We start from the raw sequence: 72,089 nt of genomic DNA, 5'->3' as shown, positions 1-72,089 counted from the left end.
TGAAAATGAGGATCTCACAATTTACTAAGAAAAACGCCTCAGCACAAAAAAGTATGTGGAAAAATGAAATTGTCAACAACACACATAAAAAGGCATCAAAATGACAGCACTAAAAACTTATTTATAATTACGCTGAATGTAAATGGACTAAATGCACCAATAAAGAGACAGAGAGTCACAGACCGGATAAAGAAACACGATCCATCTATATGCTGCCTACAAGAGACAAACCTTAGACTTAGAGACACAAACAAACTAAAACTCAAAGGATGGAAAAAAATATATCAAGCAAACAATAAGCAAAAAAGAGCAGGAGTAGCAATATTAATTTCTGACAAAACAGACTTTAGACTTAAATCCACCACAAAGGATAAAGAAGGACACTATATAATGATAAAAGGGACAATTGATCAGGAAGACATAACCATATTAAATATTTATGCACCCAATGACAGGGCTGCAAGATACATAAATCAAATTTTAACAGAATTGAAAAGTGAGATAGACACCTCCACAATTATAGTAGGAGACTTCAACACACCACTTTCAGAGAAGGACAGGACATCCAGTAAGAAGCTCAATAGAGACACGGAAGATCTAATTAAAACAATCAACCAACTTGACCTCATTGACTTATACAGAACTCTCCGCCCAACTGCTGCAAAATATACTTTTTTTCTAGCGCACATGGAACATTCTCTAGAATAGACCACATACTAGGTCATAAAACAAACCTTTGCAGAGTCCAAAACATCGAAATATGACAAAGCATCTTCTCAGACCACAAGGCAATAAAACTAGAGATCAATAACAGAAAAACTAGGGAAAAGAAATAAAATACTTGGAAAATGAACAATACCCTCCTGAAAAAAGACAGGGTTATAGAAGACATCAAGGAGGGAATAAGGAAATTCATAGAAAGCAACGAGAATGAAAATACTTCCTATCAAAACCTAGGGGACACAGCAAAAGCAGTGCTCAGAGGCCAATTTATATCAATAAATGCACACATACAAAAAGAACAAAGAGCCAAAATCAGAGAACTGTCCCTACAACTTGAACAAATAGAAACTGAGCAACAGAAGAATCCATCAGGCACCCGAAGAAAACAAATAATAAAAATTAGAGCTGAACTAAATGAATTAGAGAACAGAAAAACAATTGAAAGAACTAACAAAGCCAAAAGCTGGTTCTTTGAAAAAATTAACAAAATTGATAAACCATTGGCTAGACTGACTAAAGAAATACAGGAAAGGAAACAAATAACCCGAATAACAAACGAGAAGTACCACATCACAACAGAACCAAATGAAATTAAAAGAATCATTTCAGATTATTATGAAAAATTGTACTCTAACAAATTTGAAAACCTAGAAGAAATGGATGAATTCCTGGAAAAACACTACCTACTTAAACTAACACATTCAGAAGTAGAACAACTAAATAGACCCATAACAAAAAAAGAGATTGAAACGGTAATCAAAAAACTCCCCCCAAAAAAAGTCCTGGCCCGGACGGCTTCACTGCAGAGTTCTACCAAACTTTCAGAGAAGAGTTAACACCACTACTTCTGAAGGTATTCCAAAGCATAGAAAATGACGGAATACTACCCAACTCATTCTATGAAGGCACCATCTCCCTGATACCAAAACCAGGTAAAGACATTACAAAAAAAGAAAATTATAGACCTATATCCCTGATGAACATAGATGCAAAAATCCTCAACAAAATTCTAGCCAATAGAATCCAACAACCCATCAAAAAAATAATTCACCATGATCAATGGGATTTATACCAGGTATGCAAGGCTGGTTTAATATCAGAAAAACCATTAAGGTAATCCATCACATAAATAAAACAAAAGACAAAAACCACATGATCTTATCAATTGATGCAGAAAAGGCATTTGACAAAGTCCAACACCCATTTATGATAAAAACTCTTACCAAAATAGAAATTGAAGGAAAATTCCTCAACATAATAAAGGGCATCTATACAAAGCCAACAGCCAATATCACTCTAAATGGAGAGAACCTGAAAGCATCTCCCTTGAGAACGGGAACCAGACAAGGATGCCCTTTATCACCGCTCTTATTCAACATCGTGCTGGAAGTCCTAGCCAGGGCAATTAGGCTAGACAAAGAAATAAAAGGTATCCGGATTTGCAAGGAGGAAGTAAAGTTATCACTATTTGCAGATGACATGATTATATACACAGAAAACCCTAAGGAATCCTCCAGAAAACTACTGAAACTAATAGAAGAGTTTAGCAGAGTCTCAGGTTATAAAATAAACATACAAAAATCACTTGGATTCCTCTCCGTCAACAAAAAGAACACCGAAGAGGAAATAACCAATCAATACCATTCACAGTAGCCCCCAAGAAGATAAGATACTTAGGAATAGATGTTACCAAGGATGTAAAAGACCTATACAAAGAAAACTGCAAAGCTCTACTACAAGAAATTCAAAAGGACATACTTAAGTGGAAAAACATACTTTGCTGATGGATAGGAAGACTTAACATAGTAAAAATGTCTATTCTACCAAAAGCCATCTATACATTTAACGCACTTCCGATCCAAATTCCAATGTCATATTTTAAGGGGATAGAGAAACAAATCACCAATTTCATATGGAAGGGAAAGAAGCCCCGGATAAGCAAAGCACTACTGAAAAAGAAGAAGAAAGTGGGAGGCCTCACTCTACCTGATTTCAGAACCTATTACACAGCCACAGTAGTCAAAACAGCCTGGTACTGGTACAACAACAGGCACATAGACCAATTGAACAGAATTGAGAACCCAGACATAGATTCATCCACGTATGAGCAGCTGATACTTGACAAAGGACCAGTGTCAATTAATTGGGGAAAAAATAGCCTTTTTAACAAATGGTGCTGGCATAATTGGATATCCATTTGCAAAAAAATGAAACAGGACCCATACCTCCCACCATGCACAAAAACTAACTCCAAGTGGATCAAAGACCTAAACATAAAGACTAAAACGATAAAGATCATGGAAGAAAAAATTGGGACAACCCTAGGAGCCCTAATACAAGGCATAAACAGAATACAAAACATTACCAAAAATGATGAAGAGAAACCCGATAACTGGGAGCTCCTAAAAATCAAACATCTATGCTCATCTAAAGACTTCACCAAAAGAGTAAAAAGACCACCTACAGACTGGGAAAGAATTTTCAGCTATGACATCTCCGACCAGCGCCTGATCTCTAAAATCTACATGATTCTGTCAAAACTCAACCACAAAAAGACAAACAACCCAATCAAGAAGTGGGCAAAGGATATGAACACACATTTCACTAAAGGAGATATTCAGGCAGCCAACAGATACATGAGAAAATGCTCTCGATCATTAGCCATTAGAGAAATGCAAATTAAAACTACGGTGAGATTCCATCTCACACCAGCAAGGCTGGCATTAATCCAAAAAACACAAAAGAATAAATGTTGGAGAGGCTGCGGAGAGACTGGAACTCTTACACACTGCTGGTGGGAATGTAAAATGGTACAACCACTTTGGAAATCTATCTGGCGTTAAATAGTTAGAAATAGAACTACCATACAACCCAGAAATCCCACTCCTCGGAATATACCCTAGAGAAACAAGAGCCTTCACACAAACAGATATATCCACACCCATGTTTATTGTAGCTCTGTTTACAATAGTAAAAAGTTGGAAGCAACCAAGGTGTCCATCAACGGATGAATGGGTAAATAAATTGTGGTATATTCACACAATGGAATACTACGCATCGATAAAGAACAGTGACGAATCTCTGAAACATTTCATAACATGGAGGAACCTGGAAGGCATTATGCTGAGCGAAATTAGTCAGAGGCAAAAGGACAAATATTGTATAAGACCACTATTATAAGATCTTGAGAAATAGTAAACCTGAGAAGAACACATACTTTTGTGGTTACGAGGAGGGGAGGGAGGGAGGGTGGGAGAGCGTTTTTTATTGATTAATCAGTAGATAAGAACTGCTTTAGGTGAACGGAAAGACAACACTCAATACATGGAAGGTCAGCTTAATTGGACTGGACCAAAAGCAAAGAAGTTTCCGGGATAAAATGAATGCTTCAAAGGTCAGCGGAGCAAGCGCGGGGCTCTGGGGAACATGGTTTGCGGGGACTTCTAAGTCATCTGGCAAAATAATTCTATTATGAAATCATTCTGCATCCCACTTTGAAATGTGGCATCTGGGGTCTTAAATGCTAACAAGCGGCCATCTAAGATGCATCAATTGGTCTCAACCCACCTGGAGCAAAGGAAAATGAAGAACACCAAGGCCACACGACAACTAAGAGCCCAAGAGACAGAAAGGGCCACATGAACCAGAGACCTACATCATCCTGAGACCAGAAGAACTAGTTGGTGCCCGGCCACAATAGATGACTGCCCTGACAGGGAGCACAGCAGAGGACCCCTGAGGGAGCAGGAGATCAGTGGGATACAGACCCCAAATTCTCATAAAAAGACCAAACTTAATGGTCTGACTGAGACTAGAGGAATCCCGGCAGCCATGGTCCCCAGACCTTCTGTTGGCACAGGACAGGAACCATCCCCGAAGAAACTCATCAGACATGAAAGGGACTGGTCAGCGGGTGGGAGAGAGATGCTGATGAAGAGTGAGCTAATTATATCAGGTGGATACTTGAGATTGTGTTGGCAACTCTTGTCTGGAGGGGGGATGGGAGGATAGAGAGAGAGGGAAGCCGGCAAAATTGTCACGAAAGGAGAGACTGAAAGGGCTGACTCAAGAGGGGGAGAGCAAGTGGGAGTACGGAGTGAGATGTATGTAAACTTATATGTGACAGACTGATTGGATTTGTAAACGTTCACTTGAAGCTTAATAAAAGTTAATTTAAAATAAATAAATAAATAAAAATAAAAATGGATGTAGTCAACCTACAGATTAGAAGAGTCTTAAGAGACATTTCTACCAATCCTGATATGTGTTCCTTATTTTGACCCTGAGTCAAACAGGCTGCAAATAATAATCTAAAATTTGAATACTAATGGGCAATTATAATATTAAGAAATTGATAAATTTTTAGGTGTAATAATGGTTTTTGATTAAATATTTTCTTTTTAACGTCATTATTTTTAGAAATAGTACTAAAATATTCAGGAATGAAATAATATTCTGTCTGGAATTTCTTCAAAATAATGTAGAGAGAGAGCTGAAGCTGGGTGATGGGTACATGGTGATTCATTATCTGCTTCTATGAGCTTTTGTTTGAAATTTTCGCTAATAAAAATGTAACAAATTCAAAAAAAAAAAAAAAAATTCCCAACAAAAAAAAGTCCTGGCCCAGATGGCTTCACTGGAGAATTCTATCAAACATTTGGAGAAGAGCCTGCACCAATACTACTCAAGCTATTTCAGAACACAGAAAAGGAAGGGATACTTCCGAATTCATTCTATGAGCCAGTATAACTCTGATACCAAAACCAGGCAAAGATACCACAAAAAAAGAACATTACAGACCAATAGCTCTCATGAATATAGATACACAAATTCACAACAAACTCCAGCCACTAAAACTCAGTTATCACATCAAAAAATAATACACTATGGCCAAGTGGGATTCATATCAGGTATGCAAGGATGCAAGGATGGTTCAACATTAGAAAATCAATCAACATAATCGACCCCATAAATATAAAAAGAATCACATTATCATCTCAATCTATGCAGAAAAGGCATTTCACAAAGTCCAACACCCATTCCTGATAAAAACTCTCAATAAAATAGGCACACAAGGGACACTCCTCAACATAATAAAGGGCATCTATACAAAACCAACTACTAACCTCATTCATAATGGAGAGTGGCTGAAAACATTCTCCCTGAGAACAGGACCAAGGCAAGGATGCCCTTTATCACCACTCCTATTTAACTTTCTGCTGGAAGTTGAAGCTAGAGCAACAAGGCAAGAAAAAGAAATAAAGCGCTTTCAAATTGTTAAGGAAGAAGTAAACCTATCCCTATTTGCAGATGATATGATACTCTAGAGAACCCAAAGGACTCCACAAGAAAACTACTGGAACTAACAGAAAGATTCAGCAGAGTGGCAGGATACAAGATAATCATAGTAAAATCATAGTAAAATGGATTCCTTACACCAATAAAGAGATCTACTAAAAGGAAATCAGGAAAGCAGTATCATTTATAACATACCATAAAAAAAATAAAATAATTATGAGTAAATCTAACCAGAGACGTAAAAGACATATACAAAGGAAGCTCCAGAATACTACTGCAAGAAACCAAACGAGATATACATTAATGGAAAAACATACCAAGCTCATGGACAGGTAGACTCAACATTGTAAAAATGTCGAGTCTTCCCAAAGCAAGCTATGAATACAATGCAATCCCAATCCAAATACCAACAGCATTCTTCAATGTCGTTAATGAGGTACAAAAACTAATCATTAACCTTGTACGGAAAAGAAAGAGGCTTTGGATAAGCACAGCATCATAGAAGAAGAATAAAACAGAAGGCCTTGCACTACCCAACCTCAGAACCTACTATACAGCTATGGTAGTCAAAACAGCCTGGTACTAGCACAATGACAGATACATCGACCAATGTAATAGGATCGAGAATTCAGATGTAAATCCATCCATCTATGGTCATCTGATCTTCGAAAAGGTCCAAAGTCCATGAAATGGAGAAAAGACAGTCTTCTTAAAAAACAGTGCTGACAAAAGTGAATATCCATCTGCAAAAAAATGAAACAGGACCCACACCTCACACCATATACAAAAACTAATTCAAAATAGATCAAAGATCGAAATATGAAACCAGAAACTATAAAGATTACAGGAGAAAAAACAGGGTCACTCCTAGAGGGCCTCCTACACAGCATAAATAGGATACAAACCATAACTAATACAAACACCAGAAGATAAGCTACATAACTAAGATCGTCTAAAAATTAAAAATGTATGCTCATCAAAATGGAAACCCTGGTGGCATAGTGGTTAAGAGCTAGGGCTCTAACCAAAAGGTCGGCAGTTCAAATCCACCAGGCACTCCTTGGAAACCCCCTAGAGCAGTTTTACCCTGTACTATAGGGTCACTATGAGTCGGAATTGACTTGACGGCAATGGGTTTTGGGGCTTATCAAAACACTTCCCCAAAAGAGTGAGAAGAGAACGTAGGGACTGGGAATAAAATTTTGGCTTTCAAATCCAGCAAACGTCTGATGTCTAAAATCTATAGGAAAATCCAGCACCTATTCAACAGAAAGACAAATAATCCAATTAAAAATGGGCAGAAGATATAAACAGACGCTTTACCAAAGAAGACATTCAGGCAGCTAACAGACATAGGAGGAAATGCTCAAGATCACTGTCCATTAGAGCAATGCAAATCAAAATTAAAATGAGATACCATCTCACCCTGACATTACTGAAATTAAAAAAAACAAAATAACAAACGTTGGAGAGGCTGTGGGGAGACTGGAACTCTTTCGCAGTGACGGTACAAACATTTTGGAAAACGATACAGCACTTCCTTAAAAAGCTAGATAGAAATATCATATGATTCAGCAATCCCATTCCGAGGAATATATCCTAGGGAAATGAGAGCCATCACACAAATAGACATATGCACACCCATATTCATTGCAGCATTATTGACAATACCTAAAAGATGGAAACAACCTAAGTGCCCATCAACAGATGAATGGAAAAACAAACTATAGTACATACGCACCAAGAGATACTACGCACCGTGACGATGAATCTGTAAAACATCTCACAACACGGATGAATCTGGAGGGCATTAGGCTGAGTGAAATATGTCAATCACGAAAGGACAAACACTGTATGAGACCACTATTATAAAAACCCATGAAAAAGTTTACACACAAAAACGAACATTCTTTGACGGTTGTGAGGGAGGGGAAGAGTGGGGAGGGAAGAATAAGGATACTGCCTAGACAATAGACAGTGGTAACTTTAGTGAAGGGTAAGACAGCACACAATACTGGGGAAGTCAGCACAACTTGACCAAGGCAAGGTAATGGAAGCTTCATAGATACATTCAAACTCCCTGAGGGGTGGAATTACTGGGCTAAGGGCTGGGGACCACGGTCTCGGGAAACATTTAGCTCAACTGGCATAACATAATTTATAAAGAAAATGTTCTACATTCTACTTTGCTGAGCAGCGTCTGGGGTCATAAAAGCTTGTAAGGGCCATCTAAGACACACAACTAGTTTCACCCTGTCTGGAACAAGGCAGAATGAAGAGAACCAACGACACAAAGGAAAGATTAGTCCAAAGGACTAACGGACCACAACTACTACACCCTCCACCAGACTGAGTCCAGCACAACTAGATGGTGCCTGGCTACCACCACTGACAGCTCTGACAGGGATCATAATAGAGGGTCCCAGAGAGAGCCAGAGAAAAATGTAGAACAAAATTCTAACTCAAAAAAAGACCAGACTTACTGGTCTGACAGAGACTGGTGAAATCCCGAGAGTATGGTCCCTGGACACACTTTTAACTCAGTACTGAAGTCACTCCTGAGGTTCACCCTTCAGCCAAAGATTAGACAGACCGATAAAACAAAGTGAGGCTAAATGGGCACGGCAGTTTACGGGCAAGGACGAGAGAAGCAGGAAGGGACAGGAAAGCTGTAATAGGGAAACCAAGGCCGAGAAGGGGAGAACGTTGATAATGTCATGGTGTTGGCAACCAATGTCACAAAATAATACGTGTATTAATTGCTTAATGAGAAACTAATCTGCTTGGTAAGCCCTCATCTAAAGAACAATTAAAAAAAAAAGAAAAAACATAAGATAAGGGTTTTATATCCAGAACATTCCTAAAACTCAACAATAAAAAGACAAACAATCCAATGAAAAAATGGGCAAACGATTTGAATAAACATTACACCAAAGAAGATACAGTCTTCCCTCAGTATCCATGGGGGATTGGTTCCAGGACCCCTTGCGAATAGCAAAACCCACTGATGTTCAAGTTCCTTATATAAAATGGCATGCTATTTCCATATAACCTAAATACTGCCTCCTACACACTTTAAATCACCACTAGATTACTTATAATGCCTAAAACAATGCAAAAGCTGTGTAAATAATTGTTATATTATATTACTTTAGGGAATAATTACAAGAAAGAAAAAAGTCTGTATACATCCAGTACGTATGCAATCATAATAGGCCTAACTACATAGTGTATTTCAGCAACAACTTAACATGTTTTTTCCGAATATTTTTGATCTGGGGTTGGCTGGATCCCCTGATGTGGAAACTGGGGACATGAAGAGTTGACTGTATGAAACAGCCGATAAACACATTAAAAGATACTTAATGTCACTAAAAAAAATAAAAAACCTGTTGATGTCAACTCAACTCTGACTCATAGCGACTCTGTAGGATAGAACAAAACTACCCCAAAGGGTTTCTAAGGAGCAGCTGGTGGATTTGAACTGCCAGCCTTTTGGTTAGCTATTCAACTCTTAACCAGTGCACCGCCAGGGCTTCCATTAGCCATTGCTGTTGTTAGGTTCCGTCAAGTCAGTTTCGACTCATGGCAACCCTATGTTCTACAGAACGAAACACTGCCCGGTCCTGCGCCATGATCACAATACTCGTTATGCTTAAGCCCACTGTTGCAGCCACCGTGTCAATCCATCTCATTGAGGGTCTTCCTCTTTTACATTAAAGAAATGCAAATCAAAGCCAAAATGAGGTATCACTAGGTATCACCAGCACAAGGATGACTAACAGAAAAACAGAAAACAGCGAGTGTGAAGAATGTGGAGAAACTGGAACCCTTATCCATTGATGGTAGGATTATAAAATTGTACAGCCTCTCTTGACAATAGTTTGGTGGTTCTTCAAAAAGTTAAACACAGAATTACTATATGACCCAGCAATTTCACTCCTAAGTATATACCCAGAACACTTGAACGTTCAGATGCAAACATATACTTGAACATCAATGTTCATTATAGCACCATTTATAATAGCCAAGAGGTGAAAACGCAAATGATCAGCAAATAAATGGATAAACAAAATACAGTATAGCCACACAATGGTATATCACTCACTAAGTGAAATAAAGTGCTGATAAATGCTACAACATACATGAACTTTTAAAACACTATCCCAAGTGAAGAAAGTCAGACACAAGAGGAAAACTATCCTATGCTCCCACTACAGGTAGTTACCAACTTGTGATGGATTCGAGTTGTGACAAACAGCACGTATGACCGTCTGTTATTTATTTATTTTATATCTCATTGTTAGTGGTATGTATTACAATGTTACAGTGCATAAAAAGACCTTACAGACAACTCTAATTTTCTGACTGGAGATACCATCCCCATTCCCAGGGATAATGTGGATGATCCAGAATCTTCCACAAGTAGAGTTATTACTGCAACTGACAAAATGCCAACATTGTCCATTTTTTATGGACAAGTGTATTTTTTTATGTAAGTACGTACATATTAAAATCTGTATGTAAGTTTCCATGTAATGTTTCCAACCCCCAAAGACAAAAAAAGATCAAATTTATAAGGATACTGATAATAAAAGCTAATAAAAATGAAAACTAAAAAAAAGAGGTATTTGACTTAAGTCAGAACCAGCTTATGACAGTGTCATGAGAATGGAAACACATATATGAAATATCAAGAATAGGTACAAAACAGTGAAGGTAATTGTTCCTTAATTGTACATGCAAAAATGGCTGAAGCAGCAAGTATTTTGTTATATATGTCCCCCTTCCCCCCTCCACAAAAAAAATCATGAGATGACAACATAAAAGGAAAAAACAGATGGGATACTACCAAACTCATTCTATGAAGCCACCACAACCCTGATACCAAAACCAGGTAAAGACACCAAAAAAAAAAAAAAAAAGAAAATTATAGACCTATATCCCTCATGAACGTAGATGCAAAGATCCTCAACAAAATTCTAGCCCACAGAATTCAACTTGATGGTAGTAGTTTTTTGGTAATAGAATTCAACAACGTATCAAAAAAATAATTCACCATGACCAAGTGGGATTCATACCAGGTAGGAAGGGACAGTTCAACATTAGAAAAACAATTAATGGAATCCACCACATAAATAAAACAAAAGACAAGAATCACATGATTTTATCAATTAATGCAGAAAAGGCATTTGACAAAGTTCAACACCCATTCATGATAACAACTCTCAGCAAAATAGGAATAGAAGGAAAATTCCTCAACATAATAAAGAGCATTTATACAAAGCCAACAGCCAACATCACCCTAAAGGAGAGAGCCTGAGAGCATTCCCATTGAGATTGGGAACCAGACAAGGATGCCCTTTATCACCACTCTTATTCAATATTGTGCTGGAGGTCCTAGCCAGAGCAATTGGGCTAGATAAAGAAATAAAGGGCATCCAGATCAGCAAGGAAAAAGTAAAAAAGTATCTCTGTTTGCAGATGACATGATCTCATACACAAAAAACCCTAAGGAATCCTCCAGAAAACTACTGAAACTAAGAGTTCAGCAAAGTATCGGGATACAAGATAAACATACAAAAATCAGTTGGATTCCTCTGCACCAACAAAAAGAACATTGAAGAGGAAATCACCAAATCAATGCCATTTACAGTAGCCCCCAAGAAGATAAAATACTTAGGAATAAATCTTACCAGAGATGTAAAAGACTTATACAAAGAAAACAATGATACACTTCTGCAAGAAACCAAAAGAGACTAACGTAAGTGGAAAAACATACCTTGCTCATGGACAGGAAGACTTAACATTATAAAAATGTCTATCCTACCAAAAGCGATCTATATACATTTAATGTAATTCTGATCCAAATCCCAATGACATTCTTTAATGAAATGGAGAAACAAATCACCAACTTCAAATGGAAGGGAAAGAGGCCCCAGATAAGTAAGGCATTACAGAAAAAGAAGAACAAAGTGGGAGGCCTTACTTTACCTGATTTTAGAACCTATTATACTGCCACAGTAGTCAAAACAGCCTGGTACTGGTACAAAAAAGATACACACACCAATGGAACAGAACTGAGAATCCAGACATAAATCCATCCACATATGAACAGCTGATATTTGAGAAAGGCCCCAAAACAGTTGTATGGGGGAAAAGACAGTGTTTTTAACAAATGGTGCTGGCATAACTGGATATCCATCTGCAAAAAAATGAAACAAGACCCATACCTCACTCCATGCACAAAAACGAGCTCAAAATGGATCAAAGACCTAAATATGCAACCTAAAACGATAAAGATCATGGAAGAAAAAACAGGGACAACGTTACCAAAAAACCAAACCCAGTGCTGTCGAGTTGATTCCGACTCATAGCGACCCTATAGGACAGAGTAGAACTGCCCCACAGAGTTTCCAAGGAGCGCCTGGCAGATTTGAACCGCCAACCCTTTGCTTAGCAGCTGTAGCACTTAACCACTATGCCACCGGCGTTTCCTGGGGACAACGTTAGGAGCCCTAATTCATGGCATAAACAGTACACAAAACACTATTAAGAATGCAGAAGAAAAACTAGATAAATCAAACACCTGTGCTCATCCAAAGACTTCATCAAAAGAGTAAAAAGACTACCTACAGACTGGGAAAAAGTTTTTAGCTATGACATTTCCGATCAGCATTTGATCTCTAAAATCTACATGATACTGCAAAAACTCAACTACAAAAAGACAACCCAATGAAAAAACGGGCAAAAGATATGAATAGACGCTTCACCAAAGAAGACATTCAGGTAGCTAACAGATACATGAGGAAGTGCTCACAATCATTAGCCATTAGAGAAATGCAAACCAAAACTACAATGAGATTCCATCTCACTCCAACAAGGCTGGCATTAATCGAAAAAACACAAAAGAATAAATGATGGAGAGGCTGTGGAGAGACTGGAACACTTATACACTGCTGGTGGGAATGTAAAATGGTACAACCACTATGGAAATCGATTTGGCACTTCCTTAAAAAGCTAGAAATAGAACTACCATACGACCCAGCAATCCCACTCCTGGGAATATATCCTGGAGAAATAAGAGCCTTTACACGAACAAATATATGCATCCAACCAAAAACCCACTGCCGTCGAGCATACCCATGTTTATTGCAGCACTGTTTACAACAGCAAAAACATGGAAGCAACCAAGGTGCCCATCAATGGATGAATGGATAAATAAATTTTGGTATAGTCACACAACGGAATACTACGCATCGATAAAGAACAGTGAGGAATCTGTGAAACATTTCATAACATGGAGGAACCTGGAAGGCATTATGCTGAGTGAAATTAGACAGCTGCAAAAGGACAAATATTGTGTAAGACCACTATTATAGGAACTTGAGAAATAGTTTAAACCGAGAAGAAAACACTCTTTTGTGGTTACAAGAGAAGGGAGGGAGGGAGGGTAGGAGAAGGGTATTCACTAATTAGACAGTAGATAAGAACTACTTTAGGTTGTAGGGAAAGACAACGTACAATACAGGGGAGGTCAGCACAACTGGACTAAACCAAAACAAAGAAGTTTCCTGAACAAACTGAATGCTTTGAAGGCCAGTGTAGCAGGGGCAAGGGTTTGGGGACCATGGTTTCAGGGGATATCTAAGTCAACTGGGCATAATAAAATCTATTAAGAAAACATTCTGCATCTCACTTTGAAGAGTGGTGTCTGGGGTCTCAAATGCTAGCAAGCGGCCATCTAAGATGCATCAATGAGTCTCAATCCACCTGGATCAAAGGAGAATGAAGAACACCAAGGTCACAATGTAATTATGAGCCCAAGAAACAGAAAGGGCCACATGAACCAGGGACTACATCATCCTGAGACCAGAAGAACTAGCTGGTGCCCAGCTACAACCGATGACTGCCCTGACAGGGAACACAACAGAGAACCCCTGAGGGAGCAGGAGAGCAGTGGGATACAGACCCCAAATTCTCATTAAAAAGACCAGACTTAATGGTCTGACTGAGACTAGAAGGACCCCAGTGGTCATGGCCCCCAGACCTTCTGTTGGCCCAGGACAGGAACCATTCCCAAAGCCAACTCTTCAGACATGGATTGGAGTGGACAATGGGTTGGAGAGGGATGCTGGTTAGGAGTGAGCTTCTTGAATCAGGGGCACACTTGAGACTATGTTGGTATGTCCTGCCTGGAGGGGAGATGAGAGGGTAGAGGGGGCTAGAAGCTGGCGAAATGGACAAGGAAAGAGAGAGTGGAGTGAGAGAGCAGGCTGTCTCATTAGGGGGAGAGTAATTGAGAGTAATTGGGAATATGTAGCAAGGTATATGTAAGTTTTTACGTGAGAGACTGACTTAATTTGTAAACTTTCACTTAAAGCACAATAAAAATTACAAAAAGAAAAAGAAACTTAGATTCTTCTTTTCAATGTGTGCGTGAAATGAAGGTAGCTTAGATATTTTGCAGATACGTGGAGGTACATGGGTATTTCAAAGTTTTTTTTTTTTTTTTTAATTCCGAGGATTTAATGTCAACCCTTGGTCATGGTAACCTAGAGAAATAAAATGATTTTTGATGAACCGTAGTGTGGGAAGAATGGACTTCATAAAATAACAAAGACAGGACTACTTCCGTAAGAAAAATTCTACTGAATAACAATTCTGAACAGTAAAAAAAAGAGATTGTGCTAGTGCCATTGGAGTTACCAATTATTTCTCAATATTTCACAAACAGGGCACTTAAGTTTATACACTTTAAATTTCTGAAATGAGATATGCAACAGTTGGTTGACTTTTTTAGGGTCTATATATTTTTCCAGGAACCCTGGTGGTCTAGGGGCTAAGTGCTAGGGCTGCTAACCAAAAGGTCAACAGTTTGAATCCGCCAGGCGCTCCTTGGAAACTCTATGAGGCAGGTCTACTCTGTCCTATAGGGTCGCTATGAGTCGGAATTGACTCAACGTCACTGGGTTTGTTTTTTTTTTAATATATTTTTCCTATCGTCTGTTCTATGTATTATGATATCCCTTTGTGGCTCTTATATTCAAGAGGTTTGATATACACATACTATCTTCATTCTGGAAACCCTAGTGGTGTAGTGGTTAAGTGCTATTGCTGCTAACCAAAAGGTCTGCAGTTCAAATCCACCAGGCACTCCTTGGAAACTCTATGGGGCAGTTCTACTCTGTCTTATAGGGTCGCCATGAGTCGGAATTGACTCGAGGGCAACGGGTAATGGGTTTATTTTCATTCTACATCATCACATTTGGTTTAAAAAGAAACATACTCTATAGTCACATTACAGATGCCACACATCACTTACTCACCAATTTGAACCTCTTCATTTCCAGAATCATTCGCTATAAATCTTGAATTTCTAATAGTTGCGGACTTCACATCTATTTAAGAAAGAGTACTGTGTAAAATGATCGTTACAATGATGTACTTATTGCAACGCTGTAGTGTGGCTGACCTTCTAGGATCTGTTTAAGGGTTCTGATTTAAGGAGCTCCATTTAACCCTCATTCCTAATATTAATATACAAGGCTTTTGTTCCAGGACGTCATCAACCTATTAAGCAGGGTTCTTTGGTAGCTGAAATTGTGGTCGAATCACCAACACCCAATCCCGCACAGGTCCTGAGTCAGCGAACCCTTAAGATCTTGGAGACACTGAGGGTGTGATCTCTATAAATCAGCCACATCACATTTTATACCAGACGTACTAGGGTTAGTCATGTTTGTTTGACAAAAGCATGACGAAAATTTCTGACTTATAGTCAAAGAAATTTCTTGAAATGCGTAACTTACTAAATATTTCCTCTTCAAATTGGCATAAATATGGTTTTAACTGCACGTATTAGTTTCAAATCATATCCAGCCCTCCTGCTCCGCCGTGCCGACCCCGGCCGTGCAAAAAGCAACGGCACCCCAGGCTGGAGCTGAGTGCTGGGTCTGGGATGCGGTGGCAGCGGCAGGAAAGCGGCGACGGCGGCGGCGGCGGCGGTGTGAGGTCCTCGGGCCACGAGCAGCCCAGGGAGGGCGGACAGGCCGGGACTGCGCAGGAGAGCGGCTGCAGCCCTCTTACACCCCGGGACAGCAGCCCGGGGGCTCTCCAGTTAAAGGACCTGGCCAAACGTCGACAAAGGCAAACGTCACCTCAAACAACAGCAAGAACGCGACGAAACGTGGAGGCCGGTCGGGACTCGCACTTCCGCTTCTGGTTTTTGGAACCGGAAGGAAGGAGTTCAGAGCACGAACCCACAGGGCTCCACCTGCTGGCTGGGGTTACGGGTGGCTTCAACTTGGGTTTGGGATCTGACCGCTACTGTCTTTGTTTCCTCTATAAAGAAAAGCCTAGGTTTTCTTAAATGCGTATATAAACTTGGTGGCATAATGTTTAAGTGCTACGGCTGTTAACCAAAAGGTCCGCAGTTCGAATCCACCAGGTGCTCCTTGGAAACTCTGTGGGGCAGTTCTACTCTGTCTTATAAGGTCACTATGAGTCGGAATCGACTCCACGGCAGTGGGTTTTATATAAACTTAAAGGCGAATTTCAGTAGTCTAAGATTTCTGACTTACTTGGGGAGCAGAGGAATTGGTATTTGCATATTTGGTCATTTAAAAATTTTTACCATGTTCTTTACAGAAAGAATTTGCTCCAAGTAAATATTTGTTCATCTTCAGAATTCTTGAAGTCTTTAGTTTGGCGTCTGTTCCGTGGTTTTTCTTCTCTTGCATACCACGGATCTTTCCCTAGGAGCACGGCACAGACTGACAAACTCAGTGTGATCTGAAGAGCTGAGCAGCATGGAAGGAGGAGTTTTCTAGGCTGAGGCAAGAAGGTGCCAGTCCTTGTGAGAGACAGTAAAGGTTAAATTCTTTCGTAAATGACAAGTGTAAGCCGTTTGTAGTTTCTTCTCTGGTATGTTATTGTTTTATGGCGTGAATTCCATTCCAATACATCGAGACCCTGTATTTTTTCTCCCACCCAGTGACCGGTCGATCAGGACCGCTGACCTGATGGTTAGCAACCAAGTGCTTAATCATTGTGCCACCAGCCTTCTTATTCTCTACGACATATGCATGTAACAAAGTGTATTAAAAAAAAAAAAAACTGTCTAGTCCATTCCAACTCACAGCAACGCTATAGGACATAGTAGAACTGCCTCATAGGGTTTCCAAGGAGCAGCTGGTATACCTTTTGATTAGCAGCCAAACACTTAACCACTGCTCCACCAGGGCCCCAATAAAGTGTATAACCAAAAACCAAACCAAACCCATTGCCGTTGAGTGAATTCTGACTCATAGCGACCCTATACAACAAAGTAGAACTGCCCCATAGGGTTTCCAAGAAGCGCCTGGTGGATTTGAACTGCTGATCTTTTGGTTAGGAGCAGTGGCACTTAACCACTGCACCACCAGGGTTTCCAATAAAGCATATAGAGTGTAATAATGTTAAGTGTAAGGTTCCTTGGTGGCGCAAATACTTTGCACTTGGCTGGTAAACTAAAGTTGGCGGTTGGAACCCACTCAGTGGCACGCTGGAAGAAATGTTCTGGAGATCTGCTTCAGTAAAGATTACAGCCAAGAAAACCCTATGGAACAGTACTACTGTGTAACACTCGGGGTCTCCGTAAGTCTGAATTGACTTAACTTCACACAACAACAACAATTAAGTATACAATATGATGAATTTTTGTTGTTGTTATGTGCCATCTAGTTGGTTGTCACTAATAGAGACTCTATGTACAACAGAATGAAACACTGCCTGGTTCCGTGCTATCCTCACAATCATTGCTGTGTTTGAGCCCATTGTTGCAGCCACTGTGTCAGCCTAGCTCTTTGAGGGTCTTCCTCTTTTTTTCTGACCCTTTACTTTACCAAGCATGATGTCCTTCTCCACGGACTGGTGCCTTCTTATAACATGTTGAATGTAAGTGAGACAAAGAATCATCATCCTCGATTTCTAAGGAGCATTCTGGCTGTACTTCCTTGAAGACAGATTTGCTCACTGTTATGGCAGTTGATGGTTTATTCAATATTCTTTGCCCAATAGTAATGGCACTTTGGAAACTGGCCACTTCCTGTAAAACTAAAGATACACTTGCCAGACAACACAGTGATCCCACTCCTAGGAATTTACCCAGGTGAACTGAAAATTTGTGTTTACACAAAAACATGTATGGAATTTTTATAGGAGCTTTATTCGTCATCACCAAAACCTGCAAACACCAAGATGGTCTTTAACAGGTGAATGGATTAACAAACTTTGGTACATCAATAGAATGGAATACTACAGCAATAAACAGAACTTCCTGTTCATTCACAATAGAAGATGAATAAGTCTTAAATGCTTTTTTGTATGTTAAAATAGCCAGATCAAAATAGGAAATAATGGTGGTTTCATTTCATTTTATTAGAAATATTTGGCATAATCTCCTTGACACTGGTAAGAAAAAAGGAGATAACCTGAGGAAATCATGTTTGTTTGTGTTTCTTTTTCTGGCAACTAAGGCTAATTATAAAGAGAACTGCAAAGAACTATTTCATTATCTGTTTAATCTGTTTCTCAGAGTGTCAGAGTAATATTGGTTAGCAATTCTGAAACTACATTTTAATTGTTGTTGTTGTTAGGTGCTGTCGAGTCGTTTCCGACTCATAGCGACCCTATGCACAACAGAATGAAACACTCCCTGGTCCTGCGCCATCCTTACAACCATTGTTATGCTTGAGCTTATTGTTCCAGCCACTGTGTCAATCCACCTCGTTGAGGGTCCTCCTCTTTTCCGCTGACCCTGTACTCTGCCAAGCATGATGTCCTTCTCCAGGGACTGATCCTTCCTGACAACAAGTCCAAAGTATGTTAGACATAGTCTCACCATCCTTGCCTCTAAGGAGCATTCTGGCAGCACTTCTTCCAAGATAGATTTGTTCATTCTTTTGGCAGTCCATGATATATTCAATATTCTTTGCCAACACCACAATTCAAAGGCGTAAACTCTTCTTCGGTCTTCCTTATTCATTGTCCAGCTTTCACATGCATATGATGCGACTGAAAATACCATGGCTTGGGTCAGGCGCACCGTAGTCTTCAGGTGACATCTTTGCTCTTCAACACGTTGAAAAGGTCCTTTGCAGCAGATTTACCCAATGCAATGCATCTTTTGATTTCTTGACTGCTGCTTCCATGGCTGTTGATTGTGGATCCAAGTAAAATGAAATCCTTGACAACTTCAATCTTTTCTCTGTTTATCATGATGTTGTTCATTGGTCCAGTTGTGAGGATTTTTGTTTTCTTTATTTTGAGATGCAGTCCATACTGAAGGCTGTGGTCTTTGATCTTCATTAGTAAGTGGTTCAAGTCCTCTTCACTTTCAGCAAGCAAGGTTGTGTCATCTGCATAACACAGGTTGTTAATGAGTCTTCCTCCAATCCTGATGCCCCGTTCTTCTTCATATAGCCCAGCTTTTCATATTATTTGTTCAGCATACAAATTAAATAGGTATGGTGAAAGAATACAACCCTGACGCACACCTTTCCTGTCTTTAAGCCAATCAGTATCCACTTGTTCTGTCTGAACAACTGCCTCTCCCTCTATGTAAATGTTCCTCATGAGCACAATTAAGTGTTCTGGGATTCCCATTGTGAAGAATGGGAATACCAGAACATTTTAACTAGGTTTGGACAAATATACAGATAAACTGCAAATAATTCAAACAAAGGTTCCCACTATCAGGGAAAGACCATTATAATTAGCCAGAGCAGAAAACTAGAGTGAAAATTATCAGGGGAAAAAGAGGGACATTTCCTAGTGATAAAAGGGGAATTCAACAAGGAGACATAACAACCTGCGATGTGTGTACACCTAACAACAGAATTTCAATATACATGAAAGAATAACTGACACAACTCGAATACGAAACATAAAAAAGGATAAGGATATGGAAGTCAGCAAGCGTATAGAAGACTTAAACAATACCATCAACCATCTTGACCTAATCCGTATTGATTGAACATTCCACCCAACAACAGTTGAAGACACAGTATAACTAAATGACCACTGGGCATTCAGGAAGATAGACCATATCTGAGGTTATGTTACAAACCTTAACACCAGAATAAAATGAATAACTAAAAAGATAGAAAAATTGTGGTATATTCATCCTTTGGAATACTACATGGTGACAAAAAAAGAATAAATTACAACTTTATGTAACAACATAGATGGAATTTCACCATTATGTTGACTAGATGAAGTCAAATATAGTATACTTCATACAGTATGATTAGGTTTATACAAAGCCCAAGAATGGACAAAACTTACCTCTGGCAATTACAATGAGAACAATGGTTACTACTAGGGTGAGTATCAAACTGGGAAAAGGGTAATGGGAATCTAATGTGGTGACAGGACACGTCCTTAACTTGATGTCAGAGGAGGTTATAAAAGTGTACATAAAAAAAAAAAGAGGTAAAATTCATCACATTGTACACTTAAGATTGGTACACGCTATGCTCTTTACATGTGTATACCTGAGAAAAATGTAAAAACTGGGTATAAGTTTCCTTTTCAAAGATACATTACCTTTTACCTAATGTCTTCAAGAGGACTGGTATGTTACCACCTCTCACCCGTGAAAACTCCTCTCTCGATGGTCCTCAACTGTTCAAGAGACAAGACTGGGTTTTCACAGCCTATGACCTGCTCCTAAGGTAAGATAACTGATATGCAAGAGATGACACATCTTGAAACTGAAGCCAAACTAGAAACTTCAAGAATTCTAAATATGTGCAAATATTTATGAGGAGCAAATTATTTCTCTAAAGAACATGGTAAAAAAAAAACTTTTCAAATGCGGAAACACCAACATTATCTTCCCCCATTAGAGTATCAGTAATCTTTGACAACTGAATGAAGACTCATTAAAAACCTGAGTTATGCAGATGATACACCCTTCCTTGCTGAAATTGCAGAGGACTTGAAGTACTTACTGATGAAGATCAAAGACCACAGTCTTCAGTATGGATTACACCTCAATGTAAAGAAACAAAAATCCTCACAACTGAACCAATAAGCAACATCATGATAAAAAAACCCCAGTGCCATCTAATCAATTCAAAATGGAGGAAAGTCTGAAGTTGTCAAGTATTTTATTTTACTTGGGTCCACACTCAACATCCATGGAAGCAGCAGTCAAGAAATCAAACATCACATTGCATTGAGCAAATCTGCTGCAAAAGACCTCTTTAGGATGGGGAGCAAGGAAAAGGAGTATTCACTAACTAGATAGTAGACAAGAACTATTTTAGGTGAAGGGAAAGGGAGCACACTATATGGAGGAGGTCAACACAACTGGACTAAATTAAAAGCAACGAAGTTTCCTGAATACAATCAAACACTTCGAAGGCCAGAGTGGCAGGGATGGGGGTCTGGGGACCATGGTTTCAGGGGACATCTAGGTCATTTGGCGTAACAAAATGTATTAAGAAAACCTTCTGCATCCCATTTTGGTGAGTGGCACCCGGAGGTCTTAAAGGCTAGGAAGCGGCCATCTAACATGTATCAGTTGGTCTCAACCCACCTGGAGCAAAGGAGAATGAAGACCACCAAAGACACAAAGTAAATATGAGCCCAAGAGACAGAAATGGCCACATCAACCAGAGACTACATCGGCCTGAGTCCAGAAGAACTAGATGGTGCCCGGCTACCACTGATGACTGCCCTGACAGGGAACACAACAGAGAATCCCTGATGGAGCAGGAGAACAGTAGGATGCAGGACTCAAATTCTCATAAAAAGACCAGACTTAATGGTCTGACTGAGACTGGAGAGACTTCGGAGGTCAATGTCCCCGGACCCTCTGCTAGGCCAAGACTGGAACCATTCATGAAGCCAACTCTTCAAACAGGGGTTGGGCTGGACTGTAAGACAGAAAATGATACTGGTGAGGAGTGAGCTTCTTGGCTCCAGTAGACACATGAAAATGTGGGCAGCTCCTGTCTGGAGGCAAGATGAAAAAGCAGAGGGGGACAGGAGCTGGTTGAACGGTCATGCGGAATACAGACTGGAGACAAGAGTGGAGACAGTATGCTGTCTCATTGGGGGAGAGCAGCTAGGAGAACATGGTAAGGTGTGCATAAGTAACTGGCTGGTAAACTAAAGTTGGCAGTTGGAACTTGACTGACTTGATTTGTAAACTTTCACTTAAAGCACAATAAAAAAAAATAAACCTCTTCAAAGTGTTAAAAAAGCAAAAATGTCATCTTGAGGACTAAGGTGTACCTGAACCAAGCCATAGTATTTTCAGTCATCTTATATCCTTGCGAAAGCTGAACAACCAATATGGAAGACTAAGAATTGCAGCATTTGAATTATGGCATTGGCGAATAATATCGAATACACCGTGGACTGCCAGGAGAATGAACAAATGTGTATTGGAAGAAGTACAGCCATAATGTTCCTTAGAAGTGAGGATGTTAAGACTTCGTCTTATGTACTTTGGACATGTTATGAAGATGGACCAGTCCCTGGAGAATGACATAATGCTTTGTAAAGTACAGGATCATCAAAAAGAGGAAGACCCTCAATGAGAGGGATTGCCACAGTGACTGCAACAATGGCCTCCAACTTAGCAATGATGGTGAGGATGGTACAGGACCAAGCAGTGTTTTGCTCTCTTGTACATAGGGTCACTATGGGTCAGAACCCACTCGATGGCACCTAACAACAACAAACACATTAAAAAACTTAGGCTTACCAAATTTTTATTTTTAAAGAAAATTTTTGATGGTGTTATTTCAGTATTGAAATGCATGCTTACTAGTTGAGTGTGTTTAAATTTTTGGTTGGTAATACAGATTTTGAGAAATATGATCTGGCAATAAACTCTACCTCTGAGACTAGTGGTACTGTGGTGCCACCCATCTGTAGTGTGACAATATACCAAAGAGAACTACATAATTTATTGAAGGTGCCTTTCCATTAGGTTACACAGGGAACCTCCGGTTTCCAAATATGACACAGAAAAACCAAAACAAACCCATCCAGGCCCCCGACACAGGAAGCCATGATTATGCTTGCAAGCCTTATCTCACACAAATATTTTTAAAAAGGGGCAAAAGTTTACAAAAGTAAAACGCCCAAGAAGCATCGCCTAATAGAAGGCTCAACCCACACAACTGCGAGGCTCCAACTCACGGCTGCAGAGCATCACGCATTTCAAAAAGGACCCACCTTGACGCTAAATGCATTAGAACCGTAATAAACCCTTACCTCTGAGTTCCAGAGGCAAAAAAAAAAAAAAGGCTGGCAAAACATTTATGCCAATACTAACAAAAAAAAAACAAAACAAAAAGGATACCATAAATTTATGCCAATACTAACAAAAAAAAAAACAAAAAGGATACCATAAAAGAAAGAAAGAGCCCGGACAATCTATAATTCCAGAGCAAGTCAGTGAATACCCCCGGTCACTGGGCGGCGCCTCTTGGCTACACAGGGAAACCCTTTCGTTTGCACAGACGCCAAGAAACCGGAAGCGGAAGTGCACATCGAGGCCCCAGCCTCGTTTGCTCGGCCGTCTGTGTCTGTAGCAGTTCGACCCGGTCAGGTATTACGTGCGGCCGGCCGGGCTAAGGGCGCTTCTCTTGCTCTCGTGCGCAACCCTGACTTCTTCTAGTCTGGCTGTGCCCGGGGCCTCCCGTCGCCGCCGCCGCTGCTGTCCTGCTACCCGGTCGCTTTCTTGTGGCTCCTGCTATCGCCGCCGCCGCTTTTCTGCAGCCGCCACTTTCCTGTCGTTGCTGCCGCAGCCGCTGCCGCCGCCTCTTTCCTGCCGCCGACTTCTCGGAGAGCCCGGCCCACCCTTTCTACCTGCAGCTGCTTTCTACCTGCCGTGGTCTGGAAGGTAGAAGTGGTGGGCTGGGCGTGGGGCTCTCGGTGCATTCACAGGTAAAATTGTGTAAATCCTCGTTAATCAACAGTGCGGTTCCCAGGCTAGCAGCGTCATCTACACCTGGGAGTTTGTGAGAAATGCAGATTCTCGGGCCTCATGGAACCCCAGGGTAATTAGCCTGAACCTGAACGCACTGCTCCCACCTCCTGCAGTCGGCCTCCAAAACTCAAAGACATCAGTTTTCGGCCTTCCTTATTCAGTGTCTAGCTTTCGCATGCGTTTGAGAGGGTTGAAGACATGGCTTGAGTCAGGCGCACATTAGTCCTCAAGGTGAGGTCTCTGCTTTTAACACTTTAAGCAGATCTTTTGCAGCCGATTTAGGACCATATTTATCCCAGTTTCAGGAGGAGAATATTTAGTAAGAGGCACATTTCGAGGAATTTGTAAGTCAGACATTTTTGGCATGATTGTATTAGAATATGGCCAATCATAGTTCAACAAAAGTAAAATGTGATGTAGCTGCTGATGTGTCTAAATTTCCCTTTTTTCACCCACTCTCGGTCCAAGAAGCTAAATTCTTTTTGTAATAGTGTCATTTCATGCTCTCTTTTGTGTGTGTGTTTGTGTGTGGAAAAATATGTATAGCAAAATCTTTTCCTGTTTGGAATATTTTTATATGTACAGTTCAATAACATTAATTACTTTCACCATGTTCTGCAACCATCACCACTATCAGTTTCCAAGGTTTTCCATCACCCTTAGCAGAGAAACTCAGCACCTCTGAAGCATTCATTTCTCCTTTCCCCTCTCATCCCCCTCTAGTAATCAGTAATAAACTTTGGTTGCTGTGCATTTGCCTATTTTAGACATTTCATCTAAGTGGGATCGTACGATATTTGTCTTTTTGTGTCTAACTTATTATACGTGCATTTATTTTTTATGTTTTTAATAACATTTTATTTTCAGTGAAAGTTTACACGGCAAAATAGGTTTCCATCTGACCATTTCTACATAAATTGTTCAGTGACACTGGAGTCATTCTTGTGTCTCCATTCTGCTTAGCATAGCATTTTCAAGGTTCATCTATGTGGCAGCATTTATGAGTACTTCATTTCTTTTTTATGACTAAATAGTAAGAGCCCTAGTGGCACGGTGGTTAAGCGCTCAACTGCTAACCAAAAGGTCAACGGTTCTAACCCACCAGGCCCTTAGCAGGGGAAAGATGTGGCAGTCTGCTTCTGTAGATTACAGCCTTGGAAACACTATGGGGCAGTTCTACCTACTGTAGGGTCCCTATCAGTCAGAATAAACTCAACGGCAACAGTTTGGTACAGTTGTGCTACATTTTGTTTATCTGTGCATCTGTTGATAGGCATTTGGATTCTTTCCACTTTGGGGCTGTTTTTCAGTGGTGTTGCAGGGAACATTGGTGTAAAAGTACCTGTTTGCATCTCTGCTCTCAAGCCTTTTGGGTATATACCTAGGAATGGAAATTTCCAGGTCATGGTAATTGTATATTTAACTTTTTGAAGAACCACCACACTGTTTTCCACGGAAGCTGTACCATTTTACAATCCCACCAACAATTTCTCTGCATTCTCCCTAACTCTTGTTTTCTGTTTTTCTGAGAGTAGCCATCCTGGTAGGGGTGAGGCGGTATCTTATTGTGGTTTTGATTTGCATTTCCCTGATGTCTAATGACACTGAGCACCCTTTCATGCGCTTATTGGCTATTTGTGTATCTTTGGCGAAATGTCTTTTTAAGTTTTGTGTCCATTTGTAAAATGATTTGTCTGTCTTTATGATGTTGAGTGGTAGGAGTTCTTTATCCTGGATATTAAACTCGTATCATATATGATTCCCAAATATTTTCTCTTGCTCTATAGTTTGTGTCTTTTTTTTTTAATTGTGCTTAAATTGTAATATGTTACAGCTCAAGTTAATTTCTCATATAAAAATTTATACACATATTCTGTGACATTAGTTGCCATCCCTACAATGTGACAGCACATTCCCACTTTCCACCCTGAGTTTCTTGTGTCCATTCGACCAGTTCCTGTCCCTGCCTGCCTCCTCATCCTCCCTCCGGATAAGAGCTGCCGGTTTTGTCTCGTGTATCTGGTTGAACTAAGAAGCACACTGTTGATGAGTATTATTTTTTGTCTTATAGTCAGTCTAATCTTTGTCTGAAGAGTGGGCTTCGGGAATGGTTTTAGTTCTGGGTTAACAGAACATCTGGGGGCCGTAGTTTCTGGGTTTTCTCCAGTATCTGTCAGACCATTAAGTCTGGGTTTTTTATAAGAATTTTAGTTCTGCTCCACTCTGCACTTTTCTACCGCTGGATCCATCTGGGACTCTTTGTTGTCTTCCCTATGAGGGGGTCACTGGTGGTAGCCAAGCACCATCTAGTTCTTCTGGTATCAGGCTGTTGGAATCTCTGGTTTGTGTGACCCTTTTGTCTTTTGGGCTAATGTTTTCATTGTGTGTTTGGTGTTCTTCATTCTCCTTTGCTCCAAGTGGATTGGAACCAATTGATGCATCTTAGATGGCCTCTTGCAAGCTTTTAAGACCCCAGATGCCACTCACCAAAGTGGGATGCAGAACATTATACATGTGTATGTTTTTGTTTTTTTAATAACATTGAATTTTCAGTGAAAATTTACACAGCAAAATAGGTCCCCATTTGACAATTTCTACATAAATTGTTCGGTGACACTGGATACATTCTTCACATTGTGTCTCCATTCTGGTTAGCATAGCATTTTCAAGGTTCATCTATGTAGCAGCATTTATGAGTACTTCACTTCTTTTATGACTAAATAAAATATCCATGAGGATGGTATGTTTTTCTACTTCTGTAGGTCTCTCTTGGTTTCTTGGAGTAGTGTCTTGTAATTTTCTTTGTATAGGTCTTTTACATCTCTGGTTAGGTTTATTCCTAAATGTTTTATCTTCTCGAGCGCTATTGTAAATGGTATTGATTTGGTGATTTCCTTTTCAAAGTTCTCATTGTTGGTATAGAGGAATCCAATGATTTTTGTATGTTTATCTTGTATCCTGATACTTTGTTGAAATCATCTGTTAGTTCCAGTAGTTTTCTTGTGGATTCTTTGAAGTTTTCTGTGTATAAGATTATATCATCTGCGAATATGGATATTTTACTTCTTCCTTACCAGTTTGGATGCCCTTTAATTCTTTTTCTTGCCTTATTGCTCTGGCTGAGACCTCCGGCACAATGTTGAATAAGAGTGGTGATAAAGGGCATCCTTGTCTGCTTCCCCTTCTCAAGAGGAATGCTTTCAGACTCTGGGATGATGTTGGCCGTTGGCTTTGTATAAATGGTCTTTATTATGTGGAGGAATTTCCTTTGTATCCTATTTTGCTGAGAGTTTTTATCATGAATGGGTGTTGGGCTTCTTGAAATGCCTTCTCTGCATCAATTGATAAGATCATGTGGTTCTTGTCTTTTATTTATGTGATGGATTACATTAATTGTTTTTCTTATGTTGAATCATCCTTGCATACCTGGTATGAATCCCACTTGGTTATGATGAATTATTTTTTGATATGTTCTTGAGTTCTGTTGGCTAGAATTTCTCTTGAGGATTTTTGTCTCCATGTTCATGAGAGATATTGGTACGTAATTTTCTTTTTTGTGGGGGGTGTCTTCATCTGGTTTTGGTATCAGGGTTATGCTGGATTCATAGAATGAGTTTGGTAGTATTCTGTCCTTTTCTATGCCCTGAAATATCTTTAGTAGTACTAGTGTTAACTCTTTTCTGAAAGTTTGGTAGAATTCTCTACTGAAGCTGTTAGAGCCAGGGCCTTTTTTTGTTGTCTTCATTTGGAGTTTATTACTTCTTCAATCTCTTCTTTTGTTATAGATTTATTTCATTTCTCTATATCGTTTTGTGTTAGTTTAGGTAGGTAGTGTGTTTCTAGGAATTTTTCCATTTCCTCTAAGTTTTCAAATTTGTTGGAGTACAATTTTTTATAGTATTTTGTTGTGATCCTTTTTATTTCAGTTGGGTCTGTTGTGATATTGCCCATCTCATTTACTATTTGGGTTTTTTGCTTTCTCCCCTGTTTTTCTTTTGTCAGTTTGGCCAGTGGTTCTATGAGTTGGAATCGACTTGACGGCAGTGGGTTTGGTTTTGGTTTTAGTGATTTTGTTGATGTTTTCAAAGAACCAGCTTTTGGTTTTCTTGATGCTTTCAGTTTTTTTTCTTTTGTCTATTTCATTTATTTCTACTCTAATCTTTATTTCTTTTCTTCTGGTGCCCGAGGGCTTCTTTTGCTGCTCCCTTTCTATTTTTCCAAGTTGCAGGGTTAATGTTTTGATTTTGGCCCTTTCTTTTTGGGTGTGTGCATTTATGGCTATAAATTGATCTCTGAGCACTGCTTTTGCTGTTTCCCAAAGGTTCTGGTAAGATATGTTTTCATTCTCATTTGTTTCTGTGAATTTCTTTATTCTGTCCTTGATTTCATCTATAGCCCAGTAGTTTTGGAGCAAAGTTTTGTTCAGTTTCCATGTATTAGATTTTTATTCCTTTTTCTGTTATTGATTTCTACTTTTATGAGTTTATGGTCAGAAAAGATGCTTTGTACTATTTTTATGTTTGTGTTCTGTTAAGACTTGCTTTTGGCTTAATATGTGTTCTCGTCCATAGAATGTTCTGTGTGCATTGGAAAAGAATGTATACTTGGCTGTTGTTGAGTGGAGTATTCTGTATACGTCTGTGAAGTCAAGCTGGCTGAATGTGACATTTAGATCTTCTGTGCCTTTACTGATTTTCTTTCTAGATGTTCTGTCCTTCACCAAAGTTCTGTGTTGATGCCTCCTACTATTATTGTGGAGCTGTCTATTTCTCTTTTCAATGCTGTTAGAGTTTTGTGTATTTTGGAGCCTTGTCATTGGGTGTGTGTATGTTTATTATGGTTATGTACTCTTGGTGTATTTACTCTTTAATCATTATATAGTGTCCTTCCTTATCATTTGTGTTGAATTTTACTTTAAAGTCTTTTTTGTCAGAGATTAATATTGCCACTCCTGCTCTTTTTTTGTTTTTTACTTGATATATATTTTTCCATCCTTTCAGTTTTAGTTTGTTTGTGTCTTCAAGTCTAGGATTTGTCTCTTGTAGGCAGCATATAGATGGATTATGTGTTTTTTTTTTAAATCCATTCTGCCACTTTTTGTTTCTCTATTTGGTACATTTAGTCCATTTATATCAATGTAATTGTTGATAGATATGAGCTTAGGGCTGTCATTTTGAAGTATTTTTGTGTATGTGTGTGGTTGACAGTTTCTTTGTTCCCCTTAGTTTTCTGTGCTGAGTTGGTTTTCTTTATGTATTTTCATTATTGCTGATTTCGCGTTTGCTATGTCATTACGCCTGCTAACCAAAAGGTTGGCATTTCGAATCCACCAGGCACTCCTTGGAAACTCTGTGGGGAAGTTCTGCTCTGTCCTGTAGGGTTTCTATGAGTCTGAATCAAGTCAGTGGCAGCAGGTTTTTTGGAAACCCTGGTGGCATAGTGGTTAAGAGCTATGGCTGCTAACCAAAGTTCGGCAGTTCGAATCCATCAGGCGCTCCTTGGAAACCCTGTAGGGCAGTTCTGCTCTGTCCTATAGGGTCTCTATGAGTCAGAGTTGACTTGACTGCAGTGGGTTTTTGGGTTTGGTGTCTCTATGTTGTTCTTGTTTTTTATTTTGATGGGTAGATTTGTTAGTTTCCTCTATGGTTACCTTAAAATTTACCTCTGTTTCTAAGCTTAAAGCAATCTTTTATTTCTTGGTATCACCTTAACTTGTCCATGTGAAAATTCAATGACTACACTATTTAGTCCCTCTTTTTTGTTCTAATTTTATCATAATTTACATAATAATGTCTCTGTTTCCCTATTTTCAGTCTTTTAGCTTTGAGGGTTTTTTTTTGTGACTTCCCTATCTGGGTTGATATCTGGTTTTTCTGTCCTGTGTCCTAGTCTTGGGTTGTTGCCTGATATTGTTGCTTCTCTAGCTGAAGGACTCCAATTTTGGTTTGGTTTTTATGAGTTCTCTTAACTTCTGTTTATCTGGGAATGCCGTAATTTCACCATCATATTTGAGAGGCAGTTTAGCTGGATATATAATTCTTGGATAGCAATTTATTCCTTCAAGTTTTATATATGTCCTCCCATTACCTTCTTGCCTGCATGGTTTCTGCTGAGTAATCAGAGCTTAGACTCACTGACTCTCCTTTGTAGGTGACTTTTCTTTTCTCCCTAGATGTTCTTAAAGTTGTCTTTATCTTTGGTTTTGGCTGGTTTGATTATAATGTCTTGGTGACTTTCTCTTGGAATCTACCCTGTTTGGGGTTCAATAAGCTTCTTAAATAGATATTTTCTCGTCTTTTACCATATCAGGGAAGTTTTCTGCCCGCAAATCTTCAGTAATTCTCTCTGTATATTCTGTTAACACCCTCGCCCCCCCTCTGTTCTGGTGCTCCAATCACTTGTACGTTTTCCCTTTAGATAGCATCCCATATAATTCTTAAACAGTCTTATTTTTTTAAATTCTTTTATTTGATTTTCCTCCAATAAATTGGTGTCTAGGGTTTTATCTTCAGTCTCACTAATTCTGACTTCCATTGCATTAATTTTGCTCCATGACCTTCTATTGAGTTTTCTAATTCTGAAATTTTATTTTAATTTTTTGAGTTTTTATTTACTATCCCCCTGTGGTTTCTAGCAACCTGTTAAATTTATGTTCTGTTCCTGTATTGCTTTCCTGAATTCCTCTATTGCTTTGTTTGTGTGTTTGTTGCCTTGGTCTGAGTTTTGCCTGCTTTCCTTCCTGACCTCTTGAAGAGCTCTGTATGTTAACCTTTTGAATTCTAACTCTGGTAATTCAAAGACCTTATCTTCCTCTGGAAGATTGCCTGGTTCTTTGTTTTGGTCCTTTGCTAAAACCATCTTGACCTGCTTCTTTATGTGATTTGATATGCACTGCTGCCTCTGAAAAAAAAAAAAAATGCCTCTGAGCCATCAATAAATTATTATTGTATGTTTATTTCCTGTGTCTTAGCTTTTTGTTTTGTTTTGATATGCCCAAGTAGGCTAGGCATGTGAGGTACTTTGGTTGTTGGGTTCTTTGAAGCTGTCACATCCTGTCATCAGGTGGTTAGAGCTGCTATTAGGGGTGTGAACCCAGGAGTCTGTTTACTTTTCTTGTACAGATTCAGCTGAGGTGTCCAGGTTGTTGGTTACCAAGCGTGTGGTGCACACTCTTACTTACAGTTCTAGATGGGCAGGGTTATATAGGGGTGACTGGAGCAGGTACAGGTATCTGGCTGCTGTAGGAGGCTGTGTGCTCAGCAAGGTAGGGGGCTGACGACAACTGCCTATGAGTGCCCGGGTGGAAGGCATGTTCCTGTCCCCTAGAGCATGTCGTTTGGTGAGTTTTGCAGCTGGACTTTGGGCACCCAATGTGGTTGGCTGTAAGGACTGGGAGACACCACTTATTCTCGGACCCCTGTTGTGGGTGGCTAGGTGGAATGTTTGAAACCACCAGTCCTCTGGCCCTGTGTGGGTGGATGAGGACCCTGTTTAATGGATAGAGCAGTATCAAATGTCACGAATCTGCAGCTTCCCCTTGGCTGCTGCATTTGAAAATAGGCGTCAGGTATATACCCTGTTGTTCTATGCTAATGAGGGCCATTCTGTTGAATGGGCTTACAAAGGTCTAGGCAGGCGTGAAGGGCCATTCGAAATCCATGGGCCCCTTATGTCAGTGCATAGACAGAGGGGCAGTGCTTGCCCTGGATTTCTGGGTTAGGGAGAGCAGTAATTTTTTAAAGCTGTGAGACTGAGTTCCTAAGATCCCAGCTTAGGGGACTTGGCCTGTTTTTTTGTTTTGTTTTGTTTTTTCCTGAAGCTGCAACGCTGGTTTGGGCAGGATAGCCCTTGTTTCCAGCCTAAGGGTCTTAGCACTTGTTGAATACTGTTGGAGTGGTGCCTGAGCAGAGGGAGGATAGTGGTGGGTGAGGAGAAGGTGGCACTTCTCCATCCCAAAGGGAGAGGGGTTAGTTTAAGCCCACATGATAGGTTAGATGCTTGCACTTTTGCAGATCCAGCGCTGCTTGCGCCTGGCTCTGGAGACTTGTGCAGACTCTCTGTCAGCCAGTCTCTCCCAAAATGGTGAAAGGCGTCCAGAGTGTTAACAGCTTTCCTCAACCCCTGTGCCGCAGCTGACCCAGCCAGCAGGATGCTAGCTAGGTAACTGAAGACTGACACTTATCTGCTTTGGAACTGTCTCTCCCTCCTCCTGCTGCTCAGTTCTACTACTCAACTTTGTCTTTAATGATTAGGACTCCTAGGTTGTCTTATATAATTGGTTACTTGTTTTTTTATGTCTTTGTTGTAAGAGGGACCACAGAAAGAGTCTGACTATTCTGCCATCTTGGCCCCTAGTTCTGTCTCTTCACTTTCTGATAAAGTCCTTTGATGCATAAAATTTTATTTTGATGTTGTCCAGTTTATCTTTGTTGTCTTTTGTTGCTCACGCTTTTGGTATCATATTTAAAAATCCATTGTTCAAAACTTGTGTGAGGAGAAAATAAATGTTCTCATTTTTTTTAATTGTGAAAATGTTGCATGTTTAAAATTTTTAAAAAAATGTGTAGGGGAAAATGATCATTAAATACCACTTGTAATGTCAAGATCTGTAGAAAAATATGGTGCCTTTTATTTTTACCTTTCCGTCCCTGTTGTTGTTTTTGTTGTTAGGTGCCATCGAGTTGGTTCCCACTCATAACTACCCTGTGTACAACAGAACAAAACACTGTCCAGTCCTGCACCATCTTCACAATCATTGTTACGCTTGAACCCATTGTTTTGGCCACTGTGTCAATCCATCTTTTTGAGGGTTTTCCTCTTTTTCTCTGACCTTTACTTTACCAAGTGTGGTGTCTTTCTCGAGGGAGTGGTCCCTCCTGATAACATATCCAAAGTATGTGAGACAGAGTCTTGCCTTCCTTGCTTCAAATGAGCATTCTGGCTGTGTTTTCTTCCTGGACAGATTTGTTCATTCTTCTGGCAGTCCATGATACATGCAATATTCTTCACTAGCACCATAATTCAAATAGGTCAATTCTTCTTTGATCTTCCTTACTCATTGTTCAGCTTTCACATGCGTATGAGGCAGTTGAAAACATCATGGCTTGGGTCAGGTTCACCTTAGTCTTTAAAGTGACATCTTTGCTTTTTAACACTTTAAAGTGATCTTTTGCAGCAGATTTGCCTGGTGCAACGCATTGTTTGATTTTTTGACTACTGCTTCTGTGACTGTGTTGATTATAAATCCAAGTAAAATGAAATCCTTGACAACTTCAGTCTTTTCTCCGTTTATCATGATGTTGCTGATTGGTCCACTTGTGAGGATTTTTGGTTTTTTTATGTTGAGGTGTAAGCCCTACTGAAGGCTGTGGTCTTTGATCTTCATCAGTAAGTGCTTCAAGTCCTCTACACTTTGAGCAAGCAAGTATGTGTCATCTGCGTATCACAGGTTGTTAATGAGTCTTCTTCCAATCCTGATACCCATTTCATGTAGTCCAGCTTCTCAGATTATTTGCTCAGCATACAGATTGAATAAGTATGGTGAAAGCATATAACCCTGATGCATACCTTTCCAGATTTTAAACCACGCAGTATCCAGAACAACTGTCTCTTGGTCTATGTACAGGTTCCTTATGCACAGAATTAAATGTTTGGGAATTGCCATTCTTTGCAATGTTATCCATAATATGTAATGAGCTACACAGTGGAATGCCTTTGCTTAGTCAATAAAACGGAGGTAAACATCTTTCTGGTGTTCTCTGCTTTCAGCCATGATCCATCTGTCATCAGCAATGATAGCCCTTGTTCCCCATGCTCTTCTGAATCCGGCTTGAATTTCTGGTAGTTCCCTGTTGATGTACTGCTGAAGTCACATTTGAATAATATTCAGCAGAATTTTACTTGTATGTGATATTAATGATATCGTTCGATAATTTCCATATTCTGCTGGGTCACCTTTCTTTGGAATGGGTACAGATATGGGTCTCTTCCAGTTAGTTGACCAGGTAGCTGTCTTCCAATTTTCTTGGCAAAGATGAGCAGGCACCTCCAGTGCTGCATCTGTTTGTTGTAACATCTCAATTGGTATTCCGTAAATTCCTGAAGCTTTGTTTTTTGCCAGTGCCTTCAGTGCAGCTTGTACCTCTTCCTTCAGTACCATCAGTTCTTGATTATATGCTACCTCCTGAAATTGTTGAATGTCAGCCAGTTCTTTTTGGTACAATGACTCTGTATTCCTTCCATCTGGGTGTCCTATTGGAGAAATTAATAAAAGGAAAGATAGTTCTTAAATGGGAGACACTGGTATAAAGATCATGCTAGAGAGAGAGAACATTTACGCTAAGAGCAAGAATTAGGAACAGGAATTAGGTGCGTGAATAAGCAGGTGGAAAGAAATGGCCCCAAGGCCAGAGACTGCTCCTTGGAGAAAACTTAATGATTTTCTGATTTATTGTTTAACCAGTTATTATACAGTTGAAAAAGAGTGTTGAGAAGTCCTCCCAGATGTCTAAAAATTTTGGAGACTGCTGGTCTTACGGCCTGAGAGCAAAGAAAAAAAGCAAAACTTGAGGGGCAAAAATAAGTGTTAACTGGAAAATGTCTAAGAAAAATACTGTTCGATCACAAATGTAATCTGGTAGTATCAGACTTTGTCTTAGCTCAGGAAAGGGAATAAGAATAATCAGCATCAGCCCAAAGCTGATTCCTGAGAGGTGGACATCAGATATGCCTCGTCTCTCCAACCTTTTACCAGTACTGACATCAGCTATTTCTTCCACAGTATTCTGTAGCTCTCTGCTGAGTTTGATAATTCCTTGCAGTGGCCACATGGAACTCATAGACCGTAATCATGGTTATGGGGTTTATTAGGGGAGTAACCGTTCACAATCCAGGATCAGGAATAACTTGAAGTTAACAGTATACAACTCAGAATACAGTTTGTCAATCAGGATAGCTTGCACACTGTTCTCCTGGTTCCCACTGTTGTACTGCTGCTGCTCCTGCCATACTGTCTCTAGTGGGGTCTTGAGGTCTTCGGTGTTACAGCTGTCTTCCTCCTGGGTCTAGGAGGGTCTCAGCACAGGGACTCTGGGTCCAAAGGACGTGCTCCACTCCTGGCTCTTCTTGATGGTAGCAAGGTTCCCCATAACCTCTGTTGACTTAACTCTTTTAAACCTAGCAAGATGCCAGAACTGACCATTCAGCTTGGTAGGCAACAGGCATCTTATATACATAGCTGCTGTCCAATCCTTGCAAGAGTTTTATGCACCTTATATGCATAGTCCGAGTTAGTCATTCTGTGGGAGTTACAAGACCATGGGTAGTAAGGTAAAAGCACTTTACTGCACTGTAACATATTATAATGCCATAAATGAGAAGGACATCATGCTTGGTAAAGGAGAAGGTCAGCGAAAAAAGAGAAGGCCCTCAATAAGATGGACTGACACAGTGATTGCAACAATGGGCTCAAGCATAACAATGATTGTAAGGATGGCACAGGACCAGGCAGTGTTTTGTTCTGTTGTACGTAGGGTTGCTGTGAGTCAGAATCAACTCGACAGCACCTAACAACACAACAGCAAAAGAGTTGAAAATTAAAAACACAAAACAAAGCATAACAGAAGGGCTTTAACTCCACGTCGTTAAAAGTCAGTGAAGCACGATGAGTTCATTGACCAAGCTTGAAAAATATGTTGTCCCTGAAAAGTCACCTATGTTTATATCAAATAATAGTGTGTGTTGATCTACGGAAACCCTGGTTGCGTAGTGGTTAAGTGTTATGGCTGCTAACCACGGCAGTTTGAATCCCCCAGGCGCTCCTTGGAAACTCTATGGGGCAGTTCTACTCTGTCCTATAGGGACGCTATCAGTCAGAATCCACTTGATGGCACTGGGTTTGGTTTTTTTTGGTTTGGTGTTGATCTACAAAGGGTCAGGTTACATAGGTGGACCCACAACCTCAGCCTTGGACTCCTAACTCCCTGGAGGAAATCAGGTTTACATTTTGCAACCTGGCCAGGCCTGGATGCTTCTTCTGCTCTGGTAGGAGTAAATTCCTCCATCTGTGATCTTGTTGCCCCAAGAAAGAGGCCTGTGAAGCCGCGTGAGGAGTGCAAGTGTCTGCTCTGGAAGGCCGGAGCCTGTTGTGTTTTATATGCAAATAATATCCTCAGGGTGGAGCATTTCCTTGAGGGAAGGAAGCCCTGCCAAGGGAAAGAGCTGAGGGCTAAAAACCTGGCACTGCCTCCTTTCTGAACTCTGTCTTCCTATCCTTCTTACATTTCAGATCTCGGGTTGGTGCGGGGAGAAGTAGTCCAGTCCAGGCACCTGTGGATCATCTTACACATTCTTGCAATCACAAGGATTTCAACTGCTTTGACAGGCTGTATGGACCAAACATTTATCTCCATGAGAACTGATGACTGGTGGCCCTGCTTCTATTTCCATCCTGCTTAACTGAAGTGGCTTTTTGGGTTTGGAGAGAACATTCACACAGAATTTCAGACGCAGGAGCAAGGAAATGGTGAGTACCACAGAGAACTGGGGTATTTTTATCATAAGAGGGTGAGGCTTGGTATGAATTTTTGGGGAATCAGCTGTGTGCTCTGGGCCCTGTTGTTCCTTGATGAGATAAAAAATGTGGCAGAGGAGGCCAAGTATCTGAGCCCTAAGAGGCATCCTAAGACCCTGCTCCACTGTCACTAAGCTCTTCCTCTACACATGCGTGGTTTTTCAAGTCCTGGATGCCTGGGGTCACCGTTTTCAATGTGACCCACAGAGCCCTGGGTCATCACCATCCCTACCATAGGCCTTGGTGCTCTGTGTTAGTGATAGAATCTCCTGACGGGAGCCCGAAGATGGAGCAGCTCTGGCTCAGGAGGCTGAGCCCCAGGCCCTCCAGAGCCATCCTTGTCCCATCACTGCAAACTGTTTTTGTGGCTTCCCCGATAACTGCAGCCTTTTCTGTGTACTTCTAAAACTATAGCTCCACCTCCCACACTGTGTGAGGGTGTAAAAAAGGATGCAAAAAGATACATGGGAAGGTTCTGACTCTATTTATGGGGTCCTGCATGGGGCTTGGTGCTCTAATGACATCACCGTAGGAATGACACTGGGGACAGTGAGTCCACCTTGGTCATGTATGGGGTATCCAGACTCATCCCTTTTTCCAGCAGGGAATGGTTTTGCCTTGAGGCTCTCAGATGTATGAGAAGCCTGATTCCCTAATGTACGTCCTTGTCCTCCCATGTATCTGTGCCTAGAGCTGGTATTAAATCCCTGTAATTTTCAACTGATCTCCACAGTCTTGAATTAGAATCTAAAATTAAAGTTTTCTTTTTTTTTTTAATGCTAGAAAATCTCAACATATAGTGGCTTAGTCATCTAGTGCTGCTAAAACAGAAATACCACAAGTGGATGGCTTCAACAAAGAGAAATTTAGTCTCTCACAGTCTGGTAGCCTACAAGTCCAAATTCAGGGCATCAGCTCCAGAGGAAGGCTTTCTGTCTCTCTCGAGGAAGGTCCTTATCATCTATCTTCCCCTGCACGAGGACCATCTCAGGCGAAGGGACCCCAGGTCCAGAGAATGGGCTTTGCTCCTGGTGCTGCTTTCTTGATGATATGAGGCCCCCCACTCTCTGCTCACTCCCCTTTTATCTCTTAAAAGATGAAAGGTGTTGCTCGCTACACCCCAGGGAATCTCCCTTTACATTGGATCAGGGATGTAACCTGGGTAAGGGTGTTACATCCCACCCTAATTCTCTCTAACACCTAATCTTGCCTCATAAACCACAGGCAGAGATTAGGATTTATAACACATAGGAAAATTACACCAGTCACAAAATGAAAGACAACCACACAATACTGGGAATCACGGCCTAACCAAGTTGACACACATTTTTGGGGGACACAATTCAATCCCTGACATACGGGATGGGTATATGTAAGTTCTTGGGTTTACATTTCTATTGGCATAGAATTTCTAGATTAGTGTATTTCTACTGAGAAATTTTCAGTTGAGTGGATATAAGATTTCTGAGACAATGCCTGTTTTAACTGATGTAAAAGTTACTCTAAAGCTTACTTAAATAATGAGAGGAATCTTCAAGACTGGTATGTAAGAAATCATGCTGGAATATCTAATGTGTTAAACAGTTCAGCCATTTTAGGAACTTTCTCCTAGCTGAGATAACCTGTATGTGCATAGGCTTTCATATTCCTGGTCATTAGAAATATAGCTCTAAGTTACATGTTTACGATTTGCATGAATACGTTAGGTGATTTAATAATAGGTACAGGCAACTAAATTTTAAATGGTTTTGTAATTACAAATGAGAATTCCTACTGGAAACAAATTTTTTTTTATTTGTATCATTTAAAAGTTTAATGTAGTTTACTTAAACTATGTTTTTACAGTAAATAATACCTTCAGAGTTCAAAATTCAATGTGAACTTAATAAGGTATACTTTATGAATACCTTCTCCTGCCTTTGTTCTTATCCAGCCCATTTCCTCTTCCACTAGCTACCTTTAGATAGCCAGCTTTATTACTTTCTGAAGTGTCTTGCCAGTGCTTATGTAAAAGCAAGGAAATATACATACCAAAAAAAACCTGTGCTGTCCAGTTGATTCCAACTCACAGCGACCCTATAGGACAGAGTAGAACTGCCCCATACAGTTTCCAAGGAGCACTTGGTGGATTCGAACTGCTGACCTTTTGGTTAGCAGCCATAGCCCTTAACCACTATGCCACCAGGGTTTAGAAATTCTTATTTCCCCTGCTTTGTTCTACACAAAGTAGCATGGATTTTACACTTACTCTTTAACAAATTATCCTGGAGATCTTCTCATAATAATGTTTTTTGCTGTTAGTTGCCTTCAAGTTGATTCCTACACATGGTGACCCCAAGTGCTCAGAGTAGAACTGCACTCCACAGGGTTTTCAAGGCTGTGACTTGGGAAGTAGATAGCCAAGCCCTACTTCCAAGGTAACTCGGGTTTATACTGCCAGCTGTGGTTAATAGTCCAGCCCTTAACCTTTTGGGCCAGCCACGGACGCCTTTGATGCAGTAACAATGTGTAACAAACAAAACCTCCAAACCGGTAGCAGTTGAGTCAGTTCCAAATCATGGCAACCTCATGTGTTACTGAGTAGAAGTGAGTTCCATAAGGTTTTCTTAGCCTTAATATTTAGGGAAGCAGAGTACTAGGCCTTTCTTCCACAGGACCACTGGGTGAGTTCAAACAGCCATACTTTCAGTGAGTAGTCCAAAGCAAACCATTTGTGCCACCCAGAAACCTTCTAAAAGTACGTAGAGTACTTAAATCTAAATTCTTATAAAACTCCATAATGCTGGATGCAGTTGATCTTAGTGCTGTTGTTGTTTTTAACTGTATTGCCATGAAGGCGCACTTGGATTATTTCCAGTATTTTGCTTTTACAAAGCTTTCTCTGTGAATATAAACATAAATTTCCAAGATCCAGGTATCGAAAGTTTAGGTATTAAAGCCTTTCTGAACCAAAGAGAAGTTAAATGAAAATGAAAGGATTTTCACAGGACTTTGTAAAATTAATATATGAAAATTACGTTTCTTTCAAGTTCTAAATAATGCTTTAAATATTCCGTTGTCAATTATATCATAAAAAAGGAGTGCAGAAAGTATTCCTGTATAACCCATTGCTGTCGACTTGATTCCAACTCCTAGCGTGATAATAGGTAGGCCTTGGTCAGTTTTTGTGACCTCCCAGTGTGTCCCTCCGTGATCTCATCCCTTCCTGCCTGGAGATTGTTCCTATGATGTCTAGATGTTGACATGCAGAACAGTGATGATCCAAAGGTGGTGATCTGGGGTCAAAGGTCCCAGGTCTTGAGCTCATTCCTGGTTGATGCAGCTCAGGTTCCATGGCCACTTCTCCAAGGGTCCAGTTCTTTTCACCTATGCCAGCCCACTGCTTATGCCAAACTGCTGGAATCAGCAGGCTGTATGTGGCTCGAGTCCCTGAGAGGAGGTGGAGGTTGGCTAATGGGGTTAGGTTTTTTTAATCTGTTGTGCTCTACCTTCCCAGTATCTTCAAAGCAACATTTATGTCCTGTCTCCAGAAGGAAAAATCATTTCTACCTTTTGTATCAAGGAGAATCTGTCCCCACCGTGTTGTGTCCTTGACTTGGCCATTCTGGTGTGTTCTAGTGAACACTGCGTGTTGTTTCTCTCTCTTTGGGTGTTGGTTATTGAAGTTTGATAAATTATATTCAGGTAGAAAGAGAATCTTTTTAGGTTATTAGAGAGCCCATGTATCTAATGTAAATAAAATTACAAGTGAGTAAATGAACATAAATACAAATTTATTGTGAAGAAAAGCTCTTCTTTCAATATACAGAAGAATGAATCAGGATCCGTGCCTTATACAGAAAGCAATTCAGAGTGGATCAAGGACCTAAATGTGAAAATTAAATCCATGAAATTCATAGAAGAAAATAATAGGGGTAGAACGGTGAAGCCTAGTTTTTAACCATGGATTACCAGAAACGACAACAAAAGAACAAGTAGCACAGGTCAGATTAGATAAATGGGACCTCATAAAGGTTAAATGATTCATCAAAAGACAATCAAAAATGTGAAAAGACAACCTATAGATTGAGAACAGTTTTCCAGGAACCATATATATGATAAGGGTCTAATATCCAAAATAAAAAATATATATAATTTAACAGGAAGATGAACAACCCAATTTAAAATAAATAAACACTGGCAACCATATGGAAAATTTGGAACCCTTATCTATTTGATGCAAGGAGTGCAAAGTGGTACAGCCACTATGGAAAACAGTTTGGCAGTTTCTCATGGTAAACCATACTACAGTATGAGTCAGCAGTTCCTCTGGTACATATATAACCAAGAGACATCAAAGTTGCAAAGGAAATAGTCCCGTGTACACCAGTGTTCATTGCAGCACTATTCACAAAAGCTAAAATTTGAAAGCAGCCTAAGTGTGCATCAATAGATGAATGGGGCAACAAAATGTGGCACCTGCATAGAATGGAATTATTACTCAGGCATAAACAGAAATAGCCTTGAAATATGCTTTCCAGGCATGGACCAGTAACTTGCAGTTTGCCTACAAAATTGCAGGGTGCTGAGAGACTCCAGAAAGAGGTGGGTATTCCATTGTGGTGGTGAAGGAATTTTATTAGGTAAGGCTTAATGTATGAGCAGGCCCCTGGCAGCCGCAGGACTAAAGCAGATCTCTGCACCGCGCAGTGGGAGAACAGAGGTTTTACAGTGACAGTAGACTATAGTGCCTACATGCCAGGAATTTACATAATGAAGACTTAGGAATTGGTAGGGAACTAGTGGACCACATGAGGGCGCCCATGTTCAGCCTTGCAAATCCCATTTCCCCTTCAGACTGCCCCTCGAGTATGGCTCTTAAAATTCGGCCTGCTCCCCATCTTGTGTCATAGTATGAGAGATCCTGTTCCTTCCGCGCCAGGAAAAGATAGAAGTAGGGTTGTCCAGATGCCATGTGGTGCCCATGCATGTGCAAGAGACAGAAGTTACTGTGTGCCCAGAACAGGGGAAGGCTTCTCTGATAAAGAAAAGGAACTGGAGAGAGAAGACGACCCAGTTCCCAGCCTCCTCGTCAGCGAATGCTCTGGGCCCAAGGCTTTTAGTTAGGTAGCTTGGGTGGGAGGTGTAGAGGCAGATCATCCCTCCAACACATGCTACAATATGGATAAACCTTGAAAACATTTATGCTGAGTGAAACAAGTCAATCATAAAAGGACAAATATTGTGTTGTCTTACTTAAATAAAATAAGAAAAGGTTAACGTGTAGAGGCCAAAAATTATTAATGGTTACTAGGGCATGGGGAAAGAGGGAGTCATTATATAGGAAGTAGTGAGTGACTATTTATGGTGGTGGGAAAATTGGCCATGATTATGGGTGGTGATGGCACAACATGATCAATATAATTGATATCATAAAATGGTACACCTGAAAAATGTTGAATTTGCGAATTTATATATATTTACATTTTTTAATTGTGATTTATGTGCAAGTTTACATAGCAGATTAGTTTATTATTAAACAGTTAATACGCAGATTGTGACATTGGTTGCTAACCCCACGATTTGTCAACACTCTCCCCTTCTCTGCCCTGGGTTCCCTGTTACACTTAGAGACTATGTCCTTCTCATTAGCCAGGACAAAGTCGTACAGCTTCCCAGAACTATGAGAATGGCTAGGAAATGGAAAACCCAGAGATGGGAAGAAAAGATCCGCAAATCACATATCTGATAAAGAATCTATGTTCAGAATATATACGAAACTCTCAAAACTAAAATAATAAAACAAGCAACCCAATTAAAAAACTACATAAAAGATCCTAACAGCTGCTTCACCGAAGAAGATACGTGAATAGCAGTTTAGTATATAGATTCTCAACATTTTTACTCTTTAGAGAAATTCAAATTCAAATAACGATAAAGTATCTCTTAACACCCGATGCAAACCTGTTGCTGTCAAGTCAACCCTATATCAACTCAACCCTATAGCAACCCTGTATCACTACGTGCCCATTAATAATTACTAAACAAAACAGTACTGACATCTCCCATGGTGGTAATGAATAGCAACAGGAACTTCATAGAATGATTGGAATCCAAAGTAATACAGCCACTTTGGAAACTTAACCATTTTTTATAAAGTTAAACATATTCTTACTGCATGTCTAAGCCATTCCACTTCAAGATATTTACTCAAGTTGAACTGAAAATTTATATTCGCACAAAATTCTGTATGCAAATGTTTATAGCAACTTCATTCATAATCATCAAAACTGAAACAGCCAGCATGTTCTTCAAGAGGTGAGTGGATTAACAAACATTGGCACATCAGTACAGTGGATTACTGCTCAGCAGTAAAGAGAATACACTGTTTATGTAAGTGCTGACGTGAATCTTAAATGTATTTTTGTAAGTAAGGAAGCCAGACCAAGATTGTACATATTTTATAGTTCCATTTATACAACATTCTGGAAAAATTAAAGTTATAGGGATAGAAAACAGATCAGGAAGGGAGGAGGGGTTGACTATAATGGTGCTACACAAGGGCATTTTAAGGTGACAGCTGTTTTGTATGGTGCTATCTTATGGCTAATCCTTTGTAAAAACTATAGTATTATACATCACAAAGAGTAAACTATACTATATGCAAATTTTAAAAAATCAGAGTATTCGGGAATCTCAGGATGGAAAGCAGACTGTGACAGTTGAATCTAACTGCATTTCAGATCTCTGACATTATTTTGTGCACTGGCTAGGGAGAAAGGGGCTGACCTAAAGAACTTTGGAAAACGTGTTTTTTTCTGGAAACTGTAAGGCCGGATACAAAAAGAACTATACAGAAACAGGGAGCTTTGTTGTTGTTGACTTGTAGTGACTGTGTACAACAGAATGAAACGCTCCCCAGTCCTGCACCATCCTCACAATCATTGCTATGCTCGAGCCCATTGTTGCATCAACTGTTGCAGTCCATCTTGTTGAGGGTCTTCCTCTTTTTCCTTGACCTACTTTACCAACCATGATATCTCCTGCAGGGACTGTCCAAAGTGTGTGAGACAAAGTCTCACCATCCTTCTAAGGAGCAATCAGGATGTACTTCTCCCAAGACAGATTTGTTTTTTCTTCTGGAAGCCTGCGGTAAATTCACTATTCTTTGCCAACACCACAATTCAAAGGCATCAATTTTTCTTCAGTCTTTCTTAGTTATTGTCCAGCTTTCACATACATATGAGGCAATTAAAAACACCATGGCTTGGTCAGGTGCACCCTAGTCCTTAGAGTGGCATCTTTGCTTTTGAACTCTTTAAAGAAGTCTTTTGCAGCAGTCTTGCCCAATGTAATGCATCTTTTGATTTTTTTTTTAATTTATTGTGCTTTAGGTGAAAGATTACAAACAAATCAGTCTCTTCATACAAAAAGGCATACACACCCTGCCATGCACGACCAGCTGCTCTCCCTTAATGAGACAGCACATTCCTCCTCTCCACCCTGTATTCTCCATGTCCATTCAGCCAGCTCCTGTCCCCCTCTTTCTTCTCATCTCATGATCAGACAGGAGTCGCCCACATTAGTTTCATGTGTCTACTTGAGCCATGAAGTTGACTCCTGACCACCATCATTGTCTATCTCATACTCCAGGCCAGTCCCTGTCTGTAGAGTTGGTTTCGGGAATGGTTCCAATCTTGGACTATCAAAGGGTCTGGGGACCATGACTGTCAGGGTCCCTCCTGTCTCAGACTATTAGGTCTGGTCTTTTTACCAGAATTTAAGATCTGCATCCCTCCTGCTCCATCAGGGATTCTCTGTTATGTTCCATGTCAGGACAGTGATCAGCCTTGTGTCCTTGGTGTTCTTCATTCTCCTTTGATCCAGGTAGGTTGAGACTCATTGATGCATCTTAGATGGCTGCTTGCTAGTGTTTAAGACCCCAGACGCCACTCTTCAAAGTGGGATGCAGAATGTTTTCTTAATAGATTTTATTTTGCCGATTGACTTAGATGTCCCCTGAAACCATGGTCCCCAAACCCCTGCCCCTGCTTCGCTGACCTTCGAAACAGTTTATTCGGGAAACTTATTTGCTTTGGGTTTAGTCCAGTTGTGCTGACCTCCCCTGGATTGAGTGTTGTCTTTCCCTTCACCTAAAGTAGTTCTTATCTACTAATTAGTAAATACCCTCTCCCACCCTCCCTCCCTCCCTCCTCTCATAACTACAAAAGAATGTGTTCTCGGTTTAAACTGTTCCTCAAGATCTTATAATAAATAGTGGTCTTATACAATATTTATCCTTCTGCAACTGACTAATTTCACTCAGCATAATGCCTTCCAGGTTGCTCCATGTTATGAAATGTTTCACAGATTCCTTATGGTTCTTTATTGATGCCTAGTATTCCGTTGTGTGAATACACCATAATTTATCCATTCATTCGTTGATGGGCACCTTGGTTGCTTCCATCTTTTTGCTATTGTAAACAATGCTGCAGTTAACAGGGGTGTGCATATATCTGTTTGTGTAAAGGCTCTTATTTCTGTGGGATATATTCCGAGGAGTGGGATTGCTGGGCCGTGTGGTAGTTCTATTTCTAGCTTTTTAAGGAAGCGCCAAATTGATTTTCAAAGTGGTTATATCATTTTACATTCCCACCAGCAGTGTCTAGGTGTTCCAGTCTCTCCACAGCCTTTCCAACATTTATTCTTTTGTGTTTTTTCGATTAATGCCAGCCTTTTTTTTTTTGTTGGAGTGAGATGGAATCTCTTTGTAGTTTTGATCTGCATTTCTCTAATGGCTAATGATCGAGAGCATTTCCTCATGTATCTGTTAGCCGCCTGAGTGTCTTCTTTAGTCAAGTGTTCATATCCTTTGCTCATTTTTTAATTGGGTTGTTTGTCTTTTTGTGGTTGAGTTTGAGCAGAATCATGTAGATTTTGGCGATCAGGCACTGGTCAGAGACATGATAGCTGAAAGTTTTTTCCCAGTCTGTAGGTGGTCTTTTTATTCTTTTGGTGAAGTCTTTAGATGAGCATAGGTGTTTGATTTTTAGGAGCTCCCAGGTATCTGGTTTCTCTTCGGCATTTTTAGTAATGTTTTGTATTCTGTTTATGCCTTTTATTAGGGCTCCTAACGTTGTCCCTATTTTTTCTTCCATGATCTTTATTGTTTTAGACTTTATGTTTAGGTCTTTGATCCATTTGGAGTTAGTTTTTGTGCGTGGTGTGACATATGGGTCCTGTTTCATTTTTTTGCAGAAGGATATCCAGTTATGCCAGCATCATTTGTTAAAAAGACTATCTTTTCCCCATTAACTGACACTGGGCCTTTGTCAAATATCAGCTGGTATATGTGGGTGGATTATTTCTAGCTTTTTAAGGAAGCGCCAAATTGATTTCCAAAGTGGCTGTACCATTTTACATTCCCAACAGCGGTGTATAAGTGTTCCAGTCTCCGTAACCTCTCCAGCGTTTATTATTTTGTGTTTTTTGCATTAATGCCAGCCTTGTTGGGGTGAGATGGAATCTCATTGTAGTTTTGATTTGCATTTCTCTAATAGCTAGTAATCGTGAGCATTTCCTCATGTATCTGTTAGCTACCTGAATGTCTTCTTTAGTGAAGCGCCTGCTCATGTCCTTTGCCCATTTTTAATTGGGTTATTTGTCTTTTTGTAGCTGAGTTTTTGCAGTATCACGTAGATTTTAGAGATCAGATGCTCATTGGAAATGTCATAGCTAAAAACTTTTTCCCAGTTTGTAGGTAATCTTTTTACTCTTTTGGTGAAGTCTTTGGATGAGCATAGGTGTTTGATTTTTAGGGGCTCCCAGTTATCTAATTTCTCTTCCGGCATTTGTACATTTTTAGTAATGTTTTATATACTGTTTATGCCATATATTAGGGCTACTAGCGTTATCCCTATTTTTTCTTTGATGGTCTTTATCATCTTAGATTTTATATTTAGGTCTTTGATCCATTTTGAGTTTGTTTTGGGGCATGGTGTGTGAGGTATGGGTCTTGTTTCATTTTTTTTGCAGATGGATATCTAGTTATGCCAGCACCATTTGTTAAAGAGACTGTCTTTTCCACATTTAACTGACTTTGGGCCTTTGCAGATATCAGCTGCACATAGGTGGATCGATTTATGTCTGGATTCTGAATTCTCCTCCATTGGTCTACGTATCTGTTGTTGTACCAGTACCAGGCTGTTTTGACTACTGTGGTGGTATAATATGTTCTAAAACTGGGTAGTGTGAGGCCTCCCACTTCGTTCTTCTTTTTCGGTAATGCTTTGCTTATCTGGGGCCTCTTTCCCTTCCGTATGAAGTTGGTGATTTGTTTCTCCATCTTGTTAAAAAGTGTCACTGTATTTAGATCAGAATTGCATTGTATCTATAGATCGTGTTGGGTAGAATAGACATTTTTACAATATTGAGTCTTCCTATCCATGAGCAAGATATGTTTTTCCACTTATGTGGGTCTCTTGTAGTTTCTTGCAGTAGTGTCTTATAGTTTTCCTTGTATAGGTCTTTTATGTCTCTGGTGAGATATATTGCTAAGTATTTTATCTTCTTAGGGGCTATTGTAAATGGTATTGACTGGGTGATTTCCTCTTTGACATTCTCTTTGTTGGTGTAGAGGAATCCAAGTGATTTATGTATGTTATCTTGTGTCCTGATACTCTGCTGAACTCTTCTATTAGTCTCAGTAGTTTTCTTGAGGATTCTTTAGGTTTTTCTGTGTATAAGATCATGTTATCTGCAAGTAGAGATACTTTTACTCCTTCTTTGCCAATTTGGATGCACTTTATTTCTTTACTAGCATAATAGCTCTGGCTAGGACCTCCAGCACAATGTTGAATAAGATTGGTGATAGAGGGCATCCTTGTCTGGTTCCCATTCTCAAGGGGAATGCTTTCAGTCTCTCTCCATTTAGGATGATTTTGGCTGTTGGCTTTGTGTAAGTGTACTTTATAATATTTAGGAATTTTCCTCCTATTTTGCTGAGAGTTTTTGTTATGAATAGGTGTTGGACTTTGTGAAATGCCTTTTGTCCATCAATTGATAAGATCATGTGGTTCTTGTCTTTTGTTTTATTTAGGTGATGGTTTACATTGATTGTTTTTCTAATGTTGAACCATCCTTGCATACCTGGTATGAATCCCATGTGGTCATGGTGAATTATTTTTTTTGATATGTTGTTGAATTCTATTGGCTAGAATTTTGTTGAGGATTTTTGTGTCTAAATTCATGAGGGATATTGGTCTGTAATTTTCTTTTTTTGTGTGTGTGGCGTCTTTACCTGGTTTTGGTATCAGGGTTATTCTGGCTTCATAGAGTGCGTTTGGGAGTATTCCATCCTTTTCTGTGCTCTGAAATGCCTTTAGTAGTAGTAGTGTTAACTGTTCTCTGAAAGTTTGGTAGAATTCTCCAGTGAAGCCGCCAGGGCCAGGGGTTTTCTTTGTTGGGAGTTTTTTAAATTACCTTTTCAGTCTCTACTTTTGTTATGGGTTTATTTAGCTGTTCTGTCTCTGTGGTAGTTTAGGTAGGTAATGTGTTTCTAGAAATTTGTCCATTTCCTCTAGGTTTTCAAATTTGTTAAGAGTACAGTTTTTCATAGTACTCTGTTATGATTCTTTTAATTTTGGTTGGGTCTGTTGTGATATCACCCATCTCATTTCTTATTTGGCTTATTTGTTTTGTCTCCTGTTTTTCTTTTGTCAGTCTGGCCAATGGTTTATTGATTTTGTTAATCTTTTCAAAGAACCAGCTTTTGGTCTTGTTAACTCTTTTAGTTGTTTTTCTGTTCTCTCTTTCGTTTAATTCTGCTCTAATTTTTGTTATTTGCTTTCTTCTGGTGACTGAGGGTTTCTTTTACTTGCTTTCTTCTGGTGCTGAGAGTTTCTATTTGTTTAAGTCATAGTGATAATTCTTTGATTTTGGCCCTTCTTTTTGTATGTATGAATTTATTGATGTAAATTGACCTCTGAGCACTCTTCAGCTGTGTCCCGGAGGTTCTGATAGGAAGTGTTTTCATTCTCATTGGATTCTGTGACTTTCTTTATTCCATCCTTAATTTGTTCTATAGTCCAGTCATTTTTGAGCAGAGTGTTAAGTTGCCATGTGTTTAATTTTTTTCCCTGATTTTTCTGCTATTGACTTCTAGTTTTATGGCCTTATGGTCAGAGAAGATGCTTTGTAATATTTCAATGCTTTGGATTCTGTTAAGGCTTGCATTATGGCTTAATATGTGTTCTATTCTAGAGAATGTTCCGTGTGCATTGGAAAAGGAAGTATACTTGGATGCTGTTGGGTGGAGTGTTCTGTATATGTCTATGAGGTCTTGTTGGTTGATTGTGGAATTTAGATCTTCCATGTCTTTACTGAGCTTCTTTCTGGCTGTTCTGTCCTTCACTGAAAGTGGTGTGTTGAAGTCTCCTACTATTATTGTGAAGCTGTCTATCTTGCTTTTCAGTGCTGTTAGAGTTTGTTTTATATATCTTGAAGCCCTGTCCTTGGGTGCATAAATATTTAATACGGTAACATTCTCCTGGTGTAATGTCCCTTTAATCATTATCTAGTGTCCTTCCTTATCCTTTGTGGTAGATTTAAGTTTGAAGTCTGTTTAGTCAGAAATTAGTAAGCCACTTCCTGCTCTTTTTTGAGTGTTGTTTGCTTGATATATTTTTTTCCATCCTTTGACTTTTAGTTTGTTTGTGTCTTTAAGGTGTGTCTCTTGTAGGCAGCATATAGACAGATTGTGTTTTTTCGTCCATTCTGCCACTTTGTCTCTATTGGTGCATTTAGTTCGTTTACATTCAGCGTAATTATAGATCGATTTGAGTTTAGTGCTATAATTTTGATGTCTTTTTTTGTGTGTTGTTGACAGTTTCATTTTTCCAGTTTTTTTTTGTGTTGAGTAGTTTTTCTTTGTGAATTGTGTGTTCCTCTTTTTCATTGTTGCTGATTTTGTTTTTGCTGAGTCTTTATGTTTTTCTTGTATTTTATTTTTATGTGTAGGATTGTTGGTCTCCTTTGTGGTTACCTTAATATTTACTCCTATTTTTCTAAGTTTAAACCTAACTTGTATTTCCCTATATTGCCTTGATTTCCTCTCCATATTTTTTTTTTATGGACGATCTGTGACTATTTAGTCCCTTTTTATTGATTTGATGTTGTCATGTTTTACATAATGAAATCACTGACTCCCTGTTTTGAGTGTTTTTTTTTAATCTTGATTTATTTTTGTGATTTCCCTATCTGGGCTGATATCTGGTTGCTCTGTCCTGAGTTCTGGTGTTAGGGTGATATCTGATACTATTGTTTTTCTAACAAGTGAATTCCTTTTAGTATTTCTTGTAGTTTTGGTTTGCGTTTTGCAAATTCCCTAAGCTTCTGTTTATGTGTAAATGCTTTAATTTAGCCTTCATATTTGAGAGACAGTTTTGCTGGATATATGATTCTTGGCTGGCTATTTTTCTTCTTCAGTACTTTATATATGTCATCCCATTGCCTGCATGGTTTCTGCTGAGTAGTTAGAGCTTTTTCTTATTGATTCTCCTTTGTGGGTGACTTTTCGTTTATCCAGAGTTGCTCTTATAATTCTATCTTTATCTTTGGTTTTGGCAGGTTTGATGATAATGTGTCTTGGTGACTTTCTTTCGGGCCCTACCTTGTATGGGGTTTGGTGAGCATCTTGGATAGATATCGTTTCATCTTTCACGATGTCAGGGAAGTTTTCTGCCACCAGATCTTCAACAATTCTCTCTGTATTTTCTGTTATCTGTTCCTGTTCTGGTACTCCAATCACTCGCAGGTTATTCTTCTTGACAGAGTCCCACATGATTCTATCTGATTTTTCTTCGCATGTATTGTTCCCAAGTGTTTTATCTTCAGTCTCGCTAATTCTGACTTCCAGTTCCTCAGTTCTGCTCCATTGACTTTCTACTGAGTTGTCTAATTCTGAAATTTTATCGTTAATCTGAATTTCTGATTGCTGCCTCTCTATGGATTCTTCAGGCCTATTAAATTTTTCATTACGTTCTTGAATAATCTTAATTTCCTTGACTGCTTTATCTGTGTGTTCCTTGGCTTTTTCTGCATGTTGCCTGATCTCCTTCCTGATGTTTTGAAGAGTTCTATATATTAATCTTTTGTATTCTACATCTGGTAATTCCAGGAAAGCATCTTCATCCGTAAGAGTCCTTGATTCTTTGTTTTGGGAGTTTGTTGAAGCAGTCATGGTCTGCTGCTTTATGTGATTTGATATCGACTCTTGTCTCCGTGCTATCTATAAGTTATCGTATTTATTTTGTTTGTTCACTATGTCCTGGCCTCTTGCTTTGTTTTGTTTTGATATAACCAAATAGGCTACTAGAGTGAGCCAACTTGATTATTGGAGGCTTTGAAGCACTAATGTCCTGTTACCAGATGGCTAGAGCTGTTACCAGGTATAGTTAGGAGTCCATTCACTATACTTACATAGATTCAGCTCAAGTGTCCCGGTAGTCGGTCACCTAGTCTGTGGTTTAGGCTTTCATCTACAGTCTTAGAGGAGCAGTGGTGATTGGTGTATGCACAGGTTTCTGGTAGCAGCAGGGGGTCACACTGAGAAAGGTGGGGGCTCACAACCTTCCCCTGAATGTCTGTGAGGAAGGCACGTCCCTGTTCTCTAGAACACTCTGGTGCTTGGGCTCTGCATCCGTACCTTAGGCATTTAATGCTTTTAACTGTAAGAACTGGTAGGCACCACTTATCCTTGGACCCCTGTCATGGGTGGCTAGGTGGTGTGGGTGGAGCTTCCAGTCCTCAGGCCCCTGCTGTGGGTAGGTGAGGGTCCTGTTTAATAGGCAGAGCCGTATCAAACGTCAGAAACCTGCTTCTCCACCATACAGTTGAAACATTTACAGTCAGACCTCAAACAGATTCGCTGTTGAAATGTAATAGCCAGATCCTATCTGTTGTAATGTGGCCACCTGGGTCTATGCAGGGGTGAAAGACAAAGTTTGTGGATGGCTTGTGCCTGGACTGACGCTGCTTCTGCTCTGAGTTTCTAGATTAGGGGAGTCAGCAAAATATTTTTCCCCCGTTTGTTAATTTGTTCCTTCTCGAAGACCAGGAGAATGGCTCAGGGAGGGCAGCAGGACCTATTTCAGGCCCAGGGAAATCAACTGTTAATGAAGCTGCCTTATGCAGAGGGAGGAGGGATCAGATAGAACGGAGAGAGTTCTTTCAAGCGGAGGACCTATTAGATCTGTGCAGTAAATTAGACAAAATCACTTATCTTGTGCTGAGAGCACTGCTTTATCTCAGATTCCAGAGGCGTGTGTAGATTGTGTGTGCTGGCATGGTCCCCGCCACGGTTACACCAGGTGGTTGAGGCTGCGGCACCTCGCTTCCCTTTTTTCACTGAAGCAGCCGCGTCCTAAATGCCACCACCAGCCCTGCCACAGTCACACCAGGGGGCGAAGTCACTTCGCTTGCCTTCTTTTCTGTAGCAGCCGCATTCCTGAACACTACCGCCAGTCCTACCGTAGGGGAATAGGGGCTGCGGTGCAGCAGCCGACTTGGCAACTCCTTGCTGCCTTCTGCGCCGTCTTTCCCTCCCCCGTCACTCAGCCCGATTTCTTAACTTGCCCTTGATGTTCATGGTTCCTAGCTTGTCATATATATAATCGATTCACTTGTTTTTTCAGGTCTTTGTTGTAAGAGGGACCACCGGGAGCATCTGACTACTCTGCCATCTTGGCCCCACCTCCATATTTTGATTTCTTCACTGATGCTTCCATGGGTATTGATTGTGAATCCACGTAAAATGAAATCCTTAACAACTTCATTCTTTTCTCTGTTTATAATGATGTTGCTTATTGGTCCAAATGAGAGAATTTTCGTTTTCTTTATGTTGAGGTATAATCCATACTGAAGGCTTTGGTCTGTGATCTTCGTGAGTAAATGCTTCAAATCCTCCTCACTTTCAGCAAGCATGGTTGTGTCATATGCATATCACAGATTGTTGATGATTGTTCCTCCAATCCTGATGATGCTACATTCTTCATATAGTCTAGCTACTTGGATTATTTGCCCAGCATACAGATTGAGTAGATATGGTGAAAGGATACATCCCTGATGCACACCTTTCTTGACTTTAACCCATGCGGTATCCCCTTGTTCTAAGGACTACCTTTTGGTCTATGTAGAGGTTCCTCATGAGTACAATTAAGTGTTCTGGAATTCCCATTCTTCTCAGTATTATCCATAATTTGTGTTCATCCACATGATTGAATACCTTCACATAGCCAATAAACACAGGTAGACGTCTTTGTGGTATTCTTTGTTTTAGCCAGGATCCATCTGGCATCAGCAGTGATATCCCTTGTTCAACGTCCTCTTCTGAATTGGACTTGAATTTCTGGTAGTTCCCTGTTCACGTACTGGTGGAACCCCTTTTGAATGATCTTCAGCAAAATTTTACTTGTGTGTGATATTGATGGTATCGTTCAATGATTTCCATATTCAAATATCACCTTTCTTTGAAATGGGTACAAATACGGATAGATCTCTTGCAGTCTGTTGGCCAGGTAGCTGTCTTCCAGATATCTTGACACACGAGTGAGTACCTCCAGCGCCTTGTCTGTTGATTCATATCAGTTGGTATTCTGTCAATTCCTGGAGCCTCGTTTATCGCCACTGCGTCTGTGCATCTTGGACCTGTTCCTTCAGTACTGTCTGTCCTTGATCATATGCTATATCCTAAAATGGTTGTAAGTTGACCAGTTCTTTCAGTACTGTGACTCTGTGTATTCCTTCTATCTTTTTTGATGCTTCCTGCATCATTTAATATCTTCCCCATAGAATCCTTCACTATTGCAACTCAAGGCTTGATATATTGTCTTCAGTTCTTTCAGTTTGAGAAACACCGAGCATGTTCTTCCCTTTTGGTTGTCTCTCTCCAGGTCTTTGCACATGTTATTATAATACTTTGCCTCCCTGAGCTATGCTCAGAGTTCTGACATCCATTTTGGCCTTTTCTTTCCTTCCTGTCTTTTTAATGACCCCTTGCTTTCTTCATGTATAATGTCCTTGAAGTCTTTCTACAGCTCATCTGGTCTCCTGTCATTAGTGTTCAAAGTGTCAAATCTATTCCTGAGGTAGCTTCTAAATTCAGAAGGGATATACTCAAGGTTGTACTTTGCATCTCATGGACTTTTTCTAATTTACTTCATCTTCAACTTGAACTAGCATAGGAGGAACTGATGGGCTGTTCTGCAGTTGGCCTCAGGCCTTTTTCTGACTGATGATATTGAGCCTTTCCATCATTTCCTCAGATTTAGTTGATTCTTGTGTATTGCATCTGGAGAGGTCCACTTGTATAGTCACTGTTTATATAGTTGAAAAAAGGTATTTGCAACGAAAAGTCACTGGTTTTGCAAAATTCTGTCATGCAGTCTCCAGTTACTTCTATCACCAACGCTATATTTTCCAACAACCAATCCTTCTTCTTTGTTTTCAACTTCCACATTCGCATTGCCAGTAATTATCAATGAGTCTTGGTTGCATGTTTGATCAATTTCAAACTGCAGAAGTTGGTAAAAATCTTCAATTTCTTCATCTTTTGTCTTAGCAGTTGGTGCATAAGTTTGAATAATAGTTGTAATAATTGGCCCTCCTTGTACGCACATGGATATTTTCCTATCACTGACAGCATTGTACTTCAGTATAATGAAAAATAAGATAAAATTTTATTTTCTTGCAAGAAATTCCTTCAATCTTGGTTTGTCTGAGAATTTCTGTAGTTTTCCTTCACTTTTGAAGGATAATTTTGCTGTATGCAGAATTTTTTTTTTCCAAATACTTTTCAATATTTTACTCCACTCTTCTTGATTCCATGGCTTCTGAACACAAGTCAACTGTACTTTGTAATCTTCTATATAGGTAAGGCATGTTTTCTCCTCTGGCATCTTTCAGTATATCCTTTCTTTGATTTTCCATGGTTCAAATATGATATGCTTTGGTGTAAATTTTTGCATTTATTCTGTTCTTTGTTGTCTGAACTTACAGATCTATGGTTTGTTGTCATTAATTTTGTAAAATATCAGCCATTGTTACTTCAAGTGTTCCTTTTAGTTTTTCTCTTCTCCTTCTGCTATTCTCATTACAGATGTTATACCTTTTGTTTCACAATTCTTGAATTTTCTGCCTTTCTGCCTTTTTCATTCTGTTTTCTCTTTGTATTTCAGTTTTGGATGTTTCGCTTGCCCTATTTTGAAGCTATCTCTTCAGCTATGCCTAATCAATTTCTGATGTCATTAAAGACATTTCTATTACGTTGTTTTTGATTTCTAGGATCTTCTTTTGAGTTTTCCTAGAGTTTCCATTTCTGTGCTCACATTACCCATCTGATGCATGTGGTTCACATTTTCCATTGCAGCCTTTTCATATGAACAGTAGATGTTTTCCACCTCCGGTCTTAACTTTCTGAATCTAGTTGTCATGTTTGCTTTGTGAATTCAAACAACATGAAAAGCTGCCAGTCCTTCAGTGTTTCCTAGTTATTAGTATCTCACCCTGCTTTCACCCTGTGCTTCCTGTTTTGTTGAGTGTTTCTTCCGGTGGATCTTATGGAAAGAGGTGAATTTTTTTTTTCCTCAAGGAGATGATGGTCTTTATGTGGAAATAGGTCTTTTATTGGTTGAGAATTTCTTTCCCTTCTGTTACATGTTCAAGCTGTCCTGGACCATAAGTATAGACAGAAATAAGACTGGAATTGGTCATAGTCAAACTGGAAAGATAAGTTCAGTGTCTTAGAAATATTGTTAAATCTATGAAATACTACCAGTCAGGAGATAAATGCGAACAGCAAAGGGATGAGCCTGATGTCCAAACTCTGGAGAGAACATGGAACGTTGTGTGATCTCTGTGAATTCTCAGTTCCACAGAACTGTCAGCCTTACCCATCCTTTCGCACACATTGGGGATTATGGTGCTTTGCTTATCCAGAATATATGTGATGTTTTAGGACTCAGTGGTATTTGAAGATGTGGCCATGGACTTTTCCCAGGAAGAGTGGGCTTTGTTGGATTTTTCTCAGAGGAATCTCTACAAAGATGTGATGGTGGAAACCTTCAGGAACCTGGACTCAGGTAAGAATAGCTTCATTTTTTTTATTTAACATATAAATATATTGTTCTCTTCGACCTTCTTATAGAATTTGGGTTGAGGAATAGGAATATATTGGCAAACATGACAGACGTTTTCACTGCTCTCATGGAGCTTAGACTCTAATAGTTTATCCATGGAAGTAAAAATCTTACATATTAACCTATCTCTTTTTTTCTCTTGTGCTTAAAAGCCTGTGTATTCTCTAAGTGCTGTAAGGGTGAGCATTGGCTGCAGGGGTCAGCTTTGGGACAATGAAAGATTTGTGCTTCAGGACCTCGTTAAGAGTTTTACTGTGTGTATTACCAATTTGACATGATTATTTTCTGTGAATAAAATAACAACTATGTCTAGAGACCATAGAGACCAAAGCATTGGCAGAGTATCAGGAAAATTTGCTCCTCTATCTTCCCTAATGATCTGCCTTTCCTGATGAACACCATATCAGCCACTAATTGTTCTCTCTTTGAAGCAAGGGAAAGTTCTGAGGAGAGTGGAGGTAGGACTTACTTGGACCCACTCTGGGAGCAAAGGAAGGCAAGAATCTTTTGAAGGACCAGCCCTGCTGGATGGCATTACATTTGAAGAAATCAACTTAAAAAGTCTCTTGCTTTGAGGGGGCTGAACTTCCACACATAGCTGACTTTTTTGATTTTTCATCAGTCCTCTCATGCCTTCCCCATTTCTTCTTTTAATATTACCTTTATACTCTTGCCTTGTTTGCAGTACCTTTGAGTTTTGCTGTCCTAATAAAATCCTAGTTTAATCACTGACGGGAGCCCTGAGTGGCACAGTAGTTAAAGCTCTTGGCTGCTTACCGAGAGGTTGGCAATTTGAACCCATGAACTGCTCCACAGGAAAAAGATGCGGCAGTCTGCTTCCATAAAGATTATAGCCTTAGAAACCCTGTGGGGCATTTCTACTCTGTCCTATAGATTGCTATGAATTAAAAATTACTGTATGACAATGGGTTTTGGTTTGGTTTTTAGTCACCGTCACTCTCAATCATCATGGAATTATTTCTTAGTAAATTTCTTACTTTTTGGACCTTTATCAAAATTCTGGCATAGCCAACTGCCTCAGTCTTCTTTTCCTCACAGGTGCTTTCTTCATAAAATTTCTTAACCGTTTTGTTTCATGTTATGAGCAGTGAAACCACTTGATTAAAATTATTGGGTCAGTTTCTCAACAGGATAATAACGGACAAAAGTTATCCATTGAACATATATTACTGCGATTCATGAAGAATGATTCCTGGTCATCCATGGTAGGAGAAATCTGTGAATTCCATGACAATGAAAATCAGCACAAAAACCAGGAGAGGCATTTGAGGTATCATGTACATGACAATAAGCAATGCCTTAGGAGACAGTCTTAATGTGTCATGACATCTGTGTGCATGTAAGATGTGTGTGTGTGGAAAACTAACTCTAAAATTACGTGTTCACTTTGTTTTCACAACACAGTGTTTTCATAAATGTGAATGAGACATTGAGTATTTGAGGCATGTTTTATGTGTATACAATTATCAAAAGAACCCACCCACTATTTAGAAAGACTGTGACAATAACAGCTGTCTGTGAGACAGTCGAACCTATGCAACGTGAGACAACACTGGGCAGAAAATGCACATTCAGTGTGTATGTTAATTTTGAAATGGCAAAAAATTAATTCTAACAACATACTCCCTATTTTCAACAGAAAATATATGGTAGAGAGCCTTCAAGCAAGTAAAGAACATAGAGTAAAAAAATATAAAGAAAGTAATCAGTGTGGAAAAACTTTCAGCCAGATTGCAGATCTTACTGGGCTCAAAAGAACTGCTGGAGTAAGTGCTTCTGAATGTTGTGAGTGTGGAAAAGCCTTCAAGGATCATACATTTAAGCATCACATCAGATCTCACACTGGATACAAACCTTATCACTCTAAGGAATGTGAAGAACTCTGCAGTTGGCCCTCTTTCATAAAACCTCATTTGAGAACACTTACTGGAGAGAAACTTTGTAAATGTAAGGATGGTGGGGAACCCTATAGTTGTTCCTCATCCCTCACTAAACATGTAAGAACTCAGAGTGGAGAAAGGCCTTATGAATGCAAAGAATGTGGTAAAGCTTTTAGGCAGTCCTCACACCTCACTACCCATATGAGATCTCACAGTGGAGAAAGGCCTTATGTATGTAAGGAATGTGGGAAAGCCTTTGGTTTTTCTTCAAGCCTCACTATCCATATGAGAACACATAGTAGAGAGAGGCCTTATGAATGTAAGGAATGTGGGAAAGCCTTTAGTCATTCTTCAAACCTCGGTAGACACATGAGAACTCACAGTGGAGAGAGACCTTATGAATGTAAGGAATGTGGGAAAGCATTTAGTCGTTCCTCATTCCTCTGTAACCATATAAAAATTCACACTGGAGAGAGGCCTTATGATTGTAAGAAATGTGGGAAAGCATTTAGGCAGGCCTCATCCCTCATTCAGCATAGGACAACACACAGTGGAGAGAGGCCTTATGACTGTAAAGAATGTGGAAAAGCCTTTGGACGGTACTCACACCTCACTCAGCATGAAAAAACACACAGTCGAGAGAAGTCTTATGAATGTAAGGAATGTGGGAAGGCATTTAGGCAGGCCTCATGCCTCGCTCAGCATAAAAGAACTCACAGTGTTGAGAGGCCTTATGAATGTAAGGAATGTGGAAAAGCCTTTGGTTGTTTCCCACACCTCACAAGACATATGAGAAGTCATACTGGTGAGAGGCCTTATGTATGTAATGAATGTGGGAAGTGCTTTAGTCGGTCTTCAACCCTCTCTGATCATATAAGCACTCACAGTGGAGAGAGGCCTTACGAATGTAAGGAATGTGGAAAGGCCTTCAGTTGTATCTCACGCCTCACTGCACATGTAAGAACTCACAGTGGAGAGAGGCCTTATGAATGTAACCAATGTGGGAAAGCCTTTAGTTGTTTCTCACACCTCACTAGGCATACGAGAACTCACAGTAGAAAGAGGCCTTATGAATGTAAGGAATGTGGAAAAATCTTTAGTCAGTCTTCAACCCTTTCTGACTGTATAGGAACTCACAGTCAAGAGAGGCCTTATGGATATAAGGAGTGTGGAAAAGCTTTTAGTCACTCTTTACATGAAAGACCTCACAATGGAGAGAAACCTTATGGATGTATGGAATGTGGGAAAGCCTTTACTATGTCCTCGCACCTCACTGCACATACAGGAATTCACAGTGGAATGTGGTCTTTTGATTAAGGGAATGTACAAAAGCCTTTGCTATTCCTTTTTACCTCAAAGAACACAAAAGTCATCGTGGAGAGATAGGAATGTGAGGAAGTCTTCAGTTACTTCTCATGCCTCTCTAAACATAAAAGCTCCCAGTGGAGAGAGGCCTTATGTATGTAAGGCATGAGAGAAAATCTTCAGTTCTCAGTCTCTTGAAGACATATGAGAAGGTTCACTGGAAAGAATACATGTGTAAGTAATGTTGTAAAGCTTCAGTCATCCCTCATCTTTTTGGAAAAACTGAAAGAAAATACATAGGATAGAAACCAAGTAATGTCAAAAGTTTTATGGTGAAGGTTTTGCAGTTCCCCTAGTACTATCCAAAATGATGAGGATTCACACAGATGGGAAAACCTTCACTAATTACCTCTACTAAATATGTGACAAGTCACATTTGAGGTAAATCATGTATATGTAAGGAACATGGAAACATCTACGAGCCTTTAGAATTCTTACAAAACATGTAATTTATTACACTGTGGATTGATCCTATGAATGTAAAAGACAAGGGAAATCTTAATTGTACCTTATGAGACGTCACACACAGAAAGACTGTGACTGAAAGCAAAGTACCTTTTCAGTTAGCACATGGCTTTAAATAAGTACCAAACATCATTTCGCTTCTGTTATATTCAGATTTCCTTATTACAAAATCTCATCAACCTGTGAATATCTTGAAATGTGTTTTCTGTTTAACAGGTAAGTTTTTTAAGTTTTTATACTTCTTTTCATTCTATTAATACAGTATGTTCTCCTTATAAAAAATTTGATTTTAACTGAAAATTATGAGGAAAACCCATAAATCATTCGATTTCCCAGCCCAGTTGTTGTTTTGGATATTTTCGTTTAGCCTTCTTTGTATGCAAGGTAGTATTTTCTTAAAGATTCTGATTGTTACCGTATGTGTAATACTGAACATTTTGTGGTATTGCTTTACTCATTTATCCTTTACAACTATTATGACCTGTGTTTTGCTGATAAAATGCCCCTTACAAATGGTGCTGTGAGAAGCAGGGTTTCCATAGAAGGAGGGTTCATCTTTGGGGTACACACAGACTCACATCTTTACCTAGCAGCAATAGACCTTCAGTCTCCCACAGCCCTAAAGCCTTTATTTTAAGGCAGAGCCCTGCATTTGGTAATTCTTTAGTTTTGGGAGAGAGTTCTGGGCCAAGTGCTGAGGCTACCATTGTTAGGTTGGGTTGGACTGGTGGCTGCTCTTCCACTTGGGTATATACTTGCTATAGAGCCTGGATGTTTATACAGAGGCATCACCCCATGCCAAACTGGGGTCTTTTTGACCCCTTATGCAAGGGAGGGCCTAGGAAATGGTGGCCATAGGTCCAGAAGCATTGCTGTTAGATTTCCCATTGGCCGAGCAGTTCCCCTTTCAAAATCATCATCTGGAAATCCCTGCACACCCTAATTATTCCATTGATAATAACGATGGCGGAAATACTGAAAGAGAAGAAACAGTGTCATCGTACAACAGGGAGTTTTCAATAAGTGCCTGGCTACATGTCACAATATTATACTGCCAGTAAATGAATTTGTTGAGAAGCACTTTCGTCTACATTAGGAGAGGCAGTCATAGCTTTCTGTTGTTTGAAAAGCAGGGTATAAAATAGAGTGTACATGATGATGTCAGTTTTATAAAACATGTATATATGCAGACAAACCAGCTCGTAGAAAAGACTAGAACATTAACAGGGGTTCACTCCCAAAGATTAAACAGTGATGTCTTTAGTCATTTGTTTCTCCCTAACCTAATTTGCAACTTTTCTAGAGTCATTGTTCATTACTTGTACAGTTTTTTAAATTTAAAAATGATAATCCACTTTTGGAATATACAGTAATACGAGTTTTGACAAACATCAATTTATAATCAGTACCGCAAGGGAAGCACAGAATAGCTCTTACTTCCAAATAAACCATACTCTTGCCCCTGTTCAGTCAAACCTTCCCCTCAATGTGAATTCCTGGTACTTTCCCTATACTAGGCATTTGGTGTGTGGCTTAGATTCTGGCTCCTTTCATTTACTTTAATGGATTTGAGATTTATATATTGTTATGGATTGAATTGTATCCCCCCAAAATGTGTGTCAATTTGGCTAGACCATGATTCCCATTGTTGTATGGTTGTCCTCCATTTTGTGATCGATGTAATTTTCCTACATGTTGTAAATCGTAATCTCTGCCTGCGGTTGAGGCAGGATTGAGTTATGTTTAAGAGGATTAGGGAGGGATGTAACACCCTTTCTCAGATCACATCCCTGGTCCAATGTACAGGTAGTTTCCCTGGGGTATGGCTTGCATCATCTTTTATCTCACAAGAAATAAAAGGAGAGGGAAGCGAACAGAGAATGGGGGACCTCATATTACCAAGAAAGTAGTGCTGGAAGCAGAGTGTGTCCTATTGACTTGGGGTTCCTGTGTGGATAAGCTCCTAGGTCAGGAAAAGATTGATGACAAGGGCCTTCCTCCAGAGCCAACAGAGAGAGAAAGCCTTCCTCTGGATTTGATGCCCTGAATTTGGACTTGTAACCTACCAGATTGTGAGAGAATAAACTCTTTGTTGAAGCCATCCACTTGGGGTATTTCTGTTACAGCAGCAGCAGATAACCAAGACGTGTGTGTTGATGAATGTGTTGATAGTTCCTTTTTATTGCTGTACGGTATTCCATTGTATACACATGTCTCATTTTGGGTATATACCAATGGAAGGATATTTGTGTTGTTTCCTCTTTTTGTGAATAAAACAGCTACAAACATTTATGCAGAGGTTTTCATGTGAACGTAAGGGTTTATTTGCGTATATACCTATGAGTGAAAACTGATGTGTCATATGGTAGTTTTATGTTTACTTTTATACAAAACAACCAATCACTTTTTCAAAGGAACTGTGCCATTTTATATTCACCATGAGTATAAAATTCCAGTAGTTGCTGGGATCTGCAGAGGCTGTTTTGGGAGGAATTTAGCACACTTCCTTATGCCACTGGCTTCAGGGGATTAAGCTTGGGTGGGCAGCTCACCTGATAGGCAGCCCAACATTTGCTGAGGGGAGGATGTGGGATATTTCATCTAGATTCAGCCGCAATTCCATGTATATGAGTTTCCAGGCTATGCCACCACTGCTCAAGCTAAGAGCTAGAGAAGACTTGTAATGTCCAAATGGTGTATCATGAAGGAACTCAGCACTGGAGAACCCACATGGAATAAATTAGGTACAAAATGGCCCCCTCTAGGAGCCTGGGAACTGATCATACTGGAACTGGAAAGAGAAACCCTTCTTCCTCTAATGTCTTCCACATACTGGTAACTGACTGAGGAGAAATATATGGCCCAGCTCTATCATCAAAGACAAAGACAAAGGGATACTGTAGCAGAACCAAAAAGTAGGACAATGGTAAAACGTGAGTTTGTATTATGTTGGTTTTCTATGAGTGACAAAGCTCCTAGCAACACCAATGTAAAATGGTGTGACATCGGATTGTCTAAGTTCACGAGGAGGAGAGAGAGTCAACATCAGCATCTGCCCAAAGCTGATTCTTGTGAGGTGGAGGTCAGACATTCCTGCACTCTCCAAACTTTGTACCGTTTCTGACACCAGCCATGCTTTTCACAGCACCGTCTGCTTTTCTGGGTTCGATAATTTGTTGTGATGGCCACACAGAACTCACAGACCATTCTCGTGATTATGTGATTTACTGTGGGAAGTAACAGGTTACAATTTGGCATCAGGATCAACTTGGAAGTAAAAAGAACAAATAAGGATACAATTCTCAATCAGACAATTCCGCCATGCCCACAGGCCAGTCTGCTGTGGGGCCCTGCTTGGGCATGGCCTCTACCTACTCATTAAGGTAACAGGTACAGTCCTTTCAACATATATGTCTGCCCAACACTTCAAACACTAACCACAAGTTTGGGGCTCCCAGGGCCACCAGTATTTTCAACTAACTGGCTGAAATTTAAGGGCCCCCTCTACCCATTGGGTTCAATAATTTGCTAGACTAACTCAGGAAGTTCTGTACTTACAGTCTGATTTTAGCAGAATGGATACAAATCGGAATCAGCGTAAAGAAGAGACATGTGGCAAGGTTTGGGAGAGTCAAATAGGAAGCTCCCATGTCCCAAGGATACTTTATGCCCTCCTTCCCCCCATGCATAGAAGTCTCTCACCAACCAGGAAACTCACCTGACCGTCAGTGTCCAGAGTTTTTATTGAGTTTTTTTTTTTTTTTTTTACTAAGGCACGACTGATTGAATCATTGGTCACGTCATTAAATTCAGTCTCCAGCCCCATCTCCTCTCTGGAGTTCCAGTAGAGGTAGTGCTTATTGTTACATGGTGGGTCTTTGGAGCCTCACATCTTGAGTCACCTGCTTAGAATGTGCTATACAATGTACCCTGGCTACTCCATGAATGTCAGAGACATTCCAATTCTTTGTATACAATAATTTTTCACCACAAGGAGCTGTTTTTCCTAATATTAAGGTGGAAAATATTGCTTACTATGCATCCAGAAATACCAGGTGGTAAAAAAAAGACATATTTGGTACAGTAAAGGTTAGGTAAAAAAACGAGGGTAATGAGATGTATTGCCCTAATTATCACAATGGACCCAAACATACCAATGGTCATGAAGGTGTCACAGGAATGCAATGTTTCACTCTTAAATTAAAGTTCACCATGAGTCAGAGCCAACCCCATGGCTACTAATAACGGCATGCATCAGGCAGTGTTTTACATGAATTAACTCAGTTACCATTAAGACAGAGGTAGTCAGTTTGATTCCTATGTATTCCATCTGGAGAGTTCCATGTGTATAGTTGAGGTTTATGTTGTTGAGAAAATGTCTTTCAATGAGTAAGTCTTTGGTCTTGCAAAATACTATCATGAGATCACCCTTTTCATTTCTATCACCAAGGCCATATTTTGATCCTTCCTTGTTTCAAACTTACACATTCCAATCACCAGTACTTATCAAGCATCTTGATTTCATATTTGATCCATTTCAGACCGCAGAAGTTGATTAAAATCTTCAATTTCTTCATCTTTGGCATTAGTGGTTGATGCATTAATTTGAATAATATTCATACTAACTGGTCTTCCTTGTAGGCATATGGATATTATCACTGAGAGTTTTGTGTTTCAGGATAGATATAGAAATGTTCTTTTAGATGATGAATGTGACATTTCTCTTCAATCTGTTATTCCTGTCATAGTAGACCATATGGTTGTTCTGAAGGGCCTAAACCAGTCCATTTCAGCTCACAAATGCCTAGGATATCAATCTTAAAACACTCCATTTCATTTTTGACAACTTCCAATTTTCCTAGTTTTCATACTTCATACATTTCATGTTCCAATTATTAATGGATATTTGTAGCTGTTCTCATTTTGAGTCGTGCCACATGAGCAAATGAAAACCCTGAAGGCTTTATTCCATCCATGTCATTAATATTGGCTCTAAAGAGTCAGCTCTTCCCAGCTGTATTTTGAGTACCTTCCACCCTCAGGGGCTCAACTTCTAGCAATGTTCTGCTGCTATCCCTAAGACAATGTTCTGCTATGCATAAGGTTTTCACTGGCCATTTTTTTTTTTTTCCAGAAGTAGATTTGCAGATTCTCCTTCCCAGTCTGTCTTAGGAAGCTCAGCTGAAACTTGTCCATCAGGGATGGCTCTACTGGTATTTGAAATATTGATGGCATAGCTTTCAGCATCACAGCAACACAAAAGTCACCACAGTACAACAAACTGAGACTTATTCATTGCAAATACATATTTTCAACAACATGAACATCGACTATAAATGTGGACCTCATTGGATGGGATTTGCAGGAATCAAATTGACTGATTCTGTGGAAAAAGTCAATGGGGAAGCTCAGTATCATCAGTCCAAACAAGGCCAGGAGGCTGACTGTGGAACAGACCATCAATTGCTCATATGCAAGCTCAAGTTGAAGCTAAATAAAATTGAAATTAGCCCACAGAGCCAAAGTATGACCTTTAGTATATTCCGTCTGTAGCAAGCAAAAAGTTATTAAAAAGAATGAAAAGAAAAAAGCCAAAAATGGATGTAAGAAGAGACTCTGATACTTGGTCTTCAACAGAGAGGGGCTAATGTGAAAGGAGGAAATAATAATATAAAAGAGCTCAGCAGAAGATTTCAAAGCGAGGCTTGAGAAGAAAACGTAAAGTATTGAAATGTGCAAAGACCTGGAGTTAGAAAACCAAAAACGAAGAACATACATGGCATTTCTCAAGCTGAAAGAACTGAAGGAAAAATTCAAGCCTTGGGCTGCAACATTGAAGGATTCTATGGCAAGATATTGGATGACACACGAAGTGTCAAAAGAAGATGGAAGGAATACACAAAGTTGCCATACCCACAAACTGTTGGTCGACATTCAGCCATTTCAGGAGTGCCTGTCATCTAGTGCTGCTATAACAGAAATAGCACAAGTGGATGGCTTTAACAAAGAGAAATTTATTCTCTCACAGTCTAGTAGGCTACAAGTTCAAATTCAGGGCGTCAGCTCCAGGGGAAGGCGCTCTCTGTTGGCTCTGGAGGAAGATCTTTTTTATCCAACTTCCCTTGGTCTGGGAGCTTCTCAGTGCAGAAAACTCAAGTCCAAAGGATGTGCTCTGCTCCTGGTGCTGCTTTCTTGGTGGTGTGAGGTCCCCAACTCTGTGCTTGCTTCCCTTTCCTTTTGTCTCTTGTAAGATAAAAGGTGATGCAGGCCACACCCCGAGGAAACTCGCTTATTGGATCAAGGATGTGACCTTAGTAAGGGTGTTAAAATCCCACCCTAATCCTCTTTAACAAAAAATTACAATCACAAAATGGAGAACAACCACACAATTTGGCCTAACCAAGTTGACACATATTTTGGGGGGACACAATTTAGTCCATGACATTCCACCCTTTCACTCCCAAAACATCACATCCTTGCAACATGAAAAACATTCATCCCATCATAGCAAAAGTCTTAACTCCAAGTCCAAAATCCAAAAATCCCTCTTCATCTGTGAAATCTAGGAAGGTACAATGACAGGACAGGCACAAGCTAGACATTTTCATTACAAATTGGAGAAACTGCAGGAAAAGAAGGGATAACAGGCACCAAGCAAGTTAGCAGAACACATTACATTAGCCCTCAAGGCTTTGAAAATAATATTCTGTTCCTTGAGACGATTTACACAATGGCCTTGCCCTCCAGACTCTAGGTATTGGCCACACTTGCTGAATTCTGGAGAGGAGGCTCCTAGGCCCTGGGCTTCAGCTCCACCTTCCAGGCCCACTGGGACAGCAACTCTGCTTGCTCGGCTTTAGACACACCGTTCTAGTCAATCTGAGTGGTGACTCCACTCTTAGAAACACCAGAGGCCATGGCTTCACCCTTTGAAAACCTCACAGGTCCTGGCCATACCTTTTGAGACAGAGGCATCTCAGCTTGTGTTTCTTGTATCTTCAGCTTCTGCTTCCTGGTTTCTTGGCCTCTCGGCTCCTCAGGCCACACGCCCATATATGCCCTGCTGGGGCAAGTGTTCCAAAGCTATTTAGCTCCACCAATAAGTGCCTGGAAGCACCCCACTCCACCAGGAAGCCTGCTGTGCATGGTTCTCTTGCTCTTGCTCTGTGGGTCGGCTCCAGTGCTGTCTGGCACTGGTCTCCTGGTTCTGTTGCTGGTGGTTCTCTGCTGCTGCTGGTCTTCTTAAACTGCATCTACTGTATCCATTCACAGTTTCAAAACTGCTTCCACATTTTAGGTATCTGTTAGAGCAGCAATCCAGGGAAACTCCCTTTACATTGGATCAGGGTTGTGACCTAATAAGGTGTTACAATCCCACCCTAATCCTCTTTAACGTAAAATTATAATCACAACATGGAGGACAACTACACAATTTGTCCTAACCAAGTTGACATATATTTTGGGGGACACAATTCAATCACTGACAAGGAGGTAGCATGTGATCAAGAACCAATGGTATTGAAAGAAGAAGTTCAAGCTGCACTAACAGTATTGGAGAACAAGGCTCCAGGAATTGAAAGAATACGAATTGAGATGTTTCAACAAGTGGATGCATTGCTGGAAGTGCTCACTCATCTATGCCAAGAAATTTGGAAGACAACTACCTGTCCAACCAATTGGAAGACATCCATATTTGTGTCTATTCCAAAGAAAGGTGCTCCAACAAATTGAACAGTATCAAACAATATCATTAATGTCACATACAAGTAAAATTTTGCTGAAGATAATTCAAAAATGGTTGCAGCAGTACATCCACAGGGAAGTGCCAGAAATTCAAGCCAGATTCAGAATAGGACATGGAATGAGGGACATCAACGCAGATGTCAGATGGATCTTGGCTGAAAGCAGAAAATACCAGAAAGATGTTTGACTGTGTTTTGTTGGCTATGCAAATACTTGTGACTCGTTGGTTCATATCAAATTATAGATACCATTGCAAAGAATGGGAATTACAGAACATTTAATTGTGGTCATGCAGAACCTGTACAGGGACGAAGGGACAGTCGTTTGAAAAGAACAAGCATATACTGCATGGTTTTAAATGAGGAAAGGTGTGCATCAGGGTTGTATCCTTTCACCATACTTATTCAATATATACGCTGAACAAATAATCTGAGAGTCTGAACTATATGAATAAGGACATGGCATCAGGATTGGAGGAAAACTTACTAACAACCTGCTATATGCAGATGACACAACATTGCTTGCTGGAAGAGGTCTTGAAGCACTTACTGGTGACGATCAAAGGCCACAGCCTTCAGTATGGATCACACCTCAACATAAAATAAAAATCCTCACAACTTGACCAATAAACAACATCATGATAAACAGAGAAAATACTGAAATTGTCAAGTGTCACGGATTGAATTATGTCCCCCCAAAAATGTGTATATCAACTTGGTTAGGCCATGACTCCCCGTATTCTGTGGTTGTCCTTCATTTTGTGATTGTAATTTTATGTTAAAGAGGATTAGGGTGGGATTGTAACACCCTTACTAAAGTCACATCACTTATTCGATGTAAAGGGAGTTTCCCTGGGGTGTGGACTGCACCACCTTTTATCTTACAAGAGATGAAAGGGAAGCAAGCACAGAGTTGGGGACCTCACACCACCAAGAAAGAAGCATCAGGAGCAGATTGCATCTTTTAGACCTGGGGTTCCTGCACAGAGAAGCTCCTAGTTCAGGGAAAGACTGACAAGAAAGACCTTTCTCCAGAGCTGATGCCCTGAATTTGGACTTCTAGCCTGCTAAAAAAAAAAAAAATGTGAGAAAATAAATTTCTCTTTGTTAAAGCCATCCAACTGTGGTATTTCTGTTACAGCAGAACTAGATGACTAAGACATCAAGGATTTCATTTTACTTGGATCCACAATCAATGCCCATGGAAGCAGCAGTCAGAAAATCAAATGACATATTGGGAAAAAAGTGTTAAAAAACAAAGATGTGACCTTGAGGACTAAGGTCCGCCTGACCCAAGCCATGGTGTTTTCAATTGCCTCATATGCATGCAAAAGCTTGACAATGAATAAGGAAGACCAAAGAATTGATGCCTTTGAATTGTGGCGTTGGTGAAGAATATTGAATATAGCACGGACTGCTAAAAAGAACGAACAAATCTGTCTTTGAAGAAGTACAACGAGAGTGCTCCTTAGAAGAAAGGATGGTGAGACTATGTCTCACATACTTTGGACATGTTATCAGGAAGGGATCAGTTCCTGGAGAAGGACATCATGCTTGGTAAAGTAGAGGGTCAGCGAAAAAGAGGAAGACCCTCAAAGAGATGGATTGACACAGTGGCTGCAACAATGAGCTCCAGCACAGCAAGGATTGAGAGGATGGCGCAGGGCCGAGCAGTGTTTCCTTCTGTTGTACATAGGGTTGCTATGAGTTGGAACCGACTGGACGGCATCTAACGACAACAAGAACAAGAGAAAGAGAAAATAAATTAAGAAGCATTGTATTAACTGCCCAGTTAGAACTACGTATAAAATGGAATAAATCTTAACTCTGGACAGCTTGTAAAGGGAGCAAAGGAAAAAGGGAAACTGTATGTCATTATTGAAAGGAGTCAGGTCACTTGAAAAGGAATTGTAGGAATTGCAGGAACAGGAAATATGGAACGTCCAGAAAGCTAGTGAGTAATTGACAGATGGCTCAAATTTGACACATTTAGGTAATCTCAGAAGTCTCTAGATGGCGCCAAAGGTTAAGAGCTGAAAGGTTGGCAGTTTGAACCTACTCAGTGGTGCCTCAGAATACAGGCCTGGCAGTAGGCTTCTGAAGCGTCACGGCCTTGAAAACCCTATGTAGCACTTCTACTCCGCAAATACGTTGTCACCATGAATCGGAATCAACTCGACAGCAATTAATAACAAGAGGGAATCTCAGAGGTGGTGACTCGCAATAACATTGATATCTTCTCTGCAACGATTGTGAGATGGCTTGGGACTAGGCAGTGTTTCATTCTGTTGTACATAAGGTCTCTGTGAGTCAGAACTAATTCGAGGGCACCTAATAACATCAGCAACGTTAGTTGTGGTGTATTAAAAAGGAACCCTGGTAGAGCAATGGCTAAGTGCTCCGCTGCTAACTGAAATGCTGGCAGTTTAAACCCACCAGTGGCTGTAAGGGGAAAAAGGCCCGGCGATTTGATCCTGTAAAAATCTCAGCCTAAGAAAGCCTATGGTGGCAGTTCTACTCTGTCATATAGGGTCTCTATGAGCTGAAATTGACTCGACAGCACAAAAAAATGGCATTGCATTGATAGAGGGGCCTCAGGGACATAGGGACAAGTCCCAGAGACATGGTAAAGGAACCCAGGAACATGAAAAATAGAACCAGAGACATGGGGAGGGATTTCAGGAACAAGAGGAGGCAGGCATGCAGCCCTCCACCTTCCCCTTCATACTCCCTAGGACTGAGAGTCTCTGCAATAAGTCCAAGCACTCAGTTGGGAACTTCTTTAATTTCCCTTGTATGCACTGCATGGGCTTGTAGCTGTGCAGTTTTTAGCAAGTCACTGAAACACACCTGGAAAATGGATAGAGTATGAGTTCAATAAAATCAGGACTGCATGACCTAAGGCAGGGAAGTAGTCAATGCCAGAAGTCCTCATTATCATTTCCTAATCTTCCTATTCATTCAACAAAACTCTTTTGCACCTTTTTTAAAATACTGGAAAAAATTCAAATGTTTAGAAACCGATATATTAATATAAATTAGAATTGAATTCCCTGAAGTGACAGTGGATTTTCTGCTCACTGTTGCCACCTCAAAGGCCAGGTTAGGCACACTCCCCTGTGCTTGTCTCATCCACCTGCTGGCCCTGAGCCCAGGAAGATGAGGCCATGGTTTGTCCTGCCCCATCACTGAGTCTGGCTCATTGTTTTGCTGAGAGAAGGAATGAGAGGAGAGGCGGCATATCTAGATTCAGGGACCAAAGGCGGAGGCTACTACAATGGGGGTGTTAAACCCTGGCAGTGGCCGGAGACCCCCAGATCCGGGAGCCCCAGTGTGTCTCTGCTGCTGCTGGTACCCTGCTTTTGGTCCAGAGGGGGGTTCTGTGGAGTGATGAGCTGCCCCAGACCACACTGTGTCCCCTTAGCCCAAATTTCCAGAAATGAAATGAGTCTTGTTTCCATCCCAACCTCATTTTGAGGACTCCTTTCACAGAGCTCCTGTACTCCTGGCACTTTGCGGGCTTCAGAGAACCTGCCCACTGTGCTCAGGGACAAGATTGAGGGCAAGTGGAGGGGTCCTTGACAAAGGGTGGGGTCATGGGCGAGGGAGACTCTGTCCCCCAGGGGCTACAGTGTGAGAGATGCGATCCACGCTATTTGTGTCTGCTGCCACCTTCTTGCACTTCATCCCTGCCCGAGTGTATGCAGGCAGCACCGCGACCACAAACCTTGAGGCTCCCTCCTCTGCACCCGAACCTGGAGTGTACCCCTGCTCAGGTGGGGACCCTCTGTGCTGTCTGCCCATCCCCGAAGGCTCCTTTTTCTCTGGAACTTGGGTATCCAAGGTTTTGTTGTGTCCATTGTTCTTCTCTAGTCCCATAGAAAAGAATGATTTCTATTTTATCCAGTGTTTCTCCTTGCACAATGAAGCAAAAGTGTTCTCTTCCTCCTAATTCCTTGCCAGAAGCGAGAGCTGAAGGCCATTGTATTAATTTGAAACATTCCTATAGAAATGTGATTTCCAGTCACAAATACAATTTAAAACTTCAAGGAGCCACATTAAAAAGAATTAATTAGATAGTAGATAAGAACTATTTAGGTAGTAGATAATTAGTAGATAAGAACTGTTTTAGGTGAGGGAAGGACAACACACAATACAGGCGAAGTCAGCACAACTGGACTAAACCAAAAGCAAAGCAGTTTCCTGAATAAACTGAACGCTTCCAAGGCCAGCATAGCAGGGGCGGGGCTTTGGGGACCATGGTTTCAGGGGACATCTAGGTCAACTGGCATAATAAAATCTATTAAGAAAACGTTCTGCATCCCACCTTGGAGAGTGGCATCTGGGGTCTTAAACGCTAGCAAGCGGCCATCTAAGGTGCATCAATTGGCCTCAACCCACTTGGAGCAAAGGAGAATGAAGAACCCCAAAGACACAAGGTAATTATGAGCCCAAAAGACAGAAAGGGCCACATAAACCAGAGACTACATCAGCCTGAGACCAGAAGAACTAGATGGTGCCTGGCTACAACTGATGACTGCCCTGACAGGGAACACAACAGAGAACCCCTGAGGGAGCAGGAAAGCAGTGGGATGCAGACCTCAAATTCTCATAAAAAGACCAAACTTAACGATCTGACTGAGACTAGGAGGACCCCGGAGGTCACGGTCCCCAGACCTTCTGTTAGTCCAAGACAGAAACCATTCCCAAAGCCGACTCTTCAGACATGGATTGGACTAGACTATGGGATAGAAAATGATACTGGTGAGGAGTGAACTTCTTAGATCAAGTAGACACATGAGACTATGTGGGCAGCTCCTGTCTGGATGGGAGATGAGAGGGCAGAGGGGGTCAGAA

At 40.2% G+C, this 72,089-nt stretch overlaps 1 protein-coding gene across 5 annotated transcripts; it reads left to right on the top strand.

Annotated features, from left to right (window-relative positions):
- The first annotated feature begins 23,558 nt into the window (after positions 1-23,558).
- On the top strand, positions 23,559-63,204 carry LOC100664096 (zinc finger protein OZF-like). Of its 5 annotated transcripts, XM_023552300.2 has the most exons (6): positions 23,605-23,635; positions 24,006-24,247; positions 36,303-36,539; positions 55,579-55,702; positions 56,900-57,050; positions 57,420-63,203. In XM_023552300.2, exons 3-6 carry the CDS (start codon positions 36,537-36,539, stop codon positions 58,975-58,977), a joined length of 1,836 nt encoding a protein of 611 aa, XP_023408068.2. In that variant the 5' UTR covers positions 23,605-23,635; positions 24,006-24,247; positions 36,303-36,536; the 3' UTR covers positions 58,978-63,203. The 5 variants fall into 5 exon arrangements, with proteins under 5 accessions (XP_023408067.2, XP_023408069.2, XP_023408068.2 ...); XM_023552299.2 differs by lacking the exon at positions 24,006-24,247 and having other exon boundaries at positions 23,559-23,635; XM_023552301.2 differs by lacking the exon at positions 24,006-24,247 and having other exon boundaries at positions 23,596-23,630.
- The last annotated feature ends 8,885 nt before the right edge of the window (positions 63,205-72,089 follow it).

The sequence above is a fragment of the Loxodonta africana genome, chromosome 3, assembly GCF_030014295.1.
Source record: "Loxodonta africana isolate mLoxAfr1 chromosome 3, mLoxAfr1.hap2, whole genome shotgun sequence".
Classification (NCBI taxonomy): Eukaryota; Metazoa; Chordata; class Mammalia; order Proboscidea; family Elephantidae; genus Loxodonta; species Loxodonta africana.
The sequence above is the reverse complement of the archived record's forward strand: the minus strand, read 5'-3'. Positions and strand labels throughout refer to the sequence as shown.

What these genes read in the sequence shown, in the direction of transcription:
- LOC100664096 (XM_023552299.2), top strand. An exon ending in CTTCAGGAACCTGGACTCAG is followed by an intron (nt 55,703 to 56,899) that starts GTAAGAATAGCT and finishes TTATTGGGTCAG; the next exon opens with TTTCTCAACAGGATAATAAC. An exon ending in AACCAGGAGAGGCATTTGAG is followed by an intron (nt 57,051 to 57,419) that starts GTATCATGTACA and finishes TATTTTCAACAG; the next exon opens with AAAATATATGGTAGAGAGCC.